Source organism: Pongo pygmaeus, chromosome X, assembly GCF_028885625.2.
Source record: "Pongo pygmaeus isolate AG05252 chromosome X, NHGRI_mPonPyg2-v2.0_pri, whole genome shotgun sequence".
NCBI lineage: Eukaryota > Metazoa > Chordata > Mammalia > Primates > Hominidae > Pongo > Pongo pygmaeus.
This window is the reverse complement of record NC_072396.2, coordinates 98,591,199-98,663,287: the sequence shown is the minus strand read 5'-3', so window position 1 is coordinate 98,663,287 and position 72,089 is coordinate 98,591,199. Positions and strand designations below refer to the sequence as shown.

General features: G+C 35.0%; 1 pseudogene; it reads left to right on the top strand.

Annotated features, from left to right (window-relative positions):
* The first annotated feature begins 24,243 nt into the window (after nucleotides 1–24,243).
* Nucleotides 24,244–54,905, top strand: LOC129024142 (bifunctional phosphoribosylaminoimidazole carboxylase/phosphoribosylaminoimidazole succinocarboxamide synthetase-like; annotated as a pseudogene).
* Nucleotides 54,906–72,089: the final 17,184 nt, after the last annotated feature.

Here is a 72,089-nt window from a genome sequence, read left to right as displayed (position 1 = left end):
AAATGTGTTCTTACTAAAAAGTAAATTGTTTTTGTGTAATTAAAACTCATTTAAAGGTTATGTGTAAAACAAGGTAAAAAGAACCAGAAAATAAAATACATGTAAAGAAAGTTATAAAATCAAGAGTTATTTTTAGTTAGAAAGTTTAAAAAAGTAATTTTATATTAAAAGTAATTATACGGTGAATTTTTGGCTTAAAATAAAATTAGTTTCTTAAGAAAGAGAACATTTAGAAAAAACCTGAAAGTCCAAGCATGCTATGAATAATCTGATTTATAATAAAATTAGTAAAAAAAATTATAAAAATGTTATGTAATTAATTGACAATAATTAAAGAAAATTATAATAAATAGTTTTTCTAAAAATTGGACTTTGACATTAAAAATACACTCATACAAACTAAACATTGGGTTAGAGCAAGATTTTTTGAAAATATGGAGTTACTCCTAATGCAAGAGGGTTTTTAATTTTAAAATTCTATAATATATTTCTTTTTGAAATTATTCATATTGATATCTCAGAAGCTGTACCCTGATGCTTCTGCCAATTCTCTCTTTTGAGAACGTGTAGGATGGTAATTTTTCATCCAACTTTTGGTGGCTTCTGTAATTTTTTAACTAATATTCTAAAATGAGGGGGATACATTTTGAAAACAGGCAAAATAAATAATCTTTTGGATCTGCTTTTGGCTGCCCATCTGTTATATGCATATGTTTATATTTGTCATGTGGAAGTGATGGTTTACTTCTAAACCATATGAAAGAACTCTAAGCAAAATTGTGTTAAAGAAAAGTAAGGGCTTACTAAGCAGATAGAAGTTATCTCAGTTTCCTTTCCATTCACATGATCTTGGTAAAATTAATTAGGTAAATTTAATCTCAAAATTCAGTTTAGTAGTTTAAAAGCTTATAGTAATGTTATGTTAAGTTAAGTAACTTTTCTTTCTGGGAATTAGGACTACTAGGAGATAAAATAGTAGGAGTGTAAAAGGTGTTTTTGGTTAATAAAAACACAAGGATGTGGTTTTTGCCAAAACAAAAATGTATTTTTTTGTGATGCAAATATATGTCATCCAAACACTCTGGAGGTTATTCCTGAGAGAACAACCAGCCTAGTAAAGCAGAGACTTGCCCCTGTAAGGTCTATTCACCCTGAGAATTGGACTGCCCAACTCCCTATAAAATACCAAGTGGAGCACCCCGGATGAACCAGTTGATATGCTTTAAAAGACTAGTTAAGAGTCACTTTAAAATAAAGAAAAAGTTTTACAAATTAAACTAAATGGATAAAGAGAAAAATTAAGCCAGGGCAAAATGTTACCTCTGAGATCTGTGGTTACCAAGAAAATAGTCAATGTGGGGAAGAGCAAAACTAAGTAACTATTAAAATCAGAAGGTATAATGTAAATAAATTGTTTCATTTTCTAGATTGGTATCATCAGCTTCCTGTGAAACATTTGCTATAATGGATTGTAGAAATAACTACTTTAAGGACAGAATCCTTCATTTAAAATGCTACAGAATAAAAGAGCTTGTTTGGTTTAATGCAAGACCAGCAGATTACTATTAAACAATTGCTGATAAATATATGTGATCCAAATACACAGATTATTCCTGAGAGAACAACCAGTCTAGTGAATCAGATAAATGCTACTGTAAGGTCTATTTACCCTGAGAATGGGACTTTCCTACTCTCCCTATAAAATACCAAGTGGAGGACCCCACATGAAACAGTTGCTATGCTACATATGCAAGCCAGTTGGGACTGGCTTTATAATGACCAGGATATTCTCCCACTGAATATGCCTGTTACCCAGTTCATGGTAAATTTTTGTTAAGGGGCTCCTTTTACATGAGTGCCCTGGATGACATTACTCACACAGATTCATATGACTGTTTGAGAAGCCTTATCAAATTTGCTGTCCTTTGTGGGTTTTACAGTTGCTTAATAAAATATTGGAGATAATTAACAAAATAAATGGGAATAGAAAAAGGGAGTCAAACGTTTTGCCACAGAAGTGTAATAGAAAATTTTGGATGGTTATTAAGAAATAAAATAAGTAAAATGAAAATTGAGGAGTTAAAACAAAGAGCTTTCAAACACTATTTGCCCCAGATTGGAAAATTTAAGAAAAATCAAAATGCAAAGATTATAATGAGAAAGCTGACATTGGCTGGACAATGATGAGGCAAATTAAAAAGATTGACAAAACAGCCTGAGTCTCTTGTCCCAATCCTATGTTCAGGACCCAAATCATTTTTATATAGAATCTTGCTACCTGGACCACATAAGGAGAAGAATATGCATAAGCAGAGTCTTTCTTTTCCCTAGGAGGGATTCTAACTATTTGAGGAACTGCTAGATTCCACAATGCCTGATAGACTGCTCTCATGTCACAACAGCTGTTAGGCTTGAGGGAAGCAGTTTCAAGGTGAACAAGCAACATCCTGTTTGAAAGCTGCTCCTCTGATTAAAGAAGAGTCAGGGAAATCTAGTGAAGTATGTTTTTGTGAGCAAATTCACTTTTCTCTTTGAGTTCTCCAAAGTTCAGAAACTGTTCATGAGTATTCTGATTTTATGGCAATATAGTTACTTGCATAAATTTAGTGAGAGTCTTTTCTTTTAAAACAGAGCAGTTGCAGACACTGTTTATTTTACCAAAGCTTTGAGTAGAATAACGTATTTTTAGGTAAAATTCCAGCAAAACTAACTTAAGAAAAGCCTATATAGCCAATCAATTGTTGTTGCACCTTATGTGAATATAATATTCACATATTTGCCAAGTATAATAAGACAAAAACTTATTTGGCACACACACCCTAAATTATCTCTCTCAAGTTCAAAGTTCCACAAATCCCTAGGGCAGGGGCAAAATGCCACCAGTCTCTTTGCCAAAACGTAACAAGAGTCACATCTGCTTCAGTTCCCATCAAGTTTCTCATCTCCATCAGAGACCTCCTCAGACTGAATCTTATTGTCCATATCGCTATCAGCATTTTGGGCAAAGACATTCAACAAGTTGCTAGGAAGTTTCAAACTTTCTCACATTTTCCTGTCCTCTTCTGAGCCCCCCAAACTGCTCCAATATCTGCCTGTTACCCAGTTCCAAGTCCCTTTTACATTTTTGTATATCTTTTCAGCAACATCCCACTCTACTGGTACCAATTTAGCGCATTAGTCTATATTCACGCTGCTGATAAAGACATACCCAAGACTGGGAAGAAAAAATAGATTTAATTGGACTTACAATTCCACATGGCTGGGGAGGCCTCAGAATCATGGCAGGGGGTCAAAGGCACTTCTTACATGGTGGTGGCAAGAGGATGAGGAAGAAGCAAAAGTGGAAACCCCTGATAAACCCATCAAATATCATGAGACTTATTCACTATGATGAAAATAGAATGGAAACAAATGGTCTCCATGATTCAATTTACCTCCCCCTGGGTCCCTCCCACAACACATGGGAATTCTGGGACATACAACTCAAGTTCAGATTTGGGTGGGGACACAGCCAAACCATATCAACTTATTACTAGACTTTAGCCCTTATTTTTATTTTTTGAGAGCATATTGAATTGTAAATCATTTTTTGGCTGCAATAATCCACTAATGAATATAAGATTATCATTTTTCTCTATATTTTTAGTTTGTGCCCTAATGGAATATGTTCCTTTTTCTCTTCCGACCCACAAATACTCTTTTGATTTTCAAAATATTAATGTTATTTATCTCTCTTTATTTCTAAGGAAACTAGAATCATAGTATTCTAAAGAATAGAAATGCAAATCTCCCTCATTTGGCATCCCACTAGGCCCAATCTGTTTTTCACCATAAATGCCCTGCTGCTAAGGCCATACAAGCACCCTCCCTCTAAGCCCAGGGACTGCCACAATAGAGGTGGGTGCATGAGATTGCAAGGGCCAATTTTGAAGGAAAAAATCAGCTCAGACCCTCCAAATCAAGGATGGGTACACTTTATTCGCTATCATGAAAATATCTCCTGATAAAACAAAAGACTGCTTTCTGAGGTATTATATGGCATCTTTTTATTTATCTCACCATAAAGAATTTCTTGCTTCCTGTAAAATTAGAAGAAAATAATAACTGGGAGGATAAAGGTACCTTGTGGCAAATCCTCCTGGGCATAATACTCTCAGTTATGAGTTGTGCAGATAGATATATATTATTTTTTTAAATTCAGAACAATGCTTATATTTTGTAATGCTAATTGCTATACGTCTGTAACTAAAATCAAGATTAGAGTAGCTCAATGCATAGAAGTTAAAAATCAATCAGTTTTGTGACTTTGCCTTTGGCTTTTTGTTTTTTGACTTTTTACAAAAAAAAAAAAAATAGGTAATAAATACCTGTTCACATTTACTTCTATTTGGTGTAGAATATTTAATTAGAGTTTTTTGACTCTAAGTCTCTTGACCATAAAGTGTCCCAGCGAGAGACAGGATAAACTTGGGGCAGACAGCCATGCCAGCCTAACGATGCTATGGAATCAAATAAAAATTTGCTGGCTACTGATATTGCCCCTGGCAAATCTTGGGCAGAAGGGGGAGAATGTAAACTAAAAATAAACGTCTAAGGCCTTTCAACCATCTAAATGAACCCTTCTTGTTGGCTAAGGGCATTCCAGAGTTAACACAAAAAACTAGTTAAGGTCATGATGAAAGAGGTGCTTGGATATGCCTTATTGTACCCTCCCTTTTGGAATTCAGGGAAAGTTGACCAGCATTAACATCAACACAGACCTTAAGTCTGATAAGAAACATTTACAATCTGTCCTCTCTTAAGTGATAAAACATTCTTCTCTACAATCACTTTTCATAACTTGACATTCCTTTCTATTGCTAATAACTATTTCAACCAATTTTCAGAAAATTTTTTAATCTACCTATGACCTGAAAGCTCCCACTTCGAGTTGTTCTGCCCTTTCAGATCGAATCAGTGTAAATCTTACATGTATTGATTGATGTATTATGTTTCCCTAAAATGTATAAAAGTAAGCTATACCTCAACTGCTTAGGGCATATGTTGTCCAGACATCCTGAGTCTGTGTCACAGGTGCATCCTTAACCTTGGCAAAATAAACATTCTAAATTGATTGAGACCTGTCTTAGAGACTTTTAGGTTCATAGAAATAACTAAATTAGAAGGGAACTGGGTGAAATTGAGATGGAATAATTCATAGAAAACATCAATGAAACAAAGAGTTGGTTATTCAAAAAATAAAATAAAATAAAAACAAAAAGCATAGACCACAAGCTATATTAGCAAAAATGTAAAGAGAATATTCAAAAACTACCATTAGAAACAACAAAGATGACATTACAACTGATTACACAGAAACACAAAAGATCCTCAGAGACTATTATGAACCACTCTATACATACTAATTAGAAAACCTAGAAGAAATGGGTAAATCCCTGGAAACACACAATCTCTCAAAATTGAACCAGGACAAAAGTGAAAACCTGAAAATACAAATAACAAGTTCCAAGATTGAATTAGTAATAAAAACCTACCAACCAAAAAGAGCACTGGACCAGATGGATTCATAGATTAATGCTACCAGGTGTACAAATAGCTGGTATTAATTCTAATAAAGCTATTCAAAAAATTATAAAGAGAATCCTCCTTAACTCATTCTATAAAGCCAGCTTAAGCCTAATCCAAAATATGGCAGAGACACAGTGAACAAAGAAAACTTTAGGCCAATATTCTTGATGAATATAAATGCAAAAATTATCAACAAAACACTACCAAACTGATTCAGAAGCACATAAAAAAGTAGGCTTTATTCCTGGATTGCAAGCCTGGTTCAACATATGCAAATAAATAAATGCGACTTACCAAATAAACAATTAAAAGCAAAAACAATATGATCATCTCAGTAGATGAAAACAACAACAACAACAACAACAACAAAAAAAAACGAAAAAAAGCTTTAGATAAAACATCCTTCATGGTAAAAACTGTCAACAGACTACCCATCAAAGTAACAAACCTCAAAATAATCAGAGCCATGTATGACAAACACACAGCCAACATTACAGTGAATGTGACAATGCTGAAACCACCCTCCTTGAGAACTGGAAAATAATAAGGTTGTCCACTCTCACCACACCTATTAAACATAGCGCTAGAATTTCTAGACAGAGAAACCAGCCTAGACATTTTTTTTAAAAGAGAATTCAAATAGGGAAAAAAGTCAAGCTATCTCTTTCTGTTTATAATATAATTCTATACCTAGAAAATCCTGAAGATTCTGCCAGAAGGATCCTAGAACTTATAAGCAACCTCAGTAAAGTTTCAAAATATAAAACTATTGTACAAAAATTAGTAGTATTTCTGTATATCAATAACATTCAATCTGAGAGTAAAATAAAGAATAGTGAATAAAATTAAACATTTTGAATTCAAAAAATGAAATACCTGGGAATACAGCTAGCCAATCAAATAAAATATCTCTACAAAGAGAACTACAAAACACTGCTGAAATATATTAGAGATGACAAAAATAAGTGGAAAGGCATTTCATGCTCATGGATTGGAAGAATCAGTATTGTTAAAATTGCCATACTGCTTAAAGCAATCTATAGAATAAATGCTATTCCTATCAGACTACAAATGTCATTTTTTATAGAATTATACAAAAAACTCCTCTAAAGTTCATATGTAACCAAAAGAGACTGAACAGTCAAAGCCATCCTATGCAAAAAGAAGAAAGCCAGAGGCATCACACTACCTGACTTCAAAGTATAATATACTACAGTAACCAAAACAGCATGGTATTAGTACAAAATCAGACCAATACACCATTGAAACACAATAGAAAACCCAGAAATAAAGCTTCACACCTACAACCATTGGATCATCAACAAAATCATCAAAAAAAAAAAAAAACAAGAAAATAAACAAGGGGGAGATGACTTTTTATTTAATAAATGGTGCTGTGATAACGGGTTATTTTTCTCACATAGACAGAAGAATAAACTGGATCCCTACATTTCATTATATATACAAATTAATTCAAGAAGGATTAAATAATTTAAAACACCTCAAACACTAAAAATCCTAGAAGACAAGCCAGAAAATACCTTTTCAACATCAGCCTTGGTAATAAATAGTTGGCCAAGTCCCCAAAAGCAACTGTAACAGAAACAAAAACTAACAACTGGGACCTAATAAACTGAAAAGCTTTCACACAACAAAAGAAACTATCAACAAAGTAAACAAACAAACCTACACAATGGAAGAAAATGTTTGCAGACTCCTCATTGGACAAAGATTTAATATCCAGAATCTATAAGAAACTTAAGAAATCAACAAACAAAAATTAAATAAATTAAATTAAAATGGAGAAAGGACATGGACTAGGCAATTCTCAAAAGAAGACATGCAAACGGCCAATTAACATAAAAAATGCTCTTTATTTCTAATAATCAGAAAAATGCAAATCAAAGCTACAATGAGATACGACCTTGTATTAGTCTGTCCATGCACTACTATAAAAGAATACCTAAAACTGGGTAATTTATAAAGAAAAGAAATTTAATTCTCACACAGTTCTGCAGGCTGTGTAGGAAGCATGGCTAGGGAGAACTCAGAAAATTTTCAATCATAGCAGAAGGTGAAGGGAAAGTAGGCACATCTTACATGATCAGAGCAGGAGGAGAGAAAAAAGGGAAATGCTACACATTTTTTAACAACCAGATCTCATGAGAACTCAGTCACTATCACAAGAATAGTAAAGGGAAAATTTGCCCCCATAATCCCATCACCACCCACCAGGCTCCACCTCCAACATGAGGGATTACAATTTGACATGACATTTGGACAGAGACACAAATCCAAACCATATCACAACTCATGCCAGTCAGAATATTATTAAAAAAATCAAAAAGTAACAGATGCTGCTGAGGCTGCAGAAAAAAAGATAATGCTTATGCACTATTGTTAGGAATGTAAATTAGTTCAACCACTGTGAAAAGGAGTTTGACGTTTTCTCAGATAACATAAAACACAGCTACCATTTGACCCAGTAATCTCATTACTGGGTATTTATCCAAACGGATATAAATTATTCAAATAAAGACACACATGCACTAGTATTTTTACTGCAGAGCTATGCACAATAGCAAATAAATGAAATCAACCTATGTGTCCATCAATGATGGATTACGTAAAGAAAATATTGCATATATACACCATGGAAGACTACACAACCATAAAAAAATGAAATTATGTCCTTTGTAGCAAAATGGATGCACCCAGCGGCCATTATCTTAAGATAATTAACACAGAAAGAGAAAACCAAATAGTGCATGTTCTCATTTATGAGTGGAAGGTAAACATTGAGTACACATAAAAATAAAGATGACAACAATAAACACTGCAGACTACTAGAGGGAGGAGGGAGAAAGAGAGGCATGCATTTAAAATCTATCTATTGCTATGGGGTGTGGTAGATCATGCCCATAATCCCAGCACTTTCATAGGCCGAGGTGGGAAGATCACTTGAGCTCAGGAGTTTGAGACCAGCCTGGACAACATGGTGAAACCCCATCTCTACCAAAAATGCAAAAAAAAAAAAAAAAAATAGCTAAGCATGGTGGTACAGGCCTGCAGTTTGAATTACTCAGGAGGCTGAGATGGGAGGATGGTTTGAGCCTCGGAGCTGGAGGTTGCAGTGAGCTGAGATTATGCCACTGCTCTCCAGCCTGTGTGGTGAACTTGAAAGGCTGTCTAGGACAGGAGAACTGCAATTCTTAAAAAAGTCCTGATGCTGTTCTGGGCTTAGAACTGCTGGACTGAGGTGGCATGTGACCTAGTGAGACACAAGACAGAACCACTGGGTGAGTGCTTGAGCCACCACTCCTTCAACCTCAGACAATGCAGTTAGCAGTAATGAAAATGACTCTATTTCTGCTTCAAGAATGGAGAGAAATTAGTAAAGATAACTTTGCTTTGCATCTTAGATACCAGTTGAGCCACAGTAAGGTAAGACAACTGTAAGAGCCTTGATGCTCCCATTCCAGGCCCTAACTCCAAAATGACATTTTTAGACACACCCTGGGGCAAAACAGAACCGACTGCCATAAAAAGAAGGACCATAAAAAGAAGGACCCAGTCCTGGCAACCTGCATTACCTGCTAACTGAAAAGCCCTTGGGCTCTGAATTACCAACAGCAATATCCAGGTAGTACACCATGGGCTTTGGGTGAAACTCTGAGACATGTTGGTGTCAGGTACCAGCTTACCCACAGTGGGATAGAGCACCAAGTGGGCTCTTAGAGTCCCTGAGTTCAGTATTAGGCTCTTGGATGGCATTTGTGGGCCTGCCAGGGGCCAGAGGGGAGACCAATGCCCTGAAAAGTGAGTCTCAGGCTTAGTAGTGTTCAACGCAAGCTGACTGAAGAGCTCTTGGACCATAATTGAACATTGGCAGTCGTGGGGCAGAACTTTCTCTGGGACAGTGTTGGTGAGGGTCATAGGGAGAGGCTCATCTACCTGTGGAAAGGGGAGAAAAGGAGCAGGCAAGGCTTCGTCTTGTGTTTGAGTGCCAGCACAGCTGCATTGGAATAGAATACTAAGGTGTTTTATTTCAGTCCCTTGCTTGCAGACAGCATCTCTGGACCTGCTTGGGGCCAGAATAAACTTAGTACCCTGAAGGGAAAAACACTACCTGGCAGACTTTGCCAACTAATGATTGTAGAATCCTAGGGCCTTAAGCAAAAATAGGTGGTAGCCAGGTAGTGGTTACAGTGGACCTTGGGTGAGACTCAGTGATGTGCTGTCTTCAGGTTTGACCCCATCCAATTTCAGTGGTGGTGGCCACGGGACTGCTTTCATCACATCACCCTCAGCTCCAGGCAGCTCAGCACAAAGAGAGAGACTTTGTTTGGAAAAGAAAGAAAGAAAACGAACAAGAGTTTCTGCCAAATAATTCAATTTTTTTTAATCTTATCCAAGAACATCAAGGTGGTACCTCTAGGAGTCTGCAAGAAACACAGCATCACTGTGCTTGGTTTCCAAGTTTCTTCAAATACCTGGAAAGCCTACCCAAGAAAGATAGGCACAGATTGCAAAATCCAGACTGCAAAGACTACAGTGAATTTTGAACTCTTCAATACCCAGACACTGATGAACACATACAAGCATCAAGAGCAGATAGAAAAACCTGACCTCACCAAACGAACTAAATACGAAACCAGGAGTCAATTATGTAGAAAGAGAGATATGTTACTCTTCAGACAAAGAGCTCCAAATAGCTATATGGAGGAAACACAACAAAATTTAAGAAAATACAGAGAAGGAATTCAGCATTCTATCAGATAAATGTAGCAAACGGATTAAAATAATTAAAAAGAATCAAGCAAATATTCTAGCACTGAGAAATAAAACTGACATGCTGAGGAATGCAGCAGAGTCTCTTAATCACAGAACTGATCTAGCAAAGGAAATAATTAGTGAGTTTGAAGAAAGCATATTTGAAAATACACAGAAAAGACAAAAATTAAAAATTAAAAATTAAAAAAGAATGAGGCATGCATATCAGATCTAGAAAACAGCCTCAAAAGAATAAATCTAAGCGTTATTGGCCTTAAAGAGGATGTAAAAAAAGAGATAGCAGAAGAAAGCTTATAAAAAGAAAGAATATCAGAGAATTTTTCAAACCTAGAGGAAAATATCAATACCCGAGTTCAAAGAGGATATAGAACAATGAGCAGATTTAACTAAAAGAAAACTATCTAAAGTCATTTAATAATTGATATTGTCTGGCTCTGTGTCCCCAACCAAACCACATCTTAAATTGTAATCTTCAGGTGTTGGGGGAGTTGCCTCGTGGGAGATGATTAGATCATGAGGACAGTTGTCCCATGCTGTTTTCATGACAGTGAGTTCTCATGAGACCTGATAATTTTATAACAGGGTTTTCCCAACTTTATTCTGCACTTGTCTCTCCTGCCGCCGTGTGAAGAAGGACGTGTTTGCTTCCCCTCCACCATGATTGTAAGTTTCCTGAGGCCTCCCCAGCCATGCAATATGTGAGTCAATTAACCTCTTTTTTTTCTTCTAAATTACCCAGTCTCAGGTATTTTTTCATAGCAGCGTGAAAATGAAATAATACAATAAATTGGTACTGGGAGTGGGGCATTTCTATAAGGAATACCTGAAAATGTGAAAGCAACTTTGGAATTGGGTAACAGGCAGAGGTTGGAATAGTTTGGAGGGATCAGAAGAAGAAAGAAAAATGTGGGGAAGTTTGGAACTTCCTAGAGACTTGGAAGGTTCAAAAAACAGGAAGATATGGGAAAGTTGAAACTTCCTAAAGAGTTGCTGAATGTCTTTGGACAAAATGCAGATAGTAGTAGGGACAATGAAGTCCAGGATAAGGTGGTCTCAAACGGAGATTAGAAACTTGCTGGGAACTGTAGTAAAGGTCACTCTTGCTATGCTTTAGCAATGAGACTGGCAGCTTTGTGCCTCTGCCCTAGAGATCTGTGGAACTTTGAACTTGAGAGAGATGATCTGAAATTGAAATTTATGTTTAAAAAAGAAGCAGAGCATAAAAGTTTGGAAAATGTGCAGCCTGATGATGTGGTAGAAAAGAAAAACCTATTTTGGGGGGAGAAATTCAAGTCCGCTGCAGACATTTGTATAAGTAATAAGAAACCAAATGTTCAAATTGCCAAGACCATGGGAAAAATATCTCTAGGGCATGTCAGAAAACTTCAGAGCAGCCCCTCTGAGGCCCAAAGGCCTAGGAGAGAAAAATGGTTTTATGGGCCAGATACAGTGCTGAGCTGTTGTATGCAGCCTGAGGTCTTGTTGCCCTGCATCCCAGCATCTCCAGCTGGGGCTAAAAGAAACCAAGGTACAGCCCAGGCTATTGGTTTGGAGGGTTCAAGTCCCAAGCCTTGGCAGCTCCCACATGGTGTTGGTCCTGCAGGTCTAAAGAAGACAAGAATTAACGTTTGGGAACCTCGGCTGGATTTCAGAGAATGTATGGAAATGCCTGGATGTCCAGGCAGAGGTGTGCTGCAAGTGCAAAACCCTAATGGAGAACCTCTGCTATGGCAGTGCAGAAGGGACATTTGAGGTTGGAGCCCCCATGCAGAGTCCCCACTGTGACACCACCTAGTGGAGAAGAGGGCCACTATACTCCAGACCCCAGGATGGTAGATCTACCAACAACTTTTACTGTGCACCTGGAAAAGCTGCAGACAATCATGGACAGCCCATGAAAGCAGCTGGGAGGGGGCTGTACCCTGCAAAGACACAGTGGCAGAGTTGTGCAAAGCTGTGGAGCCCACTGCTTGCATCAGTGTAACCTGGATGTGAGACATGGAGTCAAAGGAGATTATTTCAGAGCTTTAAGATTTATTTACTGCCTCGTGGAATTTTGGAATTACATGAGACCTGTAGCCCCTTTGTTTTGGCCAATTTATCCCATTTGGAATGGGAATTCCACATTGGGAATTGTATTTACCCAATTCTTTTACCTCTGTTGCCTCTAGGAAGTAACTAACTGGCTTTTGATTTTACAGGCTCATTGGTGGAAGGCACTTGCCTTGTCTCAGATGAGACTACAGACTTGGATTTTTAGGTTAATTCTGAAATGAGTTAAGACTTTGGGGAACTGTATGGAAAGTATGGAAAGCATAATTGTGCTTTGAAATGTGAGGAAAATGAGATCTGACAGGGGCCAGTGGCAGAATGATATGGTCTGGCTCATGGCAATTCCCCCATGCTATTTTCATATTAGTGAGTGAGTTCTCCTAAGATCTGATGGTTTTATAAGGGGCTTTCCCCCCTTTCACTCTCCTATCCTCTCCTGACACCCATATGAACAGAAACACGTTTGCTTTCCCTTTTGTCATAATTGTACATTTCCTGAGGCCTCCCCAGCCATGTGGAACTGTTAGTCAATTAAACCTCTTTCCTTTATAAATTACCCAGTTAGAGGTATTTCTTCATAGCAGTGTGAAAATGAACTAATACAATAAGCAAACTCCCAAAAGTCAAAAATAAAGGATCCTAAAAGCAGCAAGAGAGAAGGAACAAATAACATACATACAATGGAGCTCCAGTACATCTCTCAGCAGACTTTTCAGTGGAAACCTTACAGGCCAGGAAAGAGTGATATATTTAAATTGCTGAAGAAAAAAAAACTTTCACCCTTGAATAGTATATTTGGTGAAAATATCCTTCAAACATGAAGGAGAAGTAAAGACGTTCCAAGACAAACAAAAGCTGAAAGATTTTATCAACACTAGACCTGTCCTACAAGAAATGCTAAAGGAACTTCTTCAGTTTGAAAGAAAAGGATGTTAATGAGCAATAAGAAACCATCTGAAAGTATAAGACTCACTGCTAATAGTATGAACACAGAAAAACACAGACTATTATAACACTGTCGTAGTGGGTGTATACCATGCTAATCTTAAGTAGAACAGCTAAATGATGAACCAGTCAAAATAATAATTAAAACAACTTTTCAGGACTTAGTACAATGACACATAAAACTTAACAACTAGAAGTTAAAAAGTGAGGGGATAATGTCAAGAGTTTTTGTTAGTTTATGTTTTGCTTATCTATTTATGCTATCATGTTAAATTGTTATCAGGTTTAAAATAGTCAGTTATTAGATAATATTTTCAAGTCCCATGGTAACCTCAAATCAAAAAACATACAACAGATAGGCAAAAAATACAAAGCAAGAAATAAATCATATCACCAGTGAAAATTACTTTCACTAAAAAACGCACACCAAATAATTATTAGCCGGGCATGGTGGCATGTGCCCGTAGTCCCAGCTACTCGGGAGGCTGAGGCAGGAGAATTGTTTGAACCCAGGAGGCAGAGGTTGCAGTGAGCCAAGATCATGCCGCTGCATTCCAGCCTGGGTGACAGAGCAACACTCCGTCTCAAAAAAATTAATACTAATAATAATTAAAAAACAAATAACCACATGGGACCCAATGGCTTTACTGCCAAATTTCACCAAGCACTTAACAAAAAATGATACAAATTCTACTTAATATATTTCAAAAATTAGAGGAGGAGAGAATACTCCCAAACTCATTCTAAAAGGCCAGTATTACCCTGATACCAAAGCCAAATTAATATAAATAAATAAATAAAAGTTACAGGGCAAGATCTTTCATTAATATTAATGCAAAAGTCTTCAACAAAATACTAGAAAACTGAATTCAACAGTACATTCAAAAGGCCATTCATGTTGATAATGTGGAATTTATCACTGGGATGTGATATGGCTTGGCTCTGTGTCTCCACCCAAACCTCATCTCAAATTGTAATCCTCACATATCAGGGACCTGGTGGGAGGTGATTATGTCATGGGAGCAGTTTCCCCCATGTGGTTCTCATGATAGTGATAGTGAATAAGTTTTCAAGAGATCTGATGGCTTAAAAGTGTAGCATTTTCCCCCTTTGCTTGCCTTATCTCTCCTGCCATACTGTAAGATGTGCCTTGCTTCCTCTTCCCCTTTCACCATAATTGTAAGTTTCCTGAGGCCTCCTCAGTCGTGAGGAACTGTGAGTCAATTAAACCTATTTTCTGTATAAATTACTCAGTCTCAGGTAGTTATTTATAGCAGTGTGAAAATGGACTGATACAGAAAATTGGTACAAGAGAAGTGGGGCAGTGCCATAAAGATACTCAAAAATGTGGAAAGGACCTTGGAACTTGCTAACAGGCAAAGGGTGAAACAGTTTGGAGGGCTTAGAAGAAGACAGGAAGATGTGGGAAAGTTTGGAACTTCTGAGAAACTTGTTAAATGGTTTTGATCAAAATGTTCACAGTGGTATGGATAGTGAAGCCCAGGCTCAGGTGGTCTCAGCTGGAGATGAGAAACTTATTAGGAACTGGAGTAAAGGTCACTTTTGCTATGCCTTAACAAAGAGACTGTCAGCATTTTGCCCCTACCCTAAAGATATGTGTAACTTTGAACTTGGGAGAGATGATTTAAGATATCTAGTGGAAAAAATTTCTAAGTAGTAAAGCATCTAAGATGTGACCTGGCTGTTTCTGAAAGTGCACTCCCATATGTGTAAAAAAAGAGATTCTGAAACTGAAACTTATATTTAAAAAGGAAGCAGAGTAGAAATGTTTGGAAAATTTGCAGCCTGACCATGTGGTAGAAAAAAGAAACTTATTTTCTTGGAAGATATTCAAGCTAGCTGCAGAAATTTGCATAAGTAATCAGAAGCCAAATGTTAATAGCCAAGACAATTGGGAAAATACTTCCAGGGCATTTCAGAGATCTGTGGCAGCCACTTCAATCACAGGCCTGAAGTCCAAGGAGGGAACATGATTTCATGGACCCCACGGCTCTGTGCAGCCTTGGGACTTGGTGCCTTGAATCCCAGCCACTTCAGCTCTAGCCATGGCCAAAAGGGGCCAAGGTATAGCTCAGGCCATTACTTCAGATGGTGCAATTCCCAAGCCTTGGTAGGTTCCACATGATATTGGCCCTGTGGGTGCACAGAAGGCAAAAATGAGGTTTGGAACGTTCTGCCTAGATTTCAGAGGGTGTACAGAAATGCCTGGGTGTCCACGCAGAAATCTGCTGCAAGAGCAGAGCCCTCATGAAGAATCTCTACTAGGGCACTGCAGAGGGAAAATGTGAGGTTGGAGCCCAAACACTGAGTCGCCACTGGGGCACTGCCTATTGGAGCTGTGAGAAGTGGGCCATCATCATCCAGACCAGAGAATAGTAGATCTACCAACAGCTTGCATTGTGCACCTGGAAAAGCCAAGGCACTTAATACCAGGTTGTGAAAGCAGCCATGGAATCTGTATCCAGCAGAGCCACAGGCGTAGAGCTTCTCAAGGCCTTGGAAGCCCACCCCTTGCATCTGTGTGACTTGGAGGTGAGATATGGAATTAAAGGAGATTTTGGAGTTTTGGAGTTTTAAGATTTAATGGCTGCCCTGCTAGGTTTTGGGCTTGCATGGGGCTTGTACCTTTTTTGTTTTGGCCAATTTCTCCTTTAAAAATTGGGGCATTTACCCAATGCCTGTACCCCATCATATCTTGGAAATAACTAATTTGTTTATTTTATTTTTAAGTTCCAAGGTACATGTGCAGGTTTTCTACATAGGTAAATGTGTGCCATGGTGGTTTGCTGCACCTGTCAACCCATCACCTAGGTAATAAGCCCAACATGCATTAGCCCTGTTCCCTAATGCTCTCCCCAACCTCCTTCCCCAGACAGGCCCCAGTTTGTGTTATTCCCTCCCTGTGTCCATGAATTCTAATTCTTCAGCTCCCATGGGTGAAGATGGAAGCCGTTATCATCAGCAAACTAACACAGATCGGAAAACTAACTTGTTTTTTATTTCACAGCTTTATAGGTGGAAGGGACTTGCCTTGTCTCAGATGAGACTTTGAACTTGAACTTTTGAGTTAATACCACAATGAGTTAAGAGTTTGGGAAACTGTCAGGAAGGCAAGCTTGGTTTTGAAATGTCAAAAGAACATGAGATTTGGGAAGGGCCAGGGACAGAATGATATAATTTGGCTCTGCGTCTCTATCCAAACCTCATCTAAATTGTAATCGCCATGTGTCAGGGGAGGGAATGGTGGGAGATGATTGGATTACGGGGGCAGCTTTCCCACAGTGAGTGAGTTATCATGAGAGTTGATGGTTTAAAAGTCCAGCACTTCCCCGCTTCACTTGCTCTGTCCTGCCACCGTGTAAGAGGTTCTTTGCCGCCCTTTTGCCTTCTGCCATGGTTGTAAGTTTACTGAAGCCTCCCCAGCTATGCCGAACTGTAAGTAAATTAAACCTATTTTCTTTATAATTATCCAGTCTCAGATAGTTATTTATAGCAGTGTGAAAATGGACTAATACAGGATGCAAAGATGGTTTCATATACAGAAATCACTAAATGTGATACATCATATAAACAGAATAAAGGACAAAAACCATATGATTATTCAATTGATGCTGAAAAAGCATTTGGTAAAATTCTATATTTCATCATGATAAAAATCTTTAACAAACTGGGTAAAGAAGATATACTTCCACATTACAAAAACATATATACCATTGGTATTCAATGTAGTACTGGAAGTCTTAGTTAGAGCAATCAGACAAGAAAAAAGAAAAAGACATCCAAATTGGAAAAAAAGAAGGCAATTTTTTTGTTTATATATAATATAATCTTATATTTGGAAAAATCTAAAGAATCCACAAGAAAACTGTTAGAACTGATAAACAAATTTGGTGAATTTTCAAGATACAAAGTCAATATAAAAAAACTAGTAGCATTTCTAAATGCCCACAGTGAACTGCCTGAAAAAAAATGAAAAATTAGCCCACAATAGCCACTATGAAAATTAAATGCCTAAGAATTAACCAAATATATGAAAGATATCCACAATGAAAACAGTAAACATTAATAAAAAATTGAAGAGAGCAACAAATAATGAAAATATATTTCAATTTTTGGATTGGAAGAATCAATACTGTTAAAATGTCCATAGTACCAAAAGCAATTTACAGATTGAATTCAATTCTTATCAAAATACCAATGACATTCTTTAAAGAAAAAAAAATTCTACAATTTTATTTGCAACCACAGAAGACCTAAAGTAGACAACCTATCCTGAGAGAAAAAAAAAAAAAAAAAAAGAATCAAATTACCTGACTTCAACTCTACTATAGCACTATAGTGAACAAAACAGCATGGTACTGGCATAAGTCCAGACACATAGGCCAAAGGAACAGAATAAGCATTTTACAAACAAATCCATACACCCACAGTGAACTCATTTTAAACAAAGGTGCCAAAAACATACATTGGCAAAAAAAGTCTCTTTGATAAATCATCCAAGAAAAACTGTGCATCTATATGCAGAATAATGAAACTAGACATCTGTCTCACATCATATAAAAATAAAAGCAAAATGGATTAAATACTTAAATTTAAGACCTCAATCAATAAAACTCCTAAAAGAAAACTTTGCAAAAACTTTGATTGGGCAAACATTTCTTGAATTTAACCCCACAAGCACAGGCAGCAAAAACAAAAATGGACAAACTGGATTGCATCAAGTTAAAAAGCTTCTACACAGCAGAAAACAAAAACAAAAACAAAAAAAAAATCAACAAAGTGAACGACAACCATCGAATGGGAGAAAATATTTGCAAACTACCCATCTGAGTAGGAATTAATAACAAATACATAAAGAGTTCAAACAACTCTGTAGAAAAAAATCTAACTATAGGATCTAAAAGTATGTTAAAGATTCGAATACATTTTTCAAAAGAAGACATACAAATGGTGAACAGTCATATGAAAAGGTGCTGAACATAATTGATCATCAGAGAAATGCAAATAAAAACTACAATGAGGTATTATCTCACCCCAGTTAAAGTGGCTTATATCCAAAACAAAGGCAATAATAAATACTGGAGAAGATGTGGAATAAAGGGAACACTTATACGCTGTTGGTGGAAAATTAAATTACTACAACCACTATAGAAAACAGTTTCAAGTTTCCTCCAAAAGCAAAAATACAGCTACCATAGGATTCAGCAATCTCACTGCTTGGTAAATACCCCAAAGAAAGAAAATTAGTATATCAAAGAGATATCTGTACTCCCATGTTCATTTCAGCATTATTCACTATAGCAAGACTTGGAAGCAATTTAAGTGTCCATCAGCAGACAAATGTATAAAAAAATGTGATACATATACACAGTGGAGTACTATTCAGCCTTAAATATAATGAGATCCCATCATTTGCAACAACTTAGATGAGACTTGAGGTCATTATGTTACGTGAAATAAGCTAGGCACAGAAAGACAAATATCCAATGTTCTCACTTATTTGTGGGAGCCTAAAATTAAAACAATTGACCTTCTAGAGATAGTGGAAGGATGTTTACCAGAGGCTGAAAAGAGTAGTGAGGGTGTGGGCAATTTCTGGATGGTTAATGGGTACAAAAACTGATTAGAAGAATTAATAAGACCTGGTATTTGATAACACAGGAGGGTGACTATAGTCAATAATAATTTAGTTGTACATTTTAAAATAACTAAGAGAGTCTAACTGGATTGTTTGTAACACAAAGGATAAATGCTTGAGGGGATAGATACTCCATTCTCCATGATGTGATTTTTACACATTGCATGCCTGTATCAAAGCATCTCATGTACTTCATAAATATATACATATACTATGTGCCCACCAAATTTACAAATTAAAAAAATAAGTTGGATTTAATTAAAATTGAAAACATTTATTTTTTTGTGAATGATAATGTTGAAAAATTTAAGACAAGCAACATACTGTGAGAAAATTTTTTCAAAAATGTATCTGATAAAGTGCTCATGTTCAACTTATACACAGAGCTCTTAAAAATTAATATGTAAAACAGCAAACCAATTGAATAGTAGGCAAAATATCTGAAAAGACACAACAAACAATACATACAGAAAATGATATAAGCAAATGAAAATATTCTACCATCATTTTTATTTCATTATAGTTTATTATTACTATTATCATTATTATTACTTTGAGATGGGGTTTTGTCCTGTGACCCAGGCTGGAAAGCAGCAATACAATTACAACCATAGCTTCAACCTCCTGGACTTGAGAAATCTTCCTACCTGCCTGAGCTTTAAAGAGGTCAAACGTAAGGAAATTTTTAGGAGTATAAAATGATTATGTGACACTATCATGGTGGATAATACTAGGCATCTGTCAAAACCCATAGAACTTTACAGCATAAAGAGTGAACTTTAATGTCTGTAAATTAGTTGGGATAGAATGAAAAACAGATTAAAGATTGTTAGAAAACAATCTAACAGTATTACAAATGCATAATACTTCCTCAGGGAAGAGGGTTCAGGGAATAGATTCTTTCCTAAGTAATTTTGAAAATGAATGCAGTGAGACTAAATTTTAAAAAGCCTGTATATAATTACTCTACTCTGATTGATAAAATTGTTTCCCATGATGGCATAGGTTAACAATTCCAATACTGGTATACATGTATACTGAAATTGAAGAATGGAAGGCAGTGGGATCTGGTTTTCTCACTGTTAGAATGGGAGGCTACAAATAAGTAAGGGTAGGAGGCTAGAATAATCCATGATTAGGAGTCATTAGTGTAAACCCATGTATTGTCTAATATGGATAACCAATTATACATGCACCTGCACATGTACACACACACACAGTTTGTTAGTTGAGAGGGTCACAAAGCAAGGACACTACAGTTGCAGTGAGCACACCTTGGTTTCTAATACCATTCCCCAGTAAAAGGAACCAAGCTTACTTGGAGAAATGGCTGATTTTATGACTGGGTCAGAACAAAAAGAACCGGGAGCATATTGCAGTCCCAGAGAATAATGAAGTGCTCACACACACCTACGCCCTTACCACTCCCTCTCATTCACACAATGCACATATACAGAAGCACACTAATTGATGAGGTGTAGGTGTGTCAAAGAGACACAGGCACCAACAGAAAGAGGTCCCAATGGCCAAATCTGGAACGATTTGAGCAACATAATAAAGTAGTACTAGATTATAGTGCAAAATGTAAAATAAATAACAATGAGTCAATAATGATACAAACAAATAATTACATAACAAAATAGATTTCTGTGTGTGTGGAGATAGAATAATAAATCTGCCATGCAAAAGAATTCTAAACAGTTTGCATTTATACTGCATCCTCAAACTAAACTATTGGGACATAACTTCCCATTTTTTAAATATAGAATGTTCATAGTGACTTCCTTTTAAAGAGTATAGTACAGTGGGGAAATCAGACAAATACTATCTCAGTCAGGTAATCAAGGTCACTATCAGTGATAAGCAATGTGTAGAGTACGTTTCCCCTGATTTGTTGTGTTGAAAATGACAATTTGTGCTCCGTGGTATTCTCCTTTAAATCACAAAATCTCAGTCTAGGATAAACCACTAGACAATCTCCAACTAATGGACATTTGAATTAGTCAATGTTCTCCAGCGAGATCAAACCAATAATACAGAGATACATGTAATATAGATACATATATAAATATACATAGATATATAATTGGGAATTTATTGGAGAATTGGTTTATATGATTATGGAGGCTAAGTCCTTGGACATTCTCTCTGCAAACTAGAGACCCTGGGATGAGGCTAGCATGGCTCAGTCCAAGTATGAAAGCCTCAGAAACAAAACAGCCAAAAGGGTAATTCTCAGTCCAAGCCTGAAGGCCTGAGAAACCGGGCAGTGTGGGTGGGGGTGCTACTGGTGTAAGTCCTAAAGTCCCAAGGTTGAGTTCTTATGTCAAAAGCAGAAGGAGGAATGTCTCACATCAAAGAGAGAAAGACAGAAAATCTTTTTTCCCTACTTTTATTTTTTTCTATTTGGAACCTCAGATGAGTGGATGATGCCCACCCACATTGAAGGAAAAGCGTCCCTATTCAGTCCTCTGATTAGCAGGCCAGTCGCCTCTGGAAACACTCTTAAAGACACACACAGAAGTAGTGTTTTACCAATTCTCCAGGTATTCGTTAATCCAGTCAAGATGATACCTAAAAATGACCATGGAGACATTGCACAAAATAACTGAGCAGAATTCTACAAATCTCAGAAGGCCATCAAGATAGGGAAAGTTTGAGAAACTATCACAATCCAAATGTGTCTATGGAGACATGGTGACTAAAGGTAATGTGGTATCATAAATAGAATCCTGGAACAGAGAAAAAAAGATTAAGCAAAAACTTAAGATAAATTATGGATTTTCATTAATAATAATATTGGTTTATTGATTGTAACAAATGGACCATATTTAAGTGAATTATTATGTATAGGAAGAAATTAGTTGTGGTGTATTTAGAAACTTAGTACTATATTCAAAAATTTTCTTTCAAAATACAACATTTAGAAGCATACTATTTATTTAAAGCAAGTGAAATAAAATATATATGAGCAAACAAAAATAACAAAAGAAGCAAAATGTTTCTTTTTTAAAGAAAAGAATAGTAAATTCTCAACTAGACTGAAAAGGAAAAAAGATAAAACACAAACTACCAAGATCAAAATTCAGAGGGGGCATCACTGTAGATCCTAAAGACTTTAAAAGGAAAATAAGCACAATATAAAAAAAATGCTTGAATAATGTTAACAACATAGATACCATGAAAAAAAACTTGATAAGATAGTATAGCAAATTCATTCAAGAATACCTTTTTAAAAACTGAAAAGCGCTGAAAATATTAATAAAATTTAATTCATAATTATAAACCTTCTCTGAAGAAATTATTGCAGTTGGTAATTTCACCAGTAAATTCTATCAAGCATTTAAGAAAGAAACACTACCATATTACATAAACAGTTTACAACAATAGAAGAGTAAGCACATCTCTATTTATGAAGGGAAAGTACTTCTGATAACAAAATTTAACAAAGATATAACAGGAAAGTACAATTATATATTAATGTCTTTTATGTATGCAAATACATAATTCCTAAACATAATATTAACAAATTGAATCTAGCAACATTTATACAGTCAATATTGTACCAAATATTCTAGTCAGGGTAATAAGACCTGACAAAACATATAGGAATAAGGATTGGAAAGAAATAAGCAAAACTGTCTCCTTATAGGTGACACTATTGTCTACATGGAAAATATTAAGCAGTTTTCAAAAATATTGCTAGAATTAATATTCTTTTATCAAGTTCGCAGGATGCAAGATCTATATACAAAAACCAATTGTGTTTCTAAATTTTTGCAAAATAAATTAAAAAATAATTTTAAGAGGTATTTAAACAGCGTGGAAATCAATGAAATGCAAAATATAATTTCAGTGAATGATCCATACAACTTCTATACTTATAACAACAAAAATTTGCTGAGACAAATTGAAGAACACCTAAATAAATGGAAACATATACCTTGTATACAGATTGAAATATTTAATATTGTTATGATGTTAATTTTTTCAAAATAATTTCTAGATTTAATTCAGTCCTAATTAAAGTTCTAGTATCTTTTTGTAGAAATTGACAAATTGTTTCTAAAATGTATAAAAAATATAGAAGACATAGAATGGCCAAAATTACTTCAAAATAGAAATAAATTGAGAACACGTACTTCCTAATTTTGAGGCTTACTATAGAGTTATAGTTTTCAAGACAGTATGGTATTGGAATAAGCATTATTAAATTAAAAAATAAAATAAAATATAGATGTTCTCCAAATTTATATGTATAGTCAGTTTATTTTTGAATTTTTACTCTTACCTCAAACTACAGACTAAATTAGTTAGATGTGGATTACACCACTCAAAAAATAGTTGTAAGTATGTGTCTAAAAGAAAATATTTTAAAATTTTTATAATATTAAGGTAGGCAAATATTTTACAAAAAAATACAAACATAGAAGACAGGTGATGAATTGTACTTTATCAAAATTCCAATTTGCACCCTTCAATACACAGCACTAAGAATATGAAAAGAAAGTGATGTCAGCAAGATGGTTGACTGGAGTTTCCTGGAGCTTGTCTCCCAACATAAAAGAAACAAAATAACAAGTAAACCGTTATATTTTGATGGGACTGACTGAGAGAGTATGCTGAAGAGCAGCAGAAGTGTGGTGAAATCCTTGTGGAGCATAAATTAGATATAATAACCCATTGATGAAATGGTGCTATGTAAATCTTTCAATCCACTACTATGAAAGTTTAAAGTTGAAATGATAAAATCAGTAATAAAACAGCAACTATAATTAGTTGCTAAGAAACACACAATAGATAAAGAAGCAAATTAAAGCAACAAAAATATAAATTGTGGAGAAAGAAAAAATGTCTAGAATATTTTTATATGCCCAAAGTTTCTATCAGCTTAAAATAGTCTATTACAACTAAAAGACTCTTTATTCCAGCTCCATGGTAACCACATAGAAAAAATTACATCAGATACATGACTAAAAAAGAGAAAAGAATCAAAGCTTAGAACCACAGAAAACCACCAAATCAAAGAGGTAAATAACAAGAAAGGAAAAAAAAGCTAAGATTCTACAGCACAACCAGAAAAATGACGAAAAAAATGACAAGAGTAAGTCCCTATGTATCAATAATAGCCTTGAATATCAATGAATTAAATAATCCAATTAAAAGATATAGAGTAGATGAATAGACAAGAAGGACAAAATCTAATTTTATGCTGCCTACAAGAGATGTGCTTCACCATTAAAGACAAATGTAGACTGAATGTGAACGGATGGAAAAAGGTATTCCATGCAAATGGAAACCAAAAGCAAGCAGAAATAGTCATATTCTTATCAGATGTAATGGGCTTTCAGTCCAAAACTGAAAAGAGGTATGTCATTGTTTAATGGTAAAGGGAACCATTCAATGAGAGAATATAACAATTGCAAATATGCATATGCACAATATCAGAGTGACCAGATATATAAATAAAATATTATTAGACCTAAAGAAAGAGACTGACATGCAATACCACCTTACTCCTGCAAGAATAGCCATAATCTGTTGCATATGTATACAATGGAATACTACTCAGCCATAAAAAAGAATGAAATAATGGCATTCACAGCAACCTGGATGAGATTGGAGACTACTATTTTCAGTGAAGTAACTCAGGAATGGAAAACCAAACATCGCATGTTCTCACTCATGTGGGAGTTAAGCCATGAGGATGCAAAGACATAAGAATAATACAATGGACTTTGGGGACCTCGGGGGGGGGAGTGTACGAGGGGGCAGAGGGATAAAAAACTACAAATAGGGTGCGGTGTACACTGCTCAGGTGATGGGTGCACCAAAATCTCACAAATCACCACTAAAAACTTATTCATGTAACCAAGCACTACCTGTATTCCAATAACCTATGGGAAAATGAAAAAAAAAATTAGAAGAAATTGCCAACTCTAATTAATGCAGAAATTAAAGCAGAAAATCACAAAATAAACATAAACTGAAAGTCATAATGCTATAATCCTTCTATATATACATACATACATACGTGTATACATATACATATTATATTAGAGCAAAAATGAAATATTATAGCTTAAAAAATAAAAAAGTGATTTTTGATCCTACATATTAAAAAATTTTAAATTAGCACTTAGTTAAACTTTTAAAAATATATTTTATTGTATTATTAATGCAGGTATCATTGATGATTGTGAGAATATTTATTATTTGCTTTTCATTATTTTGTAATTGAGTTTAATGTATAATTTATTACTTTCCCTTTTATTAAAAACACATCACAAGCAAAGTTTTTATTAATCTTGCTCATTTTGGAGGTACAGTCTACTTGTTACAATGTGAGTATGTAACAGAGCTCCCCATTAAAATTTTGTTTTGTTTTGTTTTGTTTTTCCTTTGGCTTTGATCTTAATAATGTAATAACCTCTGCTCTCTTTTTACCACAAAACACTCCCTTGCACAACATTTTCCCATATCTAATTATGTGCTTACTTGGAAGTTCCAGGGTCTAAATCTCGAAACAATTCAGGCAGCTACAGAATGTACACACACCTGAAGATTACTTTAAGGCAGTAGTTAATTTACAACCCAGCTGTACCTCAGATGGCATGAGCCAAACACCAGAGGGGGAAATAATCCAAGATATTCACTAGAATAAGTCATATGCACCAGTGGCTCCTTGCTACTTTTGTCTATACCTCATACCAAATTTTTCTTATTAATCCCCTGCACTCAGCCCAGAATAAAAAATGGTTTCTTTAAGGCATAAGCTTGGCCATTTCCCCACTTTTGGCTTTTGGATTAAAGTCACTTTCCTTTCACAGCATCTCATCCTTGTTCATTCAGCATGACAAGTGACAAGCAGCTGAGCTTTCATTCAGTTACAAGTAGCTTCCAATAGAAATATATTTAAGAGACAATGGCAAAAAAGACTAATATACTTTATCATGAGCCAGGTCTTAAAATGTGTTTATAATGGTACATAGAACATTACCCTTTATTGCTTTAAGTACCATTTAAAAATGTCAATAAATCTTCCAACTGTTTAATTCAAATTTAACTTTCAGTAAAAAATGCTGTTTTGATCCTATTCCTGTAGTCACTGCTACCTACATCACTTTCTGTAGTCATTTCATACCTATGAAAACTGATATGAGATTTGTTCAGCTGATAAATAGGCTTCTAAAGAGGTCACAACTTACAAGTTACTAGAATCATTTATCCTGTTTAGAAGTCACTTTCTTAAAGTTAGACAAATGAAGAACTTCATATTGGTTTTACCAATTTGATTCTCAACATATCCTTAGTTTTAAGTTGGAACACATTATTTTTTCAATTACTAATACAATATATTATTTTAAACCTGAGTTATATTTGTCTTTTTAAGAATACAATTGTCTTTCAAAAGTATTATTCATATTGACTATTAAAAGACATTATATTTCACGGGTTATATGAAGTTAGACATGACAGCTTAATTGGTCTATCCTGACAAGTTATGCACAGATAAATTTCAAATTAAATAGTGGCACAATAATTCTCGAGACCAATATTTGATGGCAATTTTTTGGTAGGATTCCACAGATTTCAGACCATTATTATATTGCTCTTGTTTCCTCTTCTAACAGTATTTGACATCATTTTCCATTTAATTACTGAATGAATTTTTTTTCTCTTTTGTTTTCCTGGGTTTTCTGAAACCAGAAAATTTGTAGATCTTTATAGTGGATTAATTTGTATTGAAGGCCTACCCTGTTCCAGGCACTGATCTAGGATACAAGCTTGACAGTTCCTGTTCATGTTGGCAGAATAGCTCATCAAACTTAAGATGAGGTAGTTGGCCGTATAGTTCCAAAACTAGAAAAGTAACTTTCATCTTATTAAAGTTTTTGTATGGAATTTTATAGTATAATATCTTTAGCTTGGTTCAGAATCAAGAATATTTACATACAGGAGGAAGAGAAAATAATTTAATTTCTCTAAGGGAACTTGCCTGGCAAAATCTTTAAATAATTTTAATATCAGCAGAAATCTAAGTGTTTGCAGATTTCTGTGTAGTTAATATCTTAATATTATCTGTATTGGACTCTTTCACTTTTTCTTCTGTCATTGTCAATTTATAACATAGTAATTATAGTTTTTATGATATAAAGTATTTAAAATGTATTACCTATAATTTATAAAGTAAATGAGATATTTGAAGACCTCGCCAGTTAAAACACACACTCAGATTTATGGGGAAGAGAGTATGAGTATTTTAATTTAAGGTATGGAATAACTTTAGAGTTACAAATTCACTCAAATTCCTGCTCATATTTAAAAACATTCAATGAAGTATCATTTTTAGGAGCATGGAGACCACTGTTAAAGAGTAACCAGAACTAGGTAGTAAAGTATTAAAAGCAGATTTTATTCAGGAAGTATTGTAATAGATGGAAAGTGTCCTCAATTCCAAATTCAATAAGAAAAATGGATAAAAATAGCCAAAAATGGTTAAAAGATTACTAAGAGAGAACATCAGGGGCAAGAGGAAATCCTGGTTAACCTGACATCACAGGATTCTTGTTAAAGGTAGAACAGGGTTACCAGGTATCACCTGGAAGAAAATGAGGATAAATAATTTGATTATATATCAATGAGATCAGGAATTCTCTCTTAAAATAATTGGGAGGCTATTAGGCTGAGAGGGCTCCAGTGCCTTCAGTTTCCATGTAAGCAAACTGAAACCTAACAATATAAACAATAAAACAAAACTTAAGCTTAACCAATCAGTAACCACCAACTAACCTGTAACTAGAGATTTTACCAATTAGAAATTGACAACAAACCTCTCACTAGGGACTTTACACTTTAATCAATTAAATATATTTTATTTGTCTCACTTTCACAAACACCTTATAAACATTTTCCTCTTGCATCTTTTCGGTGGAGCCCTGAACCACTTGCAATCTAGCACTGCCTGATTCATGAATAATTGTTTTGTCAAATAAACTCTTTAAAATTTTAATGTGCCTAAGTTTATCTTTTAACATCACTAAACTGAGTTACCAGGATACTTCCTAAAACTGAGTTACAGAGGTCTGGCAAGGATGGGACCAAGAAAAGATTGATTCAGAAGAGCCTGATTAAAGATTAGTCAGTGAAATAATCTTTGTCACCACATTCATTTGAATTCCAGTTCTTGCTCTCTCACAATTAGTTGGAGGAATCTTGATAAATGCACTGAACCTTTATCTGATCATAAGAGAGTATGAGAATAAATGTGATACAGTGATTACAATCTCACTGTTCGTGAGAATTTGTTCCATAGTAAGATTTTGAGAAATGATGAGCTACTACTATTATTATCATTACCTTTGGAAATTATATATCATCACAATTTATTCAAGGGTCATGGGAAGCATAATAGAATAGCAATAAAGAGTTCAGGATCTAGAGTCAAATATCCTCAGGTAAACCTCACCTACAGAACCTCTTAGTTTTGTAATCTTAGTAAGTAAACTGACCACTATGAGTGTTATTTTCCTGAGCCACAAAATGAAAAAAAAAATAGCATTTAATTTATAGGGCCATTGTAAGAACCAAGTGAGACTGTATTTGTCTGTTCTCATGCTGCTATGAATAAATAAATTAAACTGAGTAATGTATAAAGAAAAGAGGTTTAATTGATTCACATTTCTGCAAGGCTGGAGAGGCCTCAGGAAACTTACAATAATGGCAGAGGACACCTTTTCACAGGGTAGTGTGAGAGAGAATGAGTGCTGTGCAAAGGAGGAAGCCCCTTATAAAACCATCAGATCTCATGAGAACTCACTGTCATGAGAATAGCATGGGGGAAACTGCCCCCCATAATTCAGTTATCTCCACCTGGTCCTGCCCTTGATACGTGGAGATTATTACAATTCAAGGTGAGATTTGGGTAGAGATAAAGCCAAACCATATTATTCCACTACTGGCCTGTCCAAAATCTCATGTCCTCATATTTTAAAACACAATTGTACCTGTTCAACAGTCCTCCAAAGTTTCATCTGAGACAAGGCAAGTCCCTTCTGCCTATGAGCCTGTAAAATCAAAACCAATTTAGTTACTCCCTACATACAATTAGGGTACAGGCATTGGGTAAATACACCAATTCCAAATAGGAGAAATTGGCCAAAACAAAGAGGCTACAGGCCCCTTGCAAGTCCAAAATCAAATAGGGCAGTCATTATACTTTAAAGTACCAAAATGATCTCCTTCAACACCACGTCTCACATCCAGGTTATTTTGATGCAAAAGTTGGGCTCTCATGGCCTCAGGTAGCCCTGCCCCTGTGACTTTGCAGTGTATAGCCTCCCTCCCGATTGCTTTCATGATTGCTTTCATGGGCTGATGTTGAGTGTCTGCAGCTTTTCTAGGTGAATGGTGCAAGCTGTTTGTTGATCTACCATTCTGGGGTCTGGAGGACAGTGGCCCTCTTCTCACAGCTCCACTTGGCAGTGCCTTAGTGGGGACTTTGTGTGGGGGCTCCCACCCCACATTTTCCTTCCACACTGCCCTAGCAGAGGTTCTCAATGAGGGCTCCTCTCCTGCAACAAACTTCTGCCTAGACACTCAGGCCTTTTCACACATCCTCTGAAATCTAGGTGAAGGTTCCTAAACCTTAATTCTTGACTTCAGTGCATCCACAGGCTCAACACCATGTGGAGGCCACCAAGGCTTAGGGCCTGCACCCTTTGAAGCAATGGCCAAGCTTTACCTTTGCCCCTTTTAGCCTCAGCTGAAGTCGAAGCAGCTGGGATGCAGGGTACCATGTTCCAAGGCTGCATAGAGCAGGGGGCCCCTGGGCCCTGCCCACAAAACCATTTTTCCATCTTAGGCCTCTGGGTCTGTCATGGAAGGAGCTGCCATGAAGGTCTCTGACATGCCATAGAGACGTTTTTCCCATTGTACTGGTTATTAGCATTTGGCTCCTCATTACTTATGTAAACTTCTGTTGTGGGCTTGAATTACCCACCAGAAAATAGGTTTTTATTTTCTATTGCATCATCAAGCAGTAAATTTTCCAAACTTTTATGCTCTGCTTCCTCTTGAATGCTTTGCCGCTTAGAAATGTCTTCCACCAGATACCCTAAATCATCTCTCTCAAGTTCAAAGTTCCACAGATCTCTAGGGCAGAAACAAAATGCTGCCAGTCTCTTTGCTAAAGCACAACAATAGTCAATCTTGCTCCAGTTCCCAAAAAGTTCCTCATCTCCATCTGAGACCACCTCAGCTTAGACTCCATTGTCAACATCACTATCAGCATTTTGGTCAAAACTATTCAACGGGCCTCTAGGAAGTTCCAAATTTTCCCACGTCTTCCTGTCTTCTTCTGAGCCCTGCACATTGGTTGAACCTCTGCCTGTTACCAATTCCAAAGTCAGTTTCATATTTTTGGGTATTATTATAGCAGCACCCAACGCTCTGCATTGGTAATTTACTGTATTAATCCATTTTCATGCTATGAAGAAATACCCTAGACTGGGTGACTTATAAAGAAAGAGGTTTAATTGACTTACAGTTCGACATGGCTGGGAAGGCCTCAGGAAACTTACAATCATGGTGGAAGGCACCTCTTCACAGGGTGGCAAGAGAGAGAATGAGTGCCAAGCAAAGAGGGGAGCCCCTTGTAAAACTATCACGTCTCATGATAACTCAATCACTATCACGAGAACAGCATGGGGGAAACTACCCCCATGATTCAGTTATTTCCACCTGGTCCTGCCCTTGACATGTGGGGATTATTACATTTCAAGGTGCAATTTGAGGGTGGACACAGAGCCAAACCTTATCAGAGACCATCTTAATAAAGTACATAACAAATTATATGGCTCATGGCTGGACATGGTGGCTCAATTCTAATTCTGGCACTTTGGGAGGCTGAGTGGGTAGATTAATTGTGTCTAGAAGTTCAAGACCAGCCTAGGCAATATAGTGAGACCCTGTCTCTACAAAAAATAGCTGGGCTTGGTAGCATAGGCCTGTAGTCCCAGCTACTTAGGAGACTGAGGTAGGAGGAATACTTGAGCCCAGAGATTGAGGCTACAGTGAGCCATAATCATGACACTGCACTCCGGCCTGGGTGACAAAGTGAGACCCTGTCTCAAAAACGTATATATGGCTCACGATATATATTCAATAAAATTATTAGTAGTAGTAGTAGAAGAAGACACAATTATGCCAGTATAATGCTATTCTACTTTTCTCTAGGCCTACTTTTCTCTAGGGCTGTCTTGTGGAACAAGAATCTCCCAGTGGAGCAGAAAAGAAAATTGAAAGTATTTTCTTTCAAATAGGAGACCCTCTATCAATGTTAATTTGTTTGTTTTTCTCACAAACAGCATGCCTTCTGCCTTCCGTCATGAAGATCTTGTTGCAAATCTGCCCTGTGAGGCCACATTATTTAGACATGATTATACTTTTGCTCATCACTTCTGACTTCTCAGAAAAAAAGGCAGCATGAGAATTTATGTTGCTCCTTTTTCTTTCCATCTGTTTATTTTGCTTTATTAGTAGCAGTCTTCAATTCACTCATGAGATTATAAACTCAACTATGAACATGGCTTTCTATTTTTATTCAATCACAAGCATTGAAGAAAGGAAATATTTAAACACTCTCTCTTGAGAAGCTATTTGATGCATGCACTCTTTTCCTGAAAATGTCATTTTAAATGTGTTTACTACAAGGTTTCCTATTATTATAAGTAAACAATCTCACAGTCTTGAATACTTGTATTTGAATATTTCAGAGTTAGAATTTATGATTTTAATTAGCATTGAAATTATAATATAAGCCAGAAATCTTTTGTTGTTATTAATTTTTCTCTGATGAGATTTGTGTTAGGTTACTACAATTCTAGGACATTTGAGAGAAAGGTAAATACTCCTGCTTCATTTGGGGGCACTGAAATTATTTGCCATAAATTGGCCAAATTTTTATATGGGAAAAAGCATAAATATAGACTAGTTCCTTGTGAATATAAACTGTATTTGTTTTCTTATTTGCATTTATAATATGCATAGAGTATATTTCTGAAATGAGAAAAAGGAAAATCTTAGAATTATCCTAATTTTTAACAGTTAATTTTATGAATTATACAAAGATGAATTTGATGATTGTTTTCCCTTAAAATATTTTCATTTCTTATTTTTCTTCTCAAACTCAGTGAAACAGAAAAGCCTACTACAAAATTTGACCCAATGTTTTTCTAAACTGTTTATATTCCCTCATATTTCCCAACAGAAATCAGAAAATATTTTAAAGTATTGTTAAAATTCTTGTTTCTGAAAACTCAGTCGTTTTTATATTGTAAGAGTAAACTGAAATACATTCAAGAGGTGAATGAAGGAGCACACAAAATTTTACTCAAAAATATATCTCCCTAGAATAAAGAATATTTTGAATTAAAAAACCTTAGAAATCAACAGGCCTTGGAAGAGACTGTGTCCCTATCTATGTAAAGATTAGACTGACCCACCGAAAAAATAAACATTTTTTTTCTCCTCCCTGTTGTCTCATTATCTATTGCAGGAAAGAAGACCAAGAATGTAATCAGACCTGGCCCAAACTTTTTACAAAGTAATATGTCTTTCAGATGTATTCAGTTTCCAAAGAGAACTATTTTGTAAGTCAACTTATATTCATTGCATCTCTTCATTCTTTCAGTAGCTAATCATTCTTTCTAGTAACCATTTATTGCCCCTCAACATAATTACCTATGTTTTCCAACTTTTCTTCCCCTCTGAAACAACAGTGAATTCCTATGTTAGCAAAAGCTAATTTCCATGGGTCTGCAGCAAACTCAATTCTTGCCTCCTCAGAAGAAAGAATTTAACTAGGGGCATGAGGCAGAGTGAGAGACTGAGGCAAGATTTTAGAGCAGGGGTAAAAGTTTATTTTAAAAGTTTAGAGCAGGAAGAAAAGGAAGTAAAGTACACTTGAAAGAAGAACAAGTGGGTGGCTTGAGAGATAAAGTACATAATTTGACACTTGACTTGGGGTCTTATATGTTAACATTCTTCATGTGCAGTGGCCTGCCAACACTTGGGAGGAACTGCATGTGCAGTATGTTTACTGGAGTTGTATGCATGGTCACCTGAGACATTTTTCCTTTATCAGTTTAGTGTTCCTATAAGGTCAGATACCAGTTAAACTCCGGAATTTAGCCTCTTAGTTTGCATGTTTGAGCCCACTCACCCAACTCCTGAGAGCTTCTCAGGAGATCATCAGTTTCAAGTTTTTCTATCTATCAGGAGACTGCCTTTCCCTGGTGCTGGTTATGACTAGTTATTATTTTAGAGAGACAGCTTAACAACTGCCAGATCATCACCGGATGGTCACCTGACATTCCTAGTTATGGGGGAGGTTCATCTTCTGCCCTGGTCATGTCTGACCCGCTACCTAGTATATTTTTCCCCTCAAGAGTTCAAGACCCAAATTCTTTGGGAAAAATGGATGAAGTCCAGTGTTTTGTAACTTCTTCCTGCTGACAAGAGGAGCTCTGGTAGTGATTCTGTGAGTTTTGAACTCTTGCTAGCTCTCAGGGTGGGGTGGTTCCCTGATTTGGTGAAAGCAGTATCCAGCTAGATACAAGGGTAACAGGGGCAGGATCTCACTTTTGTCATGTCCCATTGATGGGCAATCTAGGACTACTCTGTAGTAGGATGGTTCTTGAATATTAATAGGCCAGTATTTCTCATTGAGGATTATCTGAAGCTGATGGTCCATCCCTGTGGTTTCTTTTAAGTTGATGTCAGGAATTATTGGTTGGTTTACAGAAACAAGCAGGGTTAGTCTAAATTGTAGAAAAACTCAGAAGCAACTGATGAGACCAGAATCCAATAACAGGTGTACCATAATTATTAAAACATAATCTTTCTCTCTTCAGTCCTCATTTTTAATAAAAACGAATTATGGTGAGACTGATTTGTTTGCAAAATAAGCTTTAGTCTTATTATACTTAGCCTTATTGTTTGCATAAGGCACAGCAAAAATAATTATTTTTCATATAGTCTTCTTTTTAAATTGGCTTTGATGAAACTTTGTTTCACAAGGATCTAGTTAAGACACTTTTTAAAAATCCTTGAATCCAGCCATGGATTTGTGCCGCTGAAAACCTGTGCAAGTTGAGTAAATTCCTCTCCTCTTGAGGTTCCAAGACAATGAGGCTGCTGGGCCTGTCAGAAAGTGACATTCTTTTCTTACCACAGGTCAGGAACCATGTAAAGGGCCTATATAAACAAGATATGAGGCCAGTTTTTCTAAGGGGCTTTTATTGGCCCTATAAATAAACATTGATTCCTTAAATGGAAGCACATCATTCCTATTAAAGCCTTGATAAAATAAACAGCTTCTCCAATAGTGTCCTGTTGCAAAATAAAACAAATTCTTATTGCATTTATGCAAATAACTATATAACTATTAGTTAGGAATACTCACAGATAATTTCCAAATTTTGAAGAAATCAGGTAGTGAGAAATATGCTCCAAATTTTGCTTATAGGAGTATATTTTATTCAATTGTTAAAAGAAATAGCTTTAAATTTTCTTGGCTGTGAAAAACAAACAAATAATCAGCAACGTTTTAAGCAAAAATCATAAAAGGATTATTTCAGTCTTCTGTTAGTTCAGTCCATGTAGTTAACTCATATTCTGCTTGATCATTAAGAACATTTTCACTCTCAGAGTCCTGAATGTTTTTTTCTTTATTCTAATGTCACAATCTCTAAAGTTACCAGAAACCTGCATTCAAAAGCAGACATATAGACCACCATAACAAAATAGAGAAGCTGGAGACAAATCCATATACCCAGAGTGAAATCATTTTTGACAAATGTACCAAGAATAAAAACTGGGTAAAAGACAGTCTCTTCAGTAAATAGTCCTGGGAAAACTGGCTACGCATATGCAGAAAAATGAAAGTAGATCTTTATCTCCTGCTACATTCAAAAATCAAACAAAGATAGATTAAAGACTTAAATTGAAGGCCTCAAACTATAAATCTACTCCAAGGAAACATTAAGAAAAAACTCTACGACATTGTTCTGGGCAAAGATTTTTTGAGCAATACCCCACAAGCACAGGCAACCAAAACAAAAATGAACAAATTGGATCATATCAAGTTAAAACGCTTCTGTGCAGCAAAGGGAAACCATCAACAAAGTGAAGAGACAACCCATAGAATGGGATAAGACATTTGCAAATTATGCATTTGACAAGAGGATAATAAACAGAATATATAAGGCACTCAAACTACTCTATAAGAAAAAATCTAATAATCCAGTCAAAAAATGGGCAAAATATTTGAATAGACATTTCTCAAAAGAAGACATACAAATGACAAACAGGTACATGAAAAGGTGCTTAACATTATTGAACATAAGAAAAAAGCAAATTAAAACTATAATGAGATAGCATCTCACCCCAGTTCAAATGGTTTATATCCAACAGGCAGACAATAAATAACAAATATGGATAATTATGTGGAGAAAAGGCAATCCTTGTACCCTGCTGGTGGGAATGTACATTAGTGCTACCACTATAGACAACAGTATGGAGGTTCTTCAACGAACTAAAAATTGAGCTACTATATGATCCAGCAATCTCACTGCTGGGCATATAGCTAAGATTGGAGGCAACCTAAGTGTCTATGGACAGATTCCTGTATAAAGAAAATGTGGTACATATACACAACAGAGTGGTATTTAGCCATAAAAATGAGATACAGTCATTTGCAACAACATGGATGAAACTAGAGATTATTATGTGAAGTGAAATGAGCCTGGCACAGAAGACAAATACAACATGTTCTAGCTTATTTGTGAAATCTGAAAATCAAAATAATTAAACTTATGGACGTAGAGAATAGAATGATGGCTTCCATAGGCTGAGAAGGGTAGGAGGCAATTGTGGGGAAAGTGGGGATGGCTAATGGGTACAAATAAAATAGTTCAAAAGTATGAATAAGACCTAATAATTGATAGCACAACAGGGTGACTATAGTCAATAACTTAACTGTACATTTTAAAATAATGCAAAAAGTGTAATTGGATTGTTTGTAACTCAAAGTACGACTGTTTGAGGGGGTGGATGCTCAGTTTTTCATGATATGTTTATTTCACATTGCACACCTGTATCAAAACATCTTATGTCCCATTTAACTATACACATATACTATGTACCCACAAACATAACAAAATTAAAAAATAAATATTAAACATACATCTACCATTTGAAATCGCCATTGAGAAAATGAAAAGTGTATATGCCCATACAAAGACTTATACACAGATGTTCATAGCAGTTTTTTTGTAATATCCCCAAACTGGAAACAACCCAAATATTCATAAACAGTTGAATGAATAAATAAAATGCGATATATCAATACAATAAAATATTATTCAGCAGTAACTACTGAAATTAAATATATGCAACATTAAATACATAAAACATGGAGGATGGAAAAATGAGGAATTGTTCAACAAAGTTTCAGTTACACAAGATGAATACATTCTAGAGACTTGCTATACAACATGGTGCCTATGCTTAACAAGACAGTATTGTGCCCTTCAACGTTTGCTGAGGGTACATCTCATGTTACATGTTCTTACCATGAAAAAAAGAAAGGAACACAGGAAAGGTGCTGGATATGTCTATTACTTTGATAGCAGTAATGATGTCACAGGTGTTTGCATATGTCCAAACTCATCAACTTGTATACATTAAATATGTGCAGTTTTGTATATTAATTATACCTCATGAAGCTATTAAAAATAAAACATAGAATTTTATTCCCAAAATAGAGGACTTCAAAAAACTTTTCACAAGATATTCACTCTAATCTACATTAAATGAAATGAGCCAGTTACAGAAGGACAGATATGGCATGACTACACTTATATGAGGTATCTAAAATAATCAGAGTCATACAAATGGCGATAGGAATGGTGGGACTACAGAAAGGAGAAAATGGAGAGTTGTTGCTCAATTGGTATAAAGTTTAAATTATTCAAGATGAATGTGTTCTAGAGATTTGCTGTACAACATAGTACCTTATTTAACAATATTTTATTGTGCACTTAAAATTATCTTAAAAAGGTAGACCTCATATTAAGTGTTCTTACCAAAAAAAAAGAGACACAACAAAACTTTTGAAGGTGATGGGTATATCTATAACCTTGATTCTGGTGATGGTTTCACAGGTAAGATGAAACTCACAACATTACATACAAAATATACAAATTTGGTATCAATTGAACTTTAATAAATCTTTTAAAATTAATTTAAAGTAAATGAAGGTTTATTTATCAACTTTATCCTATTCCACTGGTCTACATGTCTTTATTTTAGCACCAGGCTATTTTGATTACTGTCAGTTTGTTGTAAGTTTTGAAATCAGAAAATGTCAGCCCTTTGAGTTTTTTTCAAGACTGTTTCGGACATCTAGAGTCCCTTGATTTTCCAAATGAATTTTAGGAAGGATTTTTCCGTTTCTGCCAAAAAAAAGTCATGAGCATTTTTATAGAGATTGCATTGCACTTATAGATCACTTTGGAAAGTTTGTCATTTAAATAATATTATTTCTCTAATTCCTAAAAATAGGATTAACACAATGTGGTACATCAATGTAATAGATTACTATTACTCAGCAGTAAAACATCAGGAATTTATTATATGCTACCACATAAATGAATCTTGAAAACATCATAATAAATGAAATGAGCCACGAACAAAAGGACAGATATTACATGATTCCACTTATGTAAGTTACCTAGTATAGAGAAATTCATATAGAGTGAAAATAAAATGGAGGTTTTCAGTGGCTCAGGGTATATATAAATGAGGAGTTATTTTTTAGTAGGTACAATGTTCTATTGGGATGATAAAAGAGTTCTCAAAATTCATATTGATGATGGTTGCACAAAGTTGTGAATGTACTTAATGCCGCTAAAAATGTACACTAAAAATTGTTAAATGGTAAATATTGTTATGTATATTTACCACAATAAAAGTATCTTGCCAGAAAAAAAAACATTGTATGCATTTAAAGGCTATTTCAAACATGTGCTATGAGTAATAATGGCAAACATAAAAAGGAAATTTCTATTTCTGGAAGTAAATGGAATTAATGAAATTAGAAGACATAGTAATTTATCTAGAGCTATAGTTAAAATTTTTAAAGATTTGATGTAGAAGGTTAAAATCTATTTGGAATATGTGAAAATGCTACATATCACATGCAGAAACAAATTAGCAGTGGCAGGAGTTCACATTCCTTTCAAATGGTGCAATACTTCCTTTTGATATTTAAAATCCTAGGGTGTTCCAAACCTAGACCATATGCATATAAGCAATTTTATTTTCCACTGAATTCAAGAACTACACTTGGTTGCAATCACTCCTTTACCTCCATTAGCTCCCCATCTCTTTTTTTTTACTACCTATATAATCTATATGTTCTTCATGGTTTCTAATAGCTGCACTGCTTGTACTGGCTTCACTTTAATGGTTTCTACTGGTTCTATAATTTCCCTAACTTCTGAAGTTTCCTTCTCTCCCATTACTTCCATCTCTATTATCTTGTTTACAGCTTTTACCTCTTCCACCTCTGCCTTAACTTGGCCTAATCACAAGCTCAAAATAATAAAAGAAAGCCACCCAACAAAAACACATTTGAATTTTAGTAAATGAAACACAATTACTATTTATCTTATACCTATCTACCATGTCTAGCCACATTTTTGTCTGAGAGGTTAGACAAGAAAATAAAATAAATGTATCTAAATTAAAAGGGAAGCGGTAACATCTCTGTAGATGAAATGAACTGATATGGAGAAAAAAGATTCCACATGAAAAACATCTGTTAAACCTAATAAATGAATTCAGCAAATGTTTAGGATAAAAATTAAAACTCAAAGCTATGCTATTTCTATAAACAATAAACAATAAGAAAAATAAATTAATAAAATAATTACATTTGGAATAGCATCAAAATGCATAAGGTACTTAGGGATAAACTTAACCAAGGAGGCAAAAGACTTGTGCACTGAAAACTAAAAAACATTACTGATATAAATTAAAGAAGATACAGATAAAATGGAAAGACACCTATGTTTATAAATTGAAGTCAATATTGTTAAAATATCCAAATGACCCAAAGTGATCTACAAGTTCAATATAATCTCTGAAAAATCCCAACAACCTTCTTATCAATGATAGAAAAACCCATTCCAAAATTTATAGGTAAATTCAAGGGACGTCAAACAGCCCATAGAGTTGTACAAAAGAGCAACTCACATTTTCTGATTTCAAAATTTATTGCAAGGCTACAGTAATCAAAGCAGCATGGTACTTTCATGAAGGCAGACATATGGATGAATGGAATAAAAGAGAAAGTTCAGAAATAAACCCTCACATATATGGTCAATTACTTTTTGACAAGGATTCCGTGACCATCAAATGTGGAAAGAAGAATCTTTTCAACCAACGGTGCTGTGAAAACTGGATATCCACATGCAAAAGAATGAAGCTGGACCCTTACCTTAAAACATATATTTGTAAAGATTAACTAAAATGTGGATTCAAGACCTAAATATAAAAGATAAAATTGTAAAACTCTCTGTTAGAAAAAAGCATTCAAAAAATGCTTCATGACTCTGTATTTGGCTATGATTTCATCTATATGAGACAAAAAGCACAGGCAAAAAAAGAAAGAAAAATACATTGGACTTCATTAAAAGTAAAAAAAAAAATTATATATCACAGAGACGTAAAAACTGAGTAAAAATACAGCCCACAGAATGGAAGAAAATAATTTTACATTAAATATATTGTAAAGGATTGATATCTAGAATATATCAAAAAACTTTTACAACTCGACAACAATAAAAAACCCGATTAATAATAGAGAAATAACTTGAATATCAACTTTTCTGCAAAGAAAATATACAAATGGATAATAAGCACATAAAAAGACACTTGCCATCACTAGCCATTAGGATAATGCAAATCAAAACCATAATGAGGTAACTTAGGCACATTAGAGTGACTATTATTAAAATAACAGAAAATTCTAAATATTGGAAAGGATATCTATATATATATCAAAACTGACGCGCATTGTTGAAATATTATCTGCTATGGAAAATAGTATGGTGATTCTAGTAATTCTATTTTTGGGTATGTACTTCAAATTATTGAAATCAGAGATACTAACAGATATTTGTACACTGATGGTAACAGCAGAATTATCCATAATAGCCAAAAGGTGTAAACAACTCAAATATCTATCAACCAATGAATGGATAAAAAAAACATGGTGCAATGGACTGGATGTTTGTGTTACCCCCAAATTTATGTGTTGAATCTCTAAACCCAAATGTGATGTTCTTTCTTAGAAGGTAGGACTTCTGAGAGATAATTAGGTCATGAGAGTAGAGCTCTCATAAATTGAATTAGTGATCTTACTAAAGTGACCAAAAAGAGCTCTCTAGTCCTCTTAGCTTCACATAAAGATGCAATTAGAAATTGGCTGTCTGCAACATAAAAGCGGGCCCTCGCCAGAACCTGATTACATTAGCACCTTAATCCCAAGTTTCTAGCATCTGGAACTATAAGAAATATATTTCTGATGTTTATAATACATCCAGTAGATAGTAATTTGTTATAGCAACATTATCTAAGACAGAATTTGGTACTAAGAAATGATAGTGCTGCTGCAACAAATACCAAAAAATATGAAAGTGGCTTTGGAAATGGGTAAGTGGTAGAGGCTTAGAGAGTTTAAGGTACACGGTAGAGAAAGCCTAGATTGCTGGTGAACAAAGTTTTAAAGGTAATTCTAATGAAAGCTCAGAAAGAAAAGAGGAAATGTGTAAAGAAGTTTCTATTTTCTGAGAGAATGCCTAAGTGATCATGAACAGAACGTTAGGAAAAATATGAAAACTAAAGGCTATTTTGATGAGGTCTCAGTCATAAATGAGAAACATATTATTGGAAACTGGAGGAAAAGTAATAGTTGTTTTTTAGTGGCAAATAACTTTGCTGAATTATGTTTGTGTTCTAGTATTTTGTGAAAGATAGTACTTGTGAGTGATGATATTGGGTATTTAGCTGAGGTGATCTCTAAGCAAAGTTTTGAAGAAGTGGTTTGGTTCCTCCTGACTACTTATAGTAAAACGTGAGGAGAGAGAAAGGAAGATGGAATTGTTAAGCAAAAAGAAACCAGAACTTAAAAATTTGGAAAATTCTCAGCCTATTCGTACTGCAAAAAAAAAAAGAAAGAGAGAGAGAGAAAGAATATTTGGAAAGGAACACTAAGGTGTTGTCAAGCAATTGTTTGAAATATATATATGTGTGTGTGTATATATATGTGTGTGTGTGTGTGTGTGTGTGTGTGTGTATATATGAACCGTAGATTTAATAAATCACCTCAACAAAACCTAGGAATAATAATGGGATTATAGCAGCAGAAATCAGCAGAAATACTTTTAGTTAAGACTAAAGGGAACAGAGAAAATTGGACAAAATGAAGGAAGACCTTCAGACTTCTTAGACCTTGCAGGACTGGACTAAAAAACTATTTGTCTATAAGCACATTTTATTCTTTATGACAAGAGAAGGACCTGAACAGCATTCAGGGATCATCAGGGCTGCCACTCCCACTATATGCTAAGAGTGCACTATCCTTGCAGGGAGGGGAAGGGTTGCCTCCACCTTGATTTCAAAGTGTAAGACCAACACTCAGCAGAGTCATAGGGATGGGACCACTTGGTGTTGCCCTGATAGTATAACCCCTATCCTAATAGAGAACTACAGCGTTGATGGGTCCACAACAAAGTACATCAAATTAGAGACAGCTCTCTATCAATCTATGTGGGTGGCATTGCTATCCAGTGGGTCCAGAAGGCAGGACTGCTGCTCTACAGGGTCTGGAAGGTAAAGAATTGAGCCAGAGAGGATTATTTTTGAGACTTAATGTCTTACAGAGTTTGCCATACTAAGTGTTGGACTTGCTTGGAATCTGTCACCCCTTCCTTCTTCCCTATTTCTCATTTTTGGAATGGGAATGACTAATCAATGCCTGTTGTACCATTGTATTTTGGAAGCGTATACCTTGCTTGGTTTCATGGCTAGAGAGGAATTTTACCTCAGGCTGAATCATATCTTGAATCATACTCATATCTGATCTAAATATTTTGATGAGACTTTGAACTTTGATGAGACTTTTGGGCTTTAGAGTTGACACTGTAAAGAGTTAATACTTGAGATTTTTGGGAAGGAATAAATGTGTTTTACACGTGAGAAAGGCATGTATTTGTGAGAAGGAGGCAAAGGTTGGGGTGCAATAAACTGAATATGTGTGTCCCCCCAAAAATGTATATGTTAAAATTCTAACCCTCAATGTAATGGTATCATTTCAGCTTTTGTGGAGCAATTAGGTCATGATGCTAGAGTCCTTATGAAAGGGATTAGTTCCCTCAAAACAGGAATTTCAGAGGGCAGTCTAGCCCTCTTTCTACCATGTGAAGATACAATGAGAAGTTGACTATCTGCAACCTGGAAGAGTGTCCTCACTACAACTCAACTATGGTGACACCTTGATCTGGAACTTATGGACTTCTGAACTGTGGGAAATAACCTTCTATTGTTTATAAATGACCTAGTTTATGGTGCTTTTTATAGAAGCCCAAACTCAACAAGACATGTGGTTTACACATATAATGGAATATTATTCAGTCTTAAAAAGAAATAAAATATCAGTGTAGGCTACAACAGAAATTAACCTTAAAATATTGTGCTAAGTGAAAAATGCCAGACTTAAAATGGCAAACATTGTATAATTCTATGTATATGAGGTAGTCGTAAAAGTCAAATGCATACAAACAGAAAGTAGAATAGTGGTATACAAGAGTGGTAAACAAGAGAGGAGAGAATGGAGAGTTATAGTTCAATAGGCAGAATTTCAGTTTAAAATAAAGTTCTTGGATGTATAGTGGTGATGGCTGCACAATATGAATGTACTTAATGTCACTGAATTTTACATTTAAAAATTATCAAAATGGTGAATGTTATGTATATTTTACTATAATAAAAAATTTAAATATCTTGAGCAGACAAAATTTATCTAAGGCAAAAATAAAAACAAGAACAAGAAAAAAATAGATTGGTTTCCTGGAGGGTGGTGAAATTGACTAGGAAGGGGCATGTGGCAAAGTTGTGGGTTGATGGAAACATTTCATTTCATCATAGGCATTTACACTATTAAAAGGTTTATCAAAATTTTTTCTGTCATTATACATTTGTCAAAATTTATGTAATGTACAACACGAAGAGTTAACCCTAGTGTAAAAAGTGGACTTTAGCTAATAATAATGTATCAAAATTGTTTCATGGATTATAAAAATCAAACCACACCAATTCAAGTTGTTAATATTAATAAGATAAACTGTAATAGGAGGATATGTGGAAACCTTCCTTACATTCTGCTCAAATTTTCTAAAAACTTAAATTGCCCTGAAATGAATAAAAATATAATAATGTAAAACAAACCCATAAAATCTCTTTAAATTGTATCATTAATACATGTGCATATTTTCATAGCCAAATGCTTCCTCAAACAAATAAATAAATATTAAATTATGTTAAATATATGAATGCTGAGGTGGTTGGGAGAGAAGTGTACTGACATGTGCAACTTACTTTAAAATGCATAAAAAAGAACATGAATTGATGGATAGAGAGAAATGGAGAGAGGCAGAGATGTGATTAAAGCAAAAGGGGCAAATGTTAAATTGGAGAATCTAGGTGATGGATATGTGGATATTCACTGTATATTTTGTCAATCTTTTTGTATTGCTGAATATTTTCCTAAAAAAATTGTGTGAGGGGGAGTATTAACGCAAAAAAGTTTATATAGAAAGGCACTTGAATACTAAAGAAGATTACAGTTGAAAGACTAACACTACCCTATTTAAAGACTTCATATAAAGCTATAGTAATCAAGACAATGTGTTACTGGCAACATAATGGAAAAAATATCAACCGACTAGAATAGAAACCCAAGAAATAGAGTCACATAATGTAGTCAACTGATTTTTGACAAAGAACTTGAAGAAATTTAATAGAGAAAGAATAGATAGTATTTGTAACAAATTGTGCTGGGACAACCAAATACCAAATATTCAACCCCGCCCCCCACCACAAAAAAGTAATCTAAATACTTAGCATAAGCTTTACACAAAAATTAACTCTAATGGATTATGTACCTAAATGTAAAATAAAAATCTATGTAACTTCTGGAAGATAATATAGGGAAAAATCTAGATGACCTTGAATTTAGCAATAATTTTTAGATGCAATTCCAAAAGCATAATCCCTGAAAGAAAAATTTGATAAGCAATTCATTTCCAGCTGTGAAACAAGTACACCTAAGAATTGAACTTTAATTGGTAAAATTGTTTCCTACAGAGACGTAGGTTAAAAATTCTGACACTCCTCTCCAACAATAGGAAAAATGACCCCACCATCTGTCATTCATTTATTTGATTGCTTATTTCCAAGACACATGAATATTTTTTTTATCCGTTAGCCCAGTCAGAGATTGCCTCAGCTCCAGAGAGCCTCCTGTACACTCAACTCAACTCCATCTCAGAGTCTGCTTCCCAGGGAAACAAACCTGTAATAAAGTCTTACCATTAAAATGGTCATTATCATTAGTGTAAAATATCATTAAATTATTTTTTCTTCATCTTTGTGGGTTTCTTTTTTTATTTAAAAATATTGTTATTTTTGATCCAGGCTTAAGTAGTGACAGGATTATTCTACTACACTCTGAGGTGCAGGCAATATACCTTGGCTATTGTCATATTAAGCGGGATTTCTGGTGACGATGATAAAAAATGATGCATATATTTGATTACTTTGCATGTCTACACTAATACCCAGCTGTAAGGGTGGCAGAATATTGTCTTAGAAGATGTCATGGTAGTTTATCTCAATGAAGATGCAACCTAAAACTATTTTGTGTAGCAGGCTGCAGGTAAAATCATGTGTGTATAGTCTGTGAGGACATTCTCTTGTTTTTACATATCAGTAACTTGTTCTTCTCAAATACGATCACACCATCTGAGAGTTTAGAGCATTTTCTGATTAATCAACTACAGAGTAGAGGGTGATTTTGAAATCAGAAAATCCATATCTTCCTTCAAATACAACCTGGTTACATTGAGGTATGTCAAGATACCTTCTCTTGAAAAAGAAATGTTTCTTGAATAAGAAATTGATTTGGAAAAATTTAACAAGTGCAATAAGGCAAACACAATAAAATGAGGTATGTCTGGAGCCTCAATGTTCAAAATGTCTGCTAGATGAATCTAAAGACATAATAGCAGAAATGACTATAGGTACAAATTTTGCTGACAAGGCTATATGGCTATTTAAGTAGAAGGAAACTGGAAGTAGGAGCCACTGACATATTTTGATAGTCTGCACATATATCACATAAATTGAGCATAAAAATTGATTAAGTTAATCTATTCTGTTGAATGAAGATTTATTCATTATATTCTTTATTTCATCGTGGGTTGCTTTCTACAAAAATACTTAAAGGTCAGGAGTTCTAGTTCCTTCTATGCCTTTCTTTATCCAGGACGAAAACAAATTGAGCTGATAGGGATTTTGAAAATCTGATATTTGAATTGTCTTATCTGAATTAGCTGTTAATCTCTTATTAAGTCTCTGGTCTAATCACTCTGTGATCTAGTTATTATGGTTGACTTGTTAACTGTTATTGGATGACTACATAATGTGATATAATAATTGATAGCTTGACAACCCAACTACAAAATGGTTTACCAAGTGGCGTCCAAAGTCGTGGTATACATTTTGTAAATTTTGGTCATGTGGTATGTAGATCGTTAGTAAAGTAGAACTTATGATTAAAATGAATGAAAGGGTTAATTTTCTTAAAATTAAGTTTGCTTGTGTTTATAAGCACAGTGCTCCTAATCATACTCTCATTACCCAACACTAAATGATAGAGGATCTATGGTGCTATATAAAATTTTATATCTCTATTTGGTGCAATTTTTTAAATGTCAATATTTATTTTTTTAATAAAATATTATTCCAGTAAGTAGTAAAATAAGTCACTTGTTTTCTAAGTTTTCTGTTCTTAAAATAAGCTTTGCTATTTCTTAATAAGAATTTATTATTGAGAGTTACTTGTATGTTTCCCTAAAAGAATGTCTGTTTCTCATCATCATTATTAGAACTGAACAATTTAGGGGCCCTTACTGTGGAAATGCATCAGTTCTAATTGTAATTAATGAACAAAAACATTCAAAATTCCATTTTGATGGAAGAAAAATAATTCTGATGACTACTGCTCAATGTCTTCTAGTTAAGTGTCTTAGATATGCTTAATTAAATGTGGCTGAAATGTTTCTGAATGGGAAGTAGCAACAGTTAAACTATTCACTGATATTCATGAAAATTCATCTGGAAGACATTCTGTTCCTAATAAATGAACAAACACATAGTTGCCAACATTTTTAGAGCACTAACTGCTTAAATTTTCAAAAATAATACTTATTTTTTAGGAAACATTATTCAACAAGCTCACCATTTAGAGATACCTTTTTTCCATAAATAGATTTATGTTTCATAAAATGAAATTATAATATACATTGTTTGCAGAAGTGTTCATTTATTATCACATATATATTTTCACGTTATTAAATATTCTACCTCATCATTTGAATGGCTATATGGTAGCTTATTGCATAGCTGTACATAAATTTATTTATTTATTTTACATATTTAAGTATTTTCTATAAAAAATTACAGTATTATAAACAACATTGCAATATACATTCTCGAAGATAGAGCCATGATGAGTTCAATGTGATAAATTTCTAGAATCGGATTGCTCACTTGAAAAGGTGTATGTGATTTTAATATTATACAGACATGCACACACATACAATTAATAACCAAATCTCCAGGGAAGTTGTTAGCATTACACTCCCTTTAGATAAGAGAATGTCTAATTTCTCACTTCCTTCACATCACCAGGTTTTAACGTTCTCCTTAATCTTTACCAATTAGTTATTTTTAATTTTTCACTATTTTAATTGTAATTTTTTGGTTATTTGGAGTTGGTCTTTTTTGTGTTTATCAGTCATTTTTATTTATGTTTTTGTGAGTTAACCGTGAACACCCGTTTCCAATATTTTCTACTAAAATATTTATCATTTGAGTTGTTTCTCATTGAAATATTTAATCTAGAATGTATTTTTGTATAAGCTACATAACAGAAACTTAATTTGTCTCAAATTTATGACAAGTAATCTTTAATATGCAACTAAGATGTTTGCCTTAGTGAGTAAGAAACAAAATACTTTATGTCATTATGGATATTTAAATAATATGAAATATGAAATGCAGTTTATTAAAGTGCCATTTTAGTTAATATGTAGTAAGGTCCATATCCTCCACTGCTTTTAAAATATCTTCCTACAATATCCCATCAACACTTTTAAATGACTGATACTATGCAGTTAATTCAATTTAAACTTCTCTAACTCAAGTAGGAGTTTATCATGTTACTGGCACAGAAATTTTTCTGTAATAGGACTTTTGCTAGTATTGCAAAATTAATCCTGGAATTATATTTACTTTGTACCTCCAAAAACCACACAGCTTCAATAATAATGCTGTAGTCATTGTGCCAAACAAAAACAAAAAGAATAAAAAAAAATAGTTTCTGAAAAGTTTTCACTGACATGCAAGCTTGTCCAGAGCTAGATTGCTAATTTCAGTAACTTAATTCTGATGATTTTATCTTTTTTTTTTAATTTTTTTTTTTTGAGATGGAGTCTCGCTCTCACTCTGTCACCCAGGCTGGAGTGCAGTGCATTGATCTCTCTTCACTGCAATCTCCACCTCTCAGGTTCAAGCAATTCTCCTGCCTCAGCCTCCTGAGTAGCTGGGACTACAGGCGCGTGCCACTGCACCCGGGTAATTTTTTTTTTGTATTTTTTGTATTTTTAGTAGAGACGGATTTTCACTGTGTTAACTAGGATGGTCTTGATCTCCTGATCTCGTGATCTGCCCGCTTCAGCCTCCCAAAATGATGGGATTACAGGCGTGAACCAATTCTGATGATTTTGTCTTAATGAAGTAAATGGTATGTCTTAGATTATGATATTTTACAAAAACTCCAAATGAATTAAATGGGATAGAAATTTGTGAAAAAGTTAGCTTTTGTTAGTATACTGCATGGTCTTGAATAGGATAGGATTTTAGCAAAATTGTCAAATTATTGGATAGATGATGCTTGCACTTTTTATTTTACTCTTACTACCATGATATTTTACAAACACTCCAAATGAATTAAATGGGATAGAAATTTGTGAAAAAGTTAGCTTTTGTTAGTATACTGCATGGCTTTGAATAGGATAGGATTTTAGCAAAATTGTCAAATTATTGGATAGACGATGCTTGCACTTTTTATTTTACTCTTTTATTACCATGACGGCTGATTTTGTAACAAATTGTGTAAAGCATACTCTTCCTGCAAAACCATAAGGAAGAAGTCTACCAAGTATAGTACTTACTTTTGAGATAAAAATAATACTAATATCAATAACAATGTTGTTGATTAAAAAATACTTGTAGAACCAACCATGTATTTCAAGAGTTAGAGGTGCTATAATAATATTTGTAGCATACAGTTTGAATAAAAAACTAAAAATGTTGCCAGGGTGCTAATTAACAAGTAGCTTATGGTTTCTCCACAAAAGATAGAGCCTAAGGGGTAAGACATTGTCAGAGGGTAAACATCTTCTGTTGAATCAACTAGTTAATGAAAGAGCTACGGTGACTCTTTTAAACAGGAGACATTTTCTGATCCAAGTATCTTTATATCATACATATCTCCAACGTGCCATATATGCTTAATGTTAAAATTCAATTTCCTTTGATAATTGGGAGGTAGTCAGGATTTTACATAAAATCAATTATATTCACCATGCAGAGAAAGTAATTTATTCCCCCAGTGCTGTTTTGCTCTAGTCAATGAAAATATTTGCATATAGAATGAAACAATGCATTCAAGTTTAAATGTGTATTTGATGTTGCCACTTTGAGAGAAGTTACACCTTAATTCAATTGTATATATGAATTTGGGTTTACAGATGTAAATTCTAAAGAAAAAGTCTTTTAAAAATATTTTATATCCAACATTTCTAGTTATCTTAAACATGTAGGTGAATGTGACAAGCAAACGTTAAGGAGAGCCCATTGAGCTCCAGCTCCTTATGTCCACATTCTAATATAACTTTTTGTTTGTTAGCAGAACCTGTGACTTTCACCTAACAAACAGAGAATGGTGAGGTGCTGGTATGTCATGCCTGTAATTGTATTGCATTTTGTAATTCTCTGTGTTGCTAACAGACTTGCTTTCTCCCTGTGTTGCTGCTTTTAAAGAAGCAAGCTGCCATGAACTCTAAAATTGCAAGGAAGTGTATTTTTACAATAATATGAAGTAGGTTGGAAGCAGTTCTTTCCCGCATCAAGGCTCTGATAAATACTCATCCTGGGCTGACACCATGATTTCCAGCCCTGTGAGACCCCAATGAGACATCCCAGATAAGCCATGTTGGAGAGACTAGACCACAGAAAGCATGCAATAATAAATGTGTCTTGTCTTAAGCTTCTTAGTTTATGATAATTTGTTATACAGCATAGAAAACTAATACTGTGGGTCTGGTGCTTGTTAGCTAGCATATATTGAATATATAGATCACTATGACAAATAATGGAGTATTTGGGGGAATAAAGGTATTTTGGTTAAAAGTGCTTTCTAAAAGGAATAGCTGTCTTGTGAAAAAATATTTCCTAATTAATCACTTAAAATTTTTAATTGACAGAATTTCTTTATTTTCTTCTCTGCATAGCAGGAAAACAAAGTTTTAACACCTACCTACAGCATAATTTTAACTTCTTAAACTTATTTTGATAAATATTGCCTTTCAGAGATCATTATACCTTCACGAGATATTTTAAAAGATTATTCTCAACCATTTAAATGTAAACTCCAGTGGCTTTTGTAAGAATCACACAGCATTTTAAAATATAAATAAATGTAGGACACAAATGATTGTATATATTTTTTAAAAGTATATGAAGGTGAGTTTTAAGAATATTCAAGTCACATGCTTCATGAATAAAAACTTCAAAAAACAAAAACAAACTGTACTCTGTAAAATTATAAAATAATGAATTTACTGTTAGTAGTTTTATAAAACACACTGCACATTCAATTACATGTTGTCATGATTTTGAAATATTTTCAAAGGCAATGTATGAGTCACATAAGAAATCACTTTTCATACTTAAATCTTATTTTTATTCAGCAATGGTGCTATCCAGCTTATCAGTTTCTATTCCTTATCTATTTCTATTCTTCCTTCTCTATTTCTATTTCTGACACCCTAACTGTTAAAAAAAATTGTATATAATCTCAGAAGGAAAACGTTTGTCATGATTAAAAGAAGTATAATGATGTTGGAAGACAACTGCAACAAAAGAGAGATTCCTTTAATACTGTCAATATCATCAAAATAATTATATTAATAAAATACATTGCTCATGTGTTTTAACATTAAGCTTAAAGTTATATTAAATCACATTTTTATCTCATATAATATTTTAGTATCTCCATGAAGTAGTTTTAGTACTATCCCCATTGTATACTTGAGAAAACCATACATTTCCTGATGTTTCAGTGCAGGAAAACATATCTGATTGAAATGCTGGTGTTCAAAATGCCCTTACAGAATTATATCCACAATATCACAACCACCGCTAAATTTATTTCATTGTAACTGGCAAAATTATCTTAAGTGGAGAGTTATTTGGTTTCAATTTAATTTAACTTAAATCTCAGCTAGCTCATTTACTGACTGTGACTTTGAGTAAAAGCAATAACAACAACAAAAATGTTTGCAGAGTACTTCCAGGCACTGCTCTAAGTGCTTTACGTATGTTAACTCAGTCTTCACAACAAACACGTAAAATACCGTATATATTTTTCGTCATCTTCATTTTGTAGATGAGAAACTGACACACAGTGGAGTTAAGTAATTTGTTCAATGTGATAAATCCAATAAAGAACAGAAATTTGACTTCTGTCTAACTCCAAAAGCTATTGTAATTTAAGATTATGCTCTATCACTGTGGACCTTAATTATCTCAACTACAAGATTTGGATGACAATTCTCCATAAACTATTTAAGGATAGGGGCCATATCTTCAAAATAGTAGTTTGAACACTGATAGTAATTTTACTCGACCTTAAAATAGTAAGTGTTGCCCTTCAGAGAGGAAAAAGATAGAAGGCAGAGAAGCTTCAAGAGGGTACAGGCAGCACCTCCTCAGGATTAGGAACAGAAAGCTTAGTCGCCACATGCTAAAGATCTGACAGCAGATATATTGCCTAGAGAGAAATTCTGAGAGGGAGAGAGATGTAAAAATGTTGACTTATCAATGCTTAACTGAACCTGCTACATCTTCTTGCAGTTAACAATTTCCATTTTCATTTCTAGGGGTGATTTGGTTGGTGAGTAGGATATCAACAAAGTATTCTGTACTACAAAAGAAGAGCATAGTGCTTCAGAAATCCTAATGTAAAAATATGCCTTCTCCCATCTTTTAAACAAATTATGATTTTGCGTTCCTCTCAGCCAAAAAGCAGTCTCCTTTCTGCTGGATTCCTTAGTAGAATGTTGATAAGAGCTCCATAAAATACTTGATTGAAGAATTACCAGAAAGATGACTTTGTACCCATTGTAAATATGGGAAAATATTTTTTAAAATTGAGATTTCTGCCTTTCTTCCTAGTATGGTCACAACCCTCAGCCCACTCAGGATAATAGCAACAACAGATGTATTGAACATTGGAAAAAAGTGTATGAGGGTAAAACAACACATGTCTATGAATTATAGATAGTCCAGGACAAGTCCTCCTACAGTCCAAGGACCAGATTATAGCTGGAAATGCAGCATAATTTTAACTTCTTAAACTTACGCAGCTAGAAACAATCAATTGACAAATTAGATCCCATTTGTCCATTTTGGCTTTTGTTGCCATTTCTTTTGGTGTTTTAGTCATGGAGTCTTTGCCCATGCCTATGTCCTGAATGGTATTGCCTAAGTTTTCTTCTAGGGATTTTATGGTTTTAGGTCTTATATTTAAGTCTTTAATCCATCTTGAGTTAATTTTTGTATAAGGTGTAAGCAAGGGGTCCAGTTTCAGTTGTCTGCATATGGCTAGCCAGTTTTCCCAACACCATTTATTAAATAGGGAATCCTTTCCCCATTGCTTGTCTTTGTCAGGTTTGCCAAAGATCAGATGGTTGTAGATGTGTGGCATTATTTCTGAGAACTTCTTTCTTTTCCATTGGTCTATATATCTGTTTTGGTACCAGTACCATGCTGTTTTGATTACTGTAGCCTTGTAGTATAGTTTGAAGTCAGGTAGCATGATGCCTCCAGCTTTGTTCTTCTTGCTTAGGATTGTCTTGGCTATGTGGGCTCTTTTCCAGTTCCATATGAAATTTAAAGTAGGTTTTTCCAATTCTGTGAAGAAAGTCAATGGTAGCTTGATAGGGATAACATTGAACCTTTAAATTATTTTGGGCAGCATGGTGATTTTCATGATATTGATTCTTCCTATCCATGAGCATGGAATGTTTTTCCATTTTTTTGTGTCCTCTCTTAATTCCTTGAGCAGTGGTTTGCAGTTCCCCTTGAAGAGGTCCTTAACATCTCTGGTAAGTTCTATTCTTAGGTATTTTATTGTCTTTGTAGCAATGATGAATGGGAGTTCACTCATGGATGGCTCTTTGTTTATCTACTATTGATGTATAGGAATGCTTGTGATATTTGCACATTGATTTTTTATCCTGAGACTTTGCTGAAGTTGCTTATCAGCTTAAGGAGATTTTGGGCTGAGACAATGGGGTTTTCTAAATATACAATCATGTTATCTGCAAACAGAGACAATTTGACTTCCTCTCTTCCTATTTGAATATCTTTATTTCCTTCTTTTGCCTGATTGCCCTGGCCAGAACTTCCAATACTATGTTGAATAGGAATGGTGAGAGACGGCATCTTTGTCTTGCGGTGTTTTTTAAAGGGAATGCTTCCAGCTTTTTCCCAATCCGTATGATATTGACTTTGGGTTTGTCATAAATAGCTCTTATTATTTTGAGATATGTTCTAGCAATACCTAGTTTATTGAGAGTTTTTAGTATGAAGGGGTGTTGAATTGTATAGAAGGTCTGTTGTGCATCTCTTGATATAATTATGTGGCTTTTGTCGTTGGTTCTGTTTATGTGATGGATTACATTTATTGCTTTGCATATGTTGAACGAGCCTTGCATCCCAGGCATGAAGCTAACTTGATCATGGTGGATAAGCTTTTTGATGTGCTGCTGTATTTGGTTTAACAGTATTTTATTGAGGATTTTTGCATCAATGTTCATCAGGGATATTGGCTTGAATTTTTCTTTATTTGTTGTGTCTCTGCCAGGTTTTGGTATCAGGATGATGCTGGCCTCATAAAATGAGTTTGGGAGGAGTCTCTCTTTTTCTATTGTTTGGAATAGTTTCAGAAGGAATGGTACTAGCTCCTCTTTGTACCTCTGGTAGAATTTGGCTGTGAATCCATCTGGTCCTGGGCTTTTCTTGGTTGGTAGGCTATTGATTACTGCCTCAATTTCAGAACTTATTATTGGTCTATTCAGGGATTTGACTTCTTCCTGGCTTAGTCTTGGGAGGGTGTATGTGTCTAGGAATTTATCCATTTCTTCTAGGTGTTCTAGTTTATTTGCATAGAGGTGTTTATAGTATTCTCTGATGATAGTTTGTATTTCTGTGGGATCATTGGCCATATCCCCTTTAACATTTTTTATTGGGTCTATTTGATTCTTAGAGTAGAGATGTTTTTCAAGGATGATGCCAATAATGACCCACAGTGGCCTGAGGAATAGCTAATTTTTGCAAAATTTTGCTATGTTGGATTTTCTATAGGCCATACAGAAGTGGATATCATGAGTCATGCTACACAGGCTATTTTTTAAATACTGGAGAAATCCTGGTTGCCCCAGAACTGTACACTGGTTGGAATGAAGACTACATTTGGTGTTGATGTAACCATCCAGTAAATTGTTCTTGCTGGTATTATTGATAATGATTTTTGGGGACTCTGGCCATCAGGAGATTGAAGCCAACAGAAAGACAAACTGTTGTATTGCAAACTCAAAGAAGTAAATTTTCAAGGGCTCCAAATGGTAAAAAAAAAAAAAAAAAAAAAAAAAATTTGAATGGGTTGCAGAGAGAATTGTCACTTTAAAAAAATCAGAAGGCCTATGGAAATTTTGGAATTCCATGTGAACTTTGAGTAACATCCACACATAATGGACCAGATGAAACTCTGAAGAGTAAAGCTGAATATGAAGGGAATAGCATTTATACTGTATTTGTGGTAGTGGCAAGTGGAAAAAATGGTTTGGGACCAGTAATGTATGGCAGCTCTACATATCCAGTCATTAGCTGTGTTCTTCTTACACTAGTCTGGAGAACTTAGGATGTGTGATCTTCTCTTCAACTACCCAGTGGTCCCAGTGGTCTTGCCTGTTAAACCATATTTTCTCCAGAAGGATCAGCTCATATTGCTGCTCAGATATTTGGAATAAATAAGCATTAGGCATGAGGAGAACTGCAAGGAATCATTTTGAACACATGGATTCTCTTGAAGCAGGCCCACAAGAAAATCAGAGAATGTAATTTATAAGAAAGAACATCATTGTATTTCTTATAGAGAAAAGTATAAATTTCTAATTTAGCTACAAAAAAATCAAGCAAGATAAAAAGGTGATTTTAAATTGGAGAACACAAATGAAATGCATTAGTGAATAAATGCTTCTCTAGCTCCATATTAATAAATATGAACACCCAATTCCTAAAAAAAGAAAATATTCTATATGGGTATTTCATTTATCACAGTGTCTGTATTAGTCCATTCTCATGCTACTATCAAGAACTGCTGGGGAATGGGTAATTTATAAAGGAAAGAGGTTTAATTAACTCACAATTTCACATGGCTGGGGAGGCCTCAGGAAACTTACAATCATAGTGGAAAGAGAGGCAAACATGCCTTCTTTATATGATGGCAGAAAGGAGAAGTGCATAGCAAAAGAGGGATAAGTCTATTATAAAACCACCAGATCTTGTGAGAACTCACTCATTCTCATGAGAACAGCATGAGGGTAACTGCACCAATGATTCAGTTACATTCCACTGGGTCCCTCCCACAACACATGGGGATTATAGGATTACAACTTAAGATGAGATTTTTGGGTGGATGCCGCCAAACCAAATCATTCTGCCCCGGTGCCTCCCATATCTCATGTCCTCACATTTTAAAACACAATCATGTCTTTCCATCAGTCCCCCAAAGTCTTAACTCATTCCAGCACTAACCCAAAAGGTCAAGTCCAAGATCTCATCTAAGACAAGGCAAGTCCCTTCCACCTATTAGCCTTTAACATGAAAAGGAAGTTAGTTACTTCCTACATACAATGGGGGTACAGGCATTGGGTAAATACATCCATTCCAAACCGTAGTAATTAGCAAAAACAGAAGGGGCTACAAGCTCCATGCAAGTCCTAAATCCAGTAGGGCAATTATTAAAACTTCAAGTTCCAAAATGATCTCCTTCAACTTCATGTCTCACATCTGATGCAGGAGGTGGGCTCCCAAGGCCTTGGACAACTTCATCCTGTGGTTTTGCAGGGTGCAGGCCCCCCCTGGAAGCTTTCATAGGCTGGCATTGAGTGTCTGTGGCTTTTCCAGGTGCAAGGTACAAGCTTTTGGTGTATCTATCATTCTGGGGTCTGGAGGACAGTGGCCCAGTTGGGACTCTGTGTGGGGACTCCAACCCCACATTCCCCTTCCACACTGCCTTACCAGAGGTTCTCCATGAGGGCTCCACCTCTGCAACAAACTTCTGCTTGGACATCCAGGAATTTCCATACATGCTCTGAAATCTAGGTGGAGGTTCCCAAACCTCAATTTTTGACTTCTGTGCACCCACAGGCCCAATATCATGTACAAGCTGCCAAGGCTTTGGGCTTACACACTTTGAAGCAACAGTCAGAGCTGTATGTTGGCCCCTTTTAGCCATGGCTGAGATGCAGGGCACCAAGTATCAAGACTGTACAAAGCATCAAGGCCCTGGGCCTGGCCCATAAAACCATTTTTTCCTCCTAGGCCTCTGGGCCTGTGATAGACGGGGCTTCTGTGAAGATCTCTGACATGCCCCGGAGACATTATCCCCATTGTTTTGGCAATTAACGTTTGACCCTTTGTTACTTATGCAAATTTCTGCAGCCAGCTTGAGTTTCTCCTCAGAAAATTGGAGAAATTTTTTTTTCTTTTTTATCACATCACCAGGATGCAAATTTTCCAAACTTTTATGCTCTGCTTCCCTATCAAATATAAGTTCCAATTCCGAACTATATCTTTGTTAATACATAAAACTGAATGTTTTTAACAGCACTCAAATGACCTCTTGAACATTTTGCTGTTTAGAAGTTTTTCCTCCCAGATATCGTAAATCATCTGTCTCAAGTTCAAAGTTTCACAGATCTCTAGGGCAGGGGCAAAATGCCACCAGTCTCTTTGCTAAAGCATAGCAAAAGTCACCTTTATTCTAGTTCCCAACATGTTCCTCCCTCTGAGACCACCTCAGCTTGGACATCATTGTCCATATCACTATCATCATTTTGGTCAAAGCCATTCAACAAGTCTCCCGGAAGTTCCAAACTTTCCCACATCTTCTTGTCTTCCTCTGAGCCCTTCAAACTGTTCCAACCTCTGCCTGTTACCCAGTTCCAAAGTTGTTTTCACATTTTTGAGTATCCTTATAGCAGTGCCCCACTACCTTGTGGTAACAATTTATTGTATTAGTCTGTTCTCATGCTGCTATAAAGTACCGCCTGGGACTGGGTAATTCATAAAGAAAAGAGGCGTAATTGACTCATGGTTTGTCATGGCTGGGGAGGTCTCGGGAAACTTACAATTATGGCAAAAGAGGAAGAAATCATATTATTCTTCACATGAAGACAAGAAGAAGAGGTACCTAGTACAAGTGGGAAAAGCCCCTTATAAAACCATTCTGTCTCACGAGAAATCACTCACTGTCATGAGAACAGGATGAGGGTAACCATCCCCATGATTCAATTACCTCCTACTGTGTCCTTTCAACGACATGTGGGGATTATGGGAACTACAATTCAAGATTCGGAAGGTCACACAGGCAAACCATATCACTATCTAAACAATAAAAACCACCTTGCAAAATCAGTTTGACCAAAAATTCATTTCTAACAAGTGTTCAGATTACACATCATTTATATTACTTCCTCCTGAAGATTAAACATGAAATTTATAGGTGGCTTAGAATCTTTGTTTCCATAAAAAAAATTAATAATATAATTTATTTTGATAAAATAACACCAATAAGGTATAATGAATTATGGTGAAATAATCCTTTCTATAATGCTAATAAAGTAATTTAATATTGCAACAGACATCAATATACTGTATCTCAAAAGCACAAGCCATATTTCAAACTCAACACAAAATTGAATCTGTATCAATTTTTGCTAAAAAAAATATAAAACTTTGGTAAATACAGAATCTATTTTCCTTTATTTAAATATATGTTAGTTAACGTATCCAGGATATAGACTGACAGGTAAGACAGATGATAGATATAAATACCAATGTGGGTCTCTCTCTCTCTCTAGATATATATATATTATATATATATAATATATATAATACTCTTTTTAAATATGTATTCTAAATAGAGTTTTATTTTAAAGACAAAGAAGGCTTTGTGTCTACCAGTAAAATCATTTTTGCGATAGCTTTTTGCAAATTTGGAAGTGAAAGACTGAGATAGATCATAGTCACCTTTAGATGGAGCTGTTTCTCCTTAGAAATAATGGTTCAGACACATTTTATTTGACTAATCAGAAAAATAAGAATACTTTATATAATGCTATAAAGCAGTAATGGATTTTTTTAAAACATTTATTCTCAACACAGCTAAAAGAGAAAATAATTTTAAAAATCCACTGCAAACTTGCTCATGTTCTCACCAGACTCTAAAGAAATTTAGTCTAAATTAAAACCAACTCACAGTGCTGTTTGGTACATACACAAGTCAGTTTCAGAGATGATATGATTCTGACGATTCTGAAGCTTTTATAGAGTAAATGGTAGAAAGTGCTATAAAGTGTCGTGGTTGACATCTAGAAGTTAATAAAGTTATCTATTTCAATGTCTTAGTTTGAAAGAGCACTCAAGAAATAATGCCATAATTTTAAAGAGACAAAAGAAAATCTCAGTGATTGCTTTTTAAGGGCATAAGTATACATTTAGGAAATAACATGATTGTTGGCAAACTGATTATTAGGTGAGGAAGACAAAACTTAAAACTCAATGAGGATGAAAAATGTAGAAACAAACTGGGCAAATTGTGAGCAGTTATTTAAAGGCTTAAAGCTAATTGTGTGTTAATTACCTTCAGTCATTTTAGAAAGACTGACATTCCTGAAGAGGCTACATTAGGAACAGTATTGTGGATATTTCTTTATTTTGTTTCCCCATTGTACAAATGGTAAAAGAAGCACGTACAATAAACTATTATAGCATGTTCGTATTTGAGTTTTTTTTCTATGTAAAATAGAAGTGTTTTCCAAGCAAAGCATGATGAAATTTTCTAAATATATTTAATTTATTTCTTTCCCTGAGGATATAAAATAGACATACATATATGCATGTGCATATACATACATGGAAGCACACAAGGGTCAGGAAAGATTTGTTGAATATTGTTGAGCAATATGATCTGACCTCTGTTTAGAAGAAAACCCTGGTAGAACTGTACAGTTTAACCAGACTGAAGAAATGCTATAAACAGCAAAATTCCTTCAGATACTGTTGTAAATGAGAGGTCATGAATGTCTGATTTAGTGAATAGTGAATAAAAATTTTAAAAAGAGAGAGAGAGAGAGAAAGAGGCATAACAGGCATTATTGAGGTAAGAACTGTTATGCATACACTGAGTTGGTAATTGATCATCTGTGAGTAGAATTAATAATGACAAATATAAGTAGTCTATTCGTATTGTTTGAGCTAAGTAATACATCAAAGAATACATTGCAGAAAGATAAATTTTGAAGAAAATTGTTTTATAATGTAAGGGTCTGAGTGCAAACATAATAATCTTATATTGTGTTGTTTATTATAGGTTTCTAACACAATTGAATAGAACTAGAACCAAACAAACTGTTTCTGTGATCTTCACAGTTAAGGCCAAAACCAGAGACATTTGAATTTGACACAGAGAAAATTTCTTATTCAAAGAAGCCTCAGCATTTTCACTAAAAAAAAATAAAAAATAAAAATTAACAAGCTTTAGGTAACCATCCTGCTATTTCTATGTTTCTCATATTTCTTTAGCCACCTACTCATTTATATATACACAAATATGTAATGGTAAAATCACCTGATTCCAATGGATATTAAACTTTATATGCTAATAATTTTTCAGTTTAAATGCTCTTCTGTTTGCCTTCTATTTCTAAACCCACTTTAAAAATAGACATACATCATTGTTGACTCATTTCACCCAGAATGAACATATTTATTATTAACAGCTCAATGTAAAGATATTCATGAAATCATATATCATCAAACACTACTTTATAATGAGAAAAGTTTTATTTTACACACCAGCAATCATTCTGTTGAATTTGTATTATAAAACATATATATTTTTTTAAACCGAAGGTTTTCTCATACAAAGTTTAGTCTCCAGTCACATGATATTACATTATTTGGATAATAGGTGAAATAAAAATCAGTGATCTATATGCTATGTATTCACCTTGTTAGCTTTGAAAATCTGGGATAAATTTGTGAGAGTATTAAGATGTAATTACAGTCATAACAAAATAAGGTGTGCTTAAATCATCCTGCTTTTCTGGGAAATTTTTTAACATGTATACATAAATGGAGCATAAAGCCAATAAGAAACAAGGCCTGTTAATAGAAAAACCAAACCCTGTAATACATTTAAAGAGGTTTATTCCTAGCTAATATGACAGACCATGGCTGAGGGAACAGTCTCAAGAGGCCCTGAGAAAGTGTGCCCAAATAAGTTGGCTTAGAATTTGGTTTTATACAATTTAGGAAAATGGGAATTGTAGGTAAAATTAGAAAATTAATACATGGGAAGTGTACATTGGTACAACCTAAAGAGCATATTTTGAAGCTGAAGGGGGTTGTTTATGGGTTACAGGTGAATTCAAAGATTTTCTAATTGTCAATTGGTTGAGAAAGTTAAGTTTCGTCGAAGTACTTGAAGTAATTAGAAAGAAATATTTGAGTTAAGATAAGGGAGATTGTGGAGGTTAAGGTTTTGTTATGTAGATGAAGTCTCATAGGTAGCAGCCTTCACAGGGAATAGTTGTTAAATGTCTCTTTTCAGAATTTAAGGGTGTCAGACTCTCATTTACTCTCTCCTAGATCTGGGAAAGGCCTAGAAAGGAAAGGCTTTCCTGCATTAATGGAGATTCTCTACATTTGCAAATTTCACTAACAAAAATGGCTTTATAAGGCCATTTCAAAATATGTCAAAGAAATGTATTTTGGGGTACATTATTTTCATTTTTTTCAGGATATGTCATCTGCCAAATGATGCTGGACCAGAGTCAGGTCAGAAATTAGTATCTTATTGCTGCAAAAAGTCTGTTTTGTTAATCCTCTGATCTCTGTTTTAATGATAATGCTAGTCAGTTGAACCTAAAGTCCAAAAGGGAGGAGATACAATAAGTTGTGCCCAACCTCCTTCCGATTATGTCTTATGATTCAAATTTTCAGGTTTCTCTGAGGTTCCCTTGGCCCAGAGGGGTCTGCTTAGTCAGTTGGGGAGACTAAGATTTTATTTTTGGATTACAGATTCATTTTCATTCTTATCTAGGGCACTCCTAAATACCACCTATCACACATTCCAATGCAGCTTAGGCTTAAAATTCAATAGGCATTCTATTCTACTTCCTTGTAAGCCTAAATCTAAAGCTTGAACTCCTGCTATTTTCTGGATAACCATATTTTGCAGGGACACAAAACAATAATTAGCACACTTAGGCTGGGATGGGTAGAAAAAAATACATTGATTGATTCATTGAGTACAGGTCCTCTTGACAGAAGCTTCTTCCTGGGTTGGTTTAAATATAATGACTTTCCTCATTTGTAAACACAGTCCAATCATAGTCCATTTCAATGTGCATTATTTCCTCTTGAGGAGAAGGAGACAGTTTTCCTTCGTTTTAGTAACTAATAATCTGAAAAAATATATAAACAGAGCATCTGGGTTTTCAACTGACACACAAGTGGTTTGGTACCTTGGAAAGAAAGCAGAAAGGCTAAGGTTGCATTAGCAGGTTTGGGAGATGGAAGATGACCGGGAATCATTTATAATAGGACCTGGTTTGAGGACAACAAATTAGCATTAGGACTGATTACAAAAATAACTCAATTTAAATTAGAAGTAAATTTCAAAGAATTACAATTTTCATATGCCTACAAAGCCTAAGGTCAAGCATATGAAAAGATGTACCACATAATATGTCATCAGGGTCATTTAAATGAAAATAACCATGAGGTACTACTACATACCTATTAGAATGGCCAAAATCTAAAACTCTGGAAATATTAATATACAGTGTAGTTTATGTTTGAACATAGGTTCAACTTAAAAATAAAAACTGAGCTTTTTCCAATTTGCAATATTGCTTCTTATAAAGTTGTCCCTTATTTCTGAGGCCAAAGCTACATATGATTTTCATAAAAATCCCCTTTTGGAAATTAATTTTTATGCCCCCATATGTTCTGATACAGAAAGGCTTTGGATATGCTAAGACATGATGATTGACTACCTGGTTCTATTATGATTTTGTTGCTTCAGAACTATTTTTTATTCCATTGGCCATTACTTGGAAATATATACACTTATTAATTTATATTAAATAACTTTGAGTTAGACTAAACATTATATACTCTGTATAGTTGACTTTAACTATAAATAAAGTGCTTTTTAAAATTGTCAGTGTGAAGCAGAAAATGTTTCCTCTACCTCTTATGTTCTGTAACCGGAGGACAGTGAATTAAACTGAAAAATAGAGATTAATGGGAGAAAAAGTTTTATATGTATGTGTACAGAAGTCAACCAAGAAATAGGTGGCTCATTAAATAATTTAACTTAGAAGCTTGTATACCTAACTTAGCTGAAAATGGAAGGGTGCAAGAAAGGTTCTTACAGGAAGAACATGGATCCCTTTAGGGAAAAAATGGGATTTTAGGAGAACAAATGAAACAACATCTTTCTATACATAAATGAGTGGACTTTCCATATTCTTCAGGGTTATAAATCTCTTTAAATAAGGGTTTATGCAGGTTTATCCTTATTCTTTCTGTTGGGATTAGGCTCTTCTTAAAGAGACTATATGGAAGCCTCATTTTCCAGAAGTTGAAGTTTTAGTTCTATAAGGGAAGCTCAAAAAGGGCTTCCTTTTGTATTTGTTGAATCTCAAATTTCTGCAGCCTAAAATAATTTTTATACCAACCCTGGGGTCCTGAATGGGTCCACACATTAGTATTAGGTGCTATTGGGATATAAAAAATTAATTGTAGATTCTGATTTAAAATATAGAGCCTAAAAATATTTATTTAATTTAGTAAACACAATGTGTTCTCCTTATTATATGTCAGATACTATTTTAATAATAATATCATTATAATTTAATTATACTAAATTTTTATACATTTAATATATTTTTATGCAATTAATTTAATTATAAACACAATTAATGCAACTACTTTGGATTTGGTAACATAGCATTTTCCCAGAAAAATCTTATACAGTAGCAACTTTTAGTATTTGTAGTTGACAAATAAGGATACTGAAATATAGAAAAGAAGGTAATTTGCTAATGATCACATAACTAGCGAGTGTAGAGTAGCAATCAAAACGTTATGATTTGAATGTTCCCTCCAAAACTCACGTGGAAATTGAATCGTCAATGTAATTGAATTCAATGGTGGGGCCTTGAAAAGGTGCCCAGGGAAGGCAGATTTATGCCATTATTGCAGGAGTGGGTTAGTTATTACAGTAGTTCAGGTTCCTTTTTCTCTTTGTCTCATGTATTGTCTATTTCTCTCTTAACTTTCAGCATGGAATGCCCCTCAGCAGATGCTAATACTATGCTCTTGGACTTCCCAGTTTCCAGAAGTTTGAGTAAAAATAGTTTATTTTCCTTATAAATTACCCAGTCTATAGTATTCTGTTATAGTAGCAGAAAATGGTGTAAGACACAGACCCAAGAAGTTTGAATTGATAGTTGTGTGATACAATTTAATCAGTTGTGTTGATTAAGCTCTAATGCCTATGATGTTACACAGTGGCAACAGAAAGTATGTGCAAATTTTTAAAATACTACAAACTTAGTAAAATACTAATTATTATGTAGCTATAATCAAAAGCAGCTATTAGAACTGGTTTTAAGTCTCCAAAAAGTTAACAAAAACTACCTGAGTAGTGTTCGGGAAATTTAATTTAAAACAAAATGTTCTCCCAACCCAGAAAACCTCTCCAAAAAGGTAATAGAGAAGGAAAAGAGTTTTCTTATTGAATAAGCATGAAAGTAGAATGTGATGTCCATCACAGGCAATCTTTTAAGAAATTTTAAGACAGAAAGGAATCTCACCCTCTTATGCAGCCAAACAGACACAACCCACTATATACATGTTTTTCAGATAAATAATAATGTTTTCAAATAAGAGGACTTAACACGTTTTGTTACACATAGTTTGTCTTAACTTTATCATGGTAATTGGAGGGACCCCTGTGTTGGCTTTACCCTGAGAAGAAATAAATTTACTGCAAATTGGAGCAAAATACCCACTGAAGTTCGGCTCTTGTCCCCCCAGAGAAAGTGGGAAATATGAGCACTATCTCCCTTGATGTTTGTGTTTCAGAATGATGGATACAAGTTCCTTGTGGAAACATTCCTTAGTTGTGAGACTGGGAAGAGGCTAAAATATTTCAGAACTTTGGATACAAGTTCCTTGAGGAAATATTCCTGAATTGTGAGACTGGGAAGAGTCTAACATATTCATTATAAAATTCACAAATATTTGAGAAGGATAGAGAAATAAATCCGGAAACAAAGGTTTGGGAAGAAGCATCTGCCCTTATTTTCATGAGGGAGAATTCAGCCTCTTATTCTCAAATTTTTGTCTGCCTTTATACTGAAAATAATTTTCTAAGCCAACTAATCAATGCCTGTTCTTTTCTTCTCAAAGTCAGTCAATCAGGGATAGCCTCATTCTGATAAACATGCCTTGAAGTGTCAATACAAAAATAAGTTTCATCTAAGTAACAAAGTTTCTACAGATTATGACAAGCTAATCACACCGCTGATTTCCGGTCAATCCTTGTACTCCATACTTCTTCAAAGCTCTCCAAGATTAGCTATCTGCTCTGCTTGAAGAGATGGCGTCTGATGAGCAGATCACTCCCTTACTGTAGAAAGTGTAAACTCCACTTTGTTATGTTTTCAGATCATGAATCGTAGTTCTATCCTCCTTTGACATACAGTGTAGAAAGTAGAAATGATGAGAAATAATCTTTATTTTTATTTATTTTTTCAAAGTGACCCAACTGAATCAGCAGATCCGAGATAAATTATTCCCATAGTGGTACTACGGTACTACAGAGTATCAAGATCCAAAGTAAATCATGAAAAAAAAAATAGCAATAGTCATATCCTCATAATTCTTGGACACTAACTAGAAAGAGAAAGAAAACAAAGAAATAAGAGTATTATAGTTCTTAATACATAGCAGCAGGCATATTGTTATATATTTCAAATTTAATCCTCACTATCCTCATTGCAACCTTCTATGAAGTCTTCTGTTTTATTTTACACACACACACATCCACACACAAATACACACACACACAAGTCTTGAGCTGTATGACATTTTGATCAGTGATGGATTGCATTATGATGGTGGTCACATAAGGTTATAATAGAACTGAAGCTGAAAAATTGCCATCACCTAGTGATATTATAGCCATCCTAATGTCATAGCACAACACATCACTCACTTGTTTGTGGTGGTGCTGGTATAAACAAACCTATTGCACTGCCAGTCAAGAATAGCACATACAATTATGTATGGTTTATGGTACATAATACTTGATAATAAACAACTGTGTTATTGGTATATGAATTTACAATACTATACTTCTTTTTTTTTTTTTTTTTTTGAGGCGGAGTTTCGCTCTTGTTGCCCAGGCTGGAGTGCAATGGCGTGATCTTGGCTCACTGCAACCTCCGCCTTCCGGGTTCAAGCAATTCTCCTGCCTCAGCCTCATGAGTAGCTGGGACTACAGACGCCCGGCACCACACCCAGACAGATCTATGAATATTATTGTTCATGTAGCCCTTCCAGTGGGACAAGATGTGGAGTAAGAAGATAGTAATATTGATAATCTTGACCCTGTGTAGGCCGAGGCTAATGTGTAAGTTTTTGTCTTCATTTTTAACAAAACTATTTTTAAAAGTTCAAAAAAATTTTAAAGCTTGTAAAATAAGGATCTAAAGGAAAAAACTTTTTTATACTGTTTTACAGTATGTTTGTGTTTTAAGCAAAGTGTTTATAAGTGTCAAAATTCTTTTTAAATTTAAATCTTTCTGCCAAGCATGGTGGCTCACGCCTGTAATCCCAGCAGTTTGGGAGGCCGAGGTGGGTGGATCACCTGAGGTCAGGAGTTCGAGACCTGCCTGACCAACATGGTGAAACCCTGTCTCTACTAAATACAAAAAAATTAGCAAGGTGTGGTCATGCATGCCTGTAATCCCAGCTACTTGGGAGGCTGAGGCAGGAGAATCACTTGAACTCGAGAGGTAGGGGTTGCAGTGAGTTGAGATTGCGCCATTGCACTCCAGCCTGGGCAACAAGAGTGAAACTCCATCTCTAAAAACAACAACAGCAACAACAACAAAAACTTTCTAAAGTAAGAAACTTACTGTAAGCTAAGGTTAATTTATTGTGGAACAAAAATAAAATTTAAATAAAGTTAGTATAGCTTAAGTGTACATAAAGTCTACAAGAGAACACAGTAGTGTCCAATGCCTTCACATTCACTTAATTAACTAATTTATTGACTCACCTAGAGCAGCTTGTCATCCTGCAAACTTCATTCATAGTAAGTGCCCTATACAGGTGTAACATTTTTAAATCTTTATACCATATTTTTTACTGTACTTTCCCTGTTTTTAGATACACAATACTGACCATTATGTTATAATTACCTATTGTATTCAGTACAGTAACATGCTGCACAAGTTTGAAGCCTAGGAGAAATCGGGCTATACAGTATAGCTTAGGTGTGTAGTAGGCTGTACCACCTAGGTTTGTGTAAATACACTCTGATTTTCACACAACAACAAAATCACAAAATCACCTAATGAAGCATATCTCCAAAAGTATCCCTGTTTTTTACCTATATAACACTGTATATATAATATATGTTATATATATATTTGTTATATACATATACATCATCTATTATCTCACTAGTCAGAGACTGAGTCAATATTACATACCAGGTTTGTCTGAGCCAGAGTTCAATATACAACATTGCTTTAACAGTCATATAAAAATAACGTAGTAATATTATTGAGGGAGGAAAAAGGAAAACTTAGTTGGGCAGACAGCGAAAAGCTGGTCTTTGGCAAAACTCCTCTAAACAGAGAAACAACATAAAAAATCAGGTTGCAGGCACAGATAGGGTAATTTGCACTAATCCTCAGCTCACTCAGATAAAGGAACAAGGCCCAACATAGAAATGCCATTTTCCTTTGTATAACCCATGAGTTTCCAGGAAATAGTCTCTTCTCATTTTATGGGCATGTACACGGTGGGCTCCTGTGGATTCTGGTGGGCACTTTCCTTTTATTTTCTGTACATGCTTTGGACTGTGAGTGGAGCCACTACGAATCATCACTTCAGCTAATGACTGGTCCCAGGCCAAGGTACAGGCCAAACTTTCACTTCAACTCCTGATTGGTCCCAGGCCAAGGCCCTGGGCTAAGCTTTTACTTCAGCTACTGATTGGTCCCATGCCAAGGCCCCAAGCCTTGTAGGCTTCCTTTAAGATCAGTCAGTATTTCCTTCCCCTCCCAGTCCATAAAAACCCCAGACCCTGACTTAGAGTGGACAACCTTCTTCCTGGCCTGCTGTCCTTGTGGAAAACTTTCTTCTTTTGCTTATAAACTTTCACGCCAACTTCATTTTTTGTGTCCACACTCCTTAATTCTCTTGGTCATGAGACAAATAACTCTCAGTGATACTTTACAAAGAGATGCTACATCTTGGTGCATTGGCGAGACTGTAACATTATTTAACCTTAAACTTGAACTTTATCAATTTTCTGACATAATTGTCAAATAAGAAAAAGATTATTTATCTTAAGATTCACTAAGAGAAGTGTTGTAATAAAAGGAAATTAGCAAATCTTTGAAAATGTTTAGTTGTTAGATCTTTTTAAATTTCCTATGTCCTCCATATGCTACACATTCCCATAAGATAAAATATGCAAATGTTTCTTCTGAAAACTATTAATGCTATATGTAGTAGGTTAAAAGATACCCATGGATCTTCCTTTAATGAAATTTATTTGTACATTTTTTTCTTTAGACTATTTTTGTTAATAGAAAAGTACAGTAAATGTAGAAATTTTAGAAATTAAAATGTTTTAAGTTTTGAATCACTTAAAAATAGCATTATGTGAGTTAATAAATGAATTTTTAATTTTTTTGCTATTCATTTATTTATCACTATTATTTTCCTTCATGTGAAAAGTTGTTTAGTAATAATCATTGGTTCATGCTCTAGCCAATTTCCTTTAGTTATTTTATTTTATTTATTTTATTTTCTTATGTTCCTTGGTACATGTGCAGGATGTGCAGGTTTGTTACATAGGTAAATGGGTGCCATTGTGGTTTGCTGCACTTATTGACCCATCATCTAGATATTAAGCCCAGCGTGCATTAGCTGTTTTCCCTAATGCTCTCCTACCTCATGCCCTCCCCCAACAGGCCCCAGTGTATGTTTTTCCCCTTCTGTGTCCATGTGTTCTCGTCGTTCAGGCCCCACTTATTAAAAACAAGCTGCATTAGGTTTTCTGTTCCTGTGTTAGTTTGCTGAGGATAATGGCTGTCAGCTTCATCCATGTTCCTGCAGAGAAAATGATCTCATTCCTTTTTATGGCTGCACAGTATTCCATAGTGTATATGTTCCACATTTTCTTTATCCAGTCTATCATTGATGGGCATTTGGGTTGATTTCATGGCTTTGTTATTGTGAATAGTTCCTCTTTTTGAGCTTCTTGTAATTTAGATGTAGCAGATAGCAATGTCTTCAATACTTCTATCGGTACTTGATATGGTTTGGCTGTGTCCCCATTCAAATCTAAACTTGAATTGTATCTCCCAGAATTTCCATGTGTAGTGGGAGGGACTCAGGAGGGACCCAGGGGGAGGTAGTTGAATCATTGGGCTGGTCTTTCCCATGCTATTCTAGTGATAGTGAGTAAGTCTCACCAGATCAGATGGGTTTATCAGGGGTTTCTGCTTTGCTTCTTCCTCATTTTCTCTTGCTGATGCAATGCAAGAAGTGCCTTTAACCTTCTGCCATGATTCTGAGGCCCCCTCAGCCATGTGGAATGGTAAGTCCAGTTATACCTCTTTTTCTTCCCAATCTCAGGTATGTCTTTATCAGGAGCTTGAAAACGGACTAATACAGTAAATTGGTACCAGAAGTACGGTGTTGCTGAAAAGATACCTAAAAATGTGGAAGCGACTTTGAAACTGGGTAACAGGCAGAGGTTGGAACACATTGGAGGGCTCAGAAGAACACAGGAAAATGTGGGTAAGTTTGGAACCTCCTAGAGATTTGTTGAATGGCTTTGACAAAAATTCTGATGGTGATATGGACAATTAGGTCCAGGCTTAGGTGGTCTCAGATGAAAATGAGGAACTTTTTGGGAACTGAAGCAAAGGTGACTCTTGTTATGTTTTAGCAAAGGGACTAGTGGCATTATGCCTCTGCCCTAGAGATTTGTGGAACTTGAACTTGAGAAGGATGATTTAGGGTATCTGACAGAAGAAATTTCTAAGCAGAAAAGCATTCAAGAGGTGACTTGGGTACTGTTTAAAGCATTCTGTTTTAAAATGGAAACAGCATAAAGTTTGGAAAATTTGCATCCTGATGATGGAGTAGAAAAGAAAAATCCATTTTTTCAGGAAAAATTCAAGCAGGCTGCAGAAGTTTGCATAAGGAGCAAGGAGCCTAATGTTAATCCCCAAGGCCATGGGGAAAATGCCTCCAGGCCATTTCAGAGACTTTCACAGCAGCCCCTTCCATCACAGGCCCAGAGGCCCTGCAGGAAAAAGTGGTTTTGTGGGCCCTGCCCAGGGTCCCCATGCTATGTGCAGCCTAGGGACTTGGTGCCTTGTGTCCCAGCTGCTCCAGCTATAGGTGAAAGGGGTCAATGTACAGCTTGGGCTGTGGTTTCAGAGGGTGGAAGCCCCAAGCCTTGGCAGCTTCCATGTGATGTTGAGCCAGCAGGTGCACAGAAGTCAAGAACTGAGGTTTGGGAACCTCTTCCTAGATTTCAGTAGATGTATGGGAACGCCTGGATGCCCAGGCAAAAGTTTGCTGCAGGGGCGGGGCCCTCATGGAGAACCTCTGCTAGGGCTGTGCAGAAGGGAAATGTAGGGTAGGAGCTCCCACACAAAGTCCCTACTGGGGCACTGCCTAGCGGAGCTGTGAGAAGAGGGCAACTGTCTTCCATACCCCACAATGGTATATTCACTGACTGCTTGCACACTGCACCTGGAAAAGCCACAGACACCCAACACCACACCATGAAAGCAGCCAGGAGAAAGGCTGTACCCTGCAAAGTCATTGGGGTGGAGCTGCCTAAGACCATGCCTAAGACACACTTGCATCAGTGTGACCTGGATATGAGATCTGGAGTCAAAAGAGATCATTTTGGAGCTTTAAAATTTGACTGTCCCGCTGGATTTTAGACTTGCATGGGGCCTGTAGCCCCTTTGTTTTGGCCAATCTCTCCCATTTGAAACAGCTGTGTTTACCCAATACCTGTAACCACATTGTATCTAGGAAGTAACTAACTTGCTTTTGATTTTACAGGCTCCTAGGTGGAAGGGACTTTACTTTTTTCAGATGAGACTTTGGACTCTGGACTTTTGGGTTAATGTTGAAATGAGTTAAGACCTTGGGACACTGTTGGGAAAGCATGATTGATTTTGAAATGTGAGGACATGAGATTTGGAGGGGTCAGGGGCGGAATAATATGGTTTGTCTGTGTTCCCATTCAAATCTAATCTTGAATTGTATCTCCCAGAATTCCCACATGATGCGGGAGGGACCCAGGGTGAGACAACTGAATCACGGGGTCTGGTCTTTTCCATGCTATTATCATGATAGTGAATAAGGCTCATGAGATCTGATGGATTTATCAGGGGTTTCCACTTTTGCTTCTTCCTCATTTTCTCTTGCTGCCATGATGTAAGAAGTGCCTTTGGCCTTATTTCGTGATTCTGAGGCCTCCCCAGCCATGTGGAACTGTAAGTCCAATTAAACCTCTTTTTCTTCCAAGTCTCAGATATGTCTTTATCAGGAGTGTGAAAAAGGACTAATACAGTACTAATGTGAAATTGAGAAACAAATTCCAAAGTGAAAAAAGACACTTTGAATTAAGAGATTCTCAGGAAAACTATGTGGTTCTAAACATGGGTTCAAACGTTTTGATTCATAGCATTTTTTTCTGACATATCAATATACAGACACTAATCAAACAATTGAAAGTTAAATTTGATTTTTCACCTAATGATATTCCAAGTTATTATACATTGGAGCTAATTTGGCAGCACTGACAACTTGAATTACTACTTTCTAAGGTTTTATTGTGATAAAACACACCCTAATTTATTCATTGAAAAATATAATAAACCCTTTACGAGCCAGATTAACACAATATAAGAGCTAAACATGTAAGTAAACACTAAAAAAGAGCAATAACACATTTACATGAAAATATGAAAATAATAACAAGAAAATACCACATGCTACTACGTACAAGTAAATCAAAAATATAGAGAAAACAGGCTACTTTTTATCAAAATGTAATCTTCCAAAATTGCCCTTGGAGATGTAAAACATTTATTTAGATACATTATCATAAAATAAATTGTTAAAATATTTGAGTGTCTGCCATTAAATAATACATCAAGGTAAGATATGTTCCAAGTATACTTCTATCTAAAATTTACAAAGAAAATAATTCAAATATTATTAAAAATTTTATGACAAGCTAACAAAAAATAAAGTAGTATGAAGCAAAAATAACATTAATAATAAAACATTGAAATAATTTAAAAACTTGAATTATATATATAATAGAAACAACAATTATATATAAAATGCATGAAAAAGACTCCCACAGTATATTAAAATAAAAATTTACTAAGATCAAGTAGGCCTCCCCTTCCCTCCTCTGAGCATAGATGGGTTGTTCAAAATTATGACATTAGAAAATCATAATATTATGGGACCCACCCATCATAAATGCAGTTTATTGTTGACTGACTTTCATTATGCAGTTCATGAGTGTACAGTCAAAAAGAATCCAAAAGTTAAAAAAATTAAACATTTTATAAAGAAAGTTTAATAAGCTAAAATTAATTATTTAGAGGAAATTATAATAATAAAATTAATTATTTAGAGGAAAAAAATTTTATAA